General features: G+C 35.8%; 2 protein-coding genes across 2 annotated transcripts; both read left to right on the forward strand.

Moving 5' to 3' along the window:
- Positions 1-6,458: 6,458 nt before the first annotated feature.
- LOC131046199 (small ribosomal subunit protein bS20c) lies at positions 6,459-18,414 on the forward strand. The gene is made up of 3 exons (XM_057979876.2): positions 6,459-6,670; positions 7,242-7,405; positions 17,906-18,414. The coding sequence occupies exons 1-3, from the start codon at positions 6,535-6,537 to the stop codon at positions 18,128-18,130; spliced, it is 525 nt and encodes a 174-aa protein (XP_057835859.2). The 5' UTR covers positions 6,459-6,534; the 3' UTR covers positions 18,131-18,414.
- Positions 18,415-23,382: 4,968 nt separating this feature from the next.
- Positions 23,383-42,239, forward strand: LOC131046166 (uncharacterized). Its single transcript, XM_057979837.2, has 2 exons — positions 23,383-24,086; positions 41,927-42,239. The coding sequence occupies exons 1-2, from the start codon at positions 23,567-23,569 to the stop codon at positions 41,950-41,952; spliced, it is 546 nt and encodes a 181-aa protein (XP_057835820.1). The 5' UTR covers positions 23,383-23,566; the 3' UTR covers positions 41,953-42,239.
- The last annotated feature ends 29,850 nt before the right edge of the window (positions 42,240-72,089 follow it).

Genomic DNA, 72,089 nt, shown 5'->3' on the forward strand with positions numbered 1-72,089 from the left:
ATTTCTAATTTACAAAAAGACATTAGAGAAAAACTCCTATTTTCTGAGTTTACTTCTTTCCAACAGTTGTGCGCAACTCTTCACAATTATCAATTGACTGTGAGTCAAATGGAACAATCACATCCTATGGCTCCGAGTGATAAGGGTGATAGTAGTCAACAACCATTTGGGAAGTTTAAACCGAACAGAGAGTCCATTAAATTCAATGAAAACATCATCAACAACAATGTGAATGCAGCATCAGGTGTGTCTCCTATTTCTAAGTTTTTCAAGAGAGAAAGAAAGTTTACTCCTTTGAATGAATCATTGCATAGTATTATGAATAAGTTATTGGAACAAAATGTGCTTACTCTTCCTCCTATAAGGCAAATTGATCCTGCAAAGATTACTTCACCTTATTTTGATAACAAATCTTTTTGTCAATTTCATCGTCAACCTAGGCATGATACTGAAAAATGTTTTGCTTTAAAGGGGAAAATTCAAGATTTGATTGATAATAATACTATTTCTGTTTCTGGAGTGAATGATAGAGGCAACACATATGTAGCTCCTCCTAACCAAAATCTTCAGATTTTCACTGATCCATTACCTTCTCATACCTCTAATGCGATTGATACTACTGATTCCTCTGTCTCACCTGATGATCTTGTGTCCATGACTCCGAATGTGATTAACTTTGTGGAGCAGCAGAAAATCCCTAAAGAACCTTCCATCACCTTTGATTCTAGTGAAACTATCAGGGCACCTGATGGTCCTTTATATATAGTTGCAAAAGTCAAGAATACACCTTGCCGTGGAGTGCTTATTGATCCTTCTTGCATGGTTAATGTCATTACTGAAGAATTTCTTTTTACTTTGCAATTGAATCAAGTGATTTATGACAAAACAGATGTGGTTGTGAAACTATTTGATGCATTTTCTTCTCCTGCAATCTGTTCTATTACATTACCTATTGAGGTCCATAACAAATCCCTTGAGGTGGACTTTGCTATTATTCCATCTTCCGAACAATTTCATGTGAAGCTTGGCTATCCTTGGCTATCTTCCATGAAAGCTATTGCTTCTCCTATTCACAAGTGTTTGAAATTTCCCCATAATGGTGAAGTTGTTACTGTCAATCATAGTCTCTTTAAACCAGCTGAAAGAACTTCTAGCGTTCCTATTGATTACTTTTGGCCTAAACAATTCCAATCTCTTCCACCGCGAAGTGATCATCTTTTCAAATCTTATCAAAAGTGGAAAACAGATATGATCCTATCTCTAAGTGAACCTAGAACACCCAAACTTGACATTCCTATCATTCTTGAGAAGGAAGTTCTTCCTTTGAAAGATAAAACCAATGTCTTTCCTCAAGAAGATTCCCGACCCATTCCTATGGATGTGACTATGTCTATGTCTAATAAACCTTCTAAAAGTAGACCTATACCTCCTCGTCATGATGGACTTGGTCTTCTTCCTAAACCAAAAATTCCTCCTTTATATGGAGCAGTTCCTCCTCCTTCCTTCTATAGAGAGAAGAGACCTTCTTCTTCTCCTATTATCCAGCCTAAGAGACCACAACCTAAACACCCAAGTGATAAGGATGAGAACATTCCTCCTCCTCAATCTTCTCCACTTCCTACTAAGACTAGACGAAATTGTTCTGCACGTGAACGCCGACGAAAGCGTCATCTTAGAGCTCAAGCAACTGCTTCTCAAACTTCGCAATCCCCAAAAACACCTTCAACAAGCATTATTCCATTTTCTCCTCAGTCGACGATTGAGCCAAAATCTCCTAAACATAAGATGCATGATGGTCTTGATCCCGTGCGAGTTAAAGATCCTATTTTTATAAATCTTGATGATGTTATAGATGACAATGTTATTCATGATGAACATGCTACTCCTCTTGCTTCTGATAGTGAATATGAACTTGTTGATGTTGATAACCATTTATCTAACGAATTTTCTAAAGCACTTATCCTAGCTCCTAGACAAGAACAACGTGGCTTGGAACATGAACATAGCCGTTGTTTGGATCTTGTGATAGCTCCATCTGCTGTGTTGGATGTTCCTCCTCTAGCGTGTTCCCTGCCTTCCCGAAACATTGATCAGCAAGATCGGGGGGTAGATGACGTGCTGGACTAGTTACATTAGCATAGCAGATTCTCTCCTCCTCTCTTTTGTTACTTCTTCTATATGTTATTCTCATTCTTCTATTTTGTTGTCCTTAGTGTTGTCTACTTGAGGACGATGCAAAGCATTGATATCTCTCGATCTCTCTCATGTTGACTCAAAGACACATGTGTTCCCTTCTTCTAGGTGACCTTCCTTGATTGGGGAATGAAGAACAATTATGCATACATACATATGATATACATGAATTATCATACAGCATACTGACCCCGAGGAAAGCAAAGTCACCTTGTGCTTTGTGTTTTGTGTCTATTATCCTTGGGCTTATCTCACACTTGGGGGCTAAATCCTTGTGATAACGTGCTCCTTTCTCATTTCTTATATGTATCACTACCTTAAAGCAATCACCCCCGGTGAGGCGTGTGCGATCGCTTTAACGTAGGGGGGCATACATCCCGTTCATATCTTTTCAAGATACTTGAAAATTTCTTGACAAATTTAGCCTTGCCTTGAAAATTTTTGATATCTTTCTTGCATGACTCATAGTGAGGGAACCTTACTACTGACAGTCATGGTTCTCCCTCGTGATCTTCCCTTTTACTTTGTCAATCGAAGTCGTAAGATCCTTAGTCCACTGGGGGCTTGGTGTATCTTGCCTCCTTGACGTGGTGAAAGTTTTTTTCAATGTTGTTTCCTTGTACTTTACCAAAAGTATTGGTGTACGCTTATACTCCCGCTAAAGTGGGGGCTAAATGTAGCGTCCTAAAATTGCGACACTTGCAATTTCGACCGCATTTCGGTCTTCACGATGGTGACGCAACACGCAACCTGAATGGAGACCCCGAAACCTATTTTTTACACCAAAAACTGCATTTTCTTGCACCCTGGCCTGAACCTCCTTTGCACCCTGCTGTCCCGGGAGGTGGGACTAGAGCGCCCAGCGCCCTGGTCCCTGGGCCTATTTTGGGCCCGGTCTCCTATGGGGTCTCGGGTCTTTTTGTTTGCAAATTGGAAATTAACTTTCCTGGTCGGCCTAAGGTCGGGAAAATCAGTCTATTAACCCTAATTGGCAAGTATATAAACTACATTTCCTCTCCCATTTGAGGAGGTAGAGAAAAAAAGAAGGATAGATGTACAAAGCGTGGAAACTATACTCAAACATTCAAGCATTCAAGCATTCAAACATTCCTTCAAGCAATTGATCATTTCAAGTCTCCATTCAAGGTTAAGTGTTGCATTCAAGACAAGGATTCAACCATTGAAGAGGAGATCACTTACAACACATTACATGCTACAACATACAACATACAACAAACAACAACATCTATACCTTCGCACATAAGGATACAAACATCCTTACAACAAGGTATTAGTACTTGTTTTACATTACATTTACAACAATTTCTCATTTCTTGGTTAATTCCAAAACCGGGGTTTGACCTAAAGGCAAACCCCTAATCCCTAACCCCCCAATCGTCTTCGCTTTTCTATGTGTAGGTTGCAGGTACGCGGCTGAAATTGAAGATCTGGAATCCTTGTGCAGAGACGAACAGATCCCCCTTCGTTTCGCGGATTTTTCAGAGGACCGTGTGCACGCCGGGCGCCATCGTCCTGGCAACTTTTGCTCAAATTTGCAGGACAACGCCGTATCGACATTTTACTGCTAATTCCAGGTCCGCAGCTTCATCCTATATCCCTATCTCAGTTTATAAGCGAATCTTTCTCACTTTCTATGCATGCCTAGCTTAATTCTTCTATCAGCATTCTTTACAAAAGAGGGTAGCCTTGCTGTCTTAACCCTTGAAACGCATTTAGCATCCAATCTTGCATTGTGTGGGATTGGATCTTGTGGGTTTCAACCCCTCTTTTGAATGTAAAGTCCCTCCTAAGTGAAAACCATCAACCCTAGTAACCTCCCTTCTCTCTCCTTGGAGTTGGAAGAGGGGAGAGCAACTAGGGTTCGATCGCGATTTTTCCGCTTTACAGCTACTACTTTCATAGACTCGAATCAAACAACATTTCAACCCCACCATGTTTACAATCAATAGGCCCCATATGACCTGTCTATACAACAACAAAGGGCATATGATTTAGTTATTACACATCTACAAGATAATATTTTAAAGCCATCACTAAAGATTATTGTTCAAGGAACTGTAGGCACGTGAAAGTCTCACCTGATAACGAGCATAAAGTCTACAATGGTGAGATTGGCACCACCAGGACAATCGCCACTACTACTCCTCACACCAACAAGTGTTGCAGCATTCAACATACAAGCTTCAACAATCCATTCTGCCCTTCGAATTCCAATAAAAGAAATGGCCCCCCTCCAAGGACAAACACTTGCAAACTTCCAAGAAAGCATGTACTTCATTCATTATTTTCTAATAGATGAAATGGGCTTCATTGGTCGTAGGTTAATACAGTGCATTGATATGAGGTTGCATGAGGCATTCCCTACACATAACCAAATCCCATTTGGAGGATGCTCAATCATACTATTTGGTGACTTGGGCCAACTACCACCTGTCAAGGACATTCCAATGTATGCTTCAAATTCTTATGGAGAAACACTATGGCGTACCTTCACAATGATTATAACATTGGATAAAATATTCCGACAAATTGGAGAGCAATCAACACAAATTGCTTTTTGTGAACTTCTCTCAAATTTACGAAATGCAACACCTACAATTGAAGACTGGCAACTTCTAATGTCTCGATCAAGTTCATCACTCACCTCTGCAAAACAATCTATTTTCTTACCATCCAAACATCTTTTTGCAACAAATGAAATGGTGTCATTGCATGATAAACACATGCTGTTGTCTTTAGCAAAACCTATTGCCCTATCTACTGCGGAACAAATGAAGGGATTGGCATGCTCAAATCCTGATGATGAACAACTACAATCAAAGATCTTGCTATGTATTGGCCAAGAGGTTATGTTGTCTACAAATCTATGGGTGGAAACAAGACTTGTCAATGGTGCACTCAGACAAGTCAGAGAAATTGTATACAATGATGGTGAACACCCACCTCAACTGCCCTTATTTGTTGTTGTTCAATTCCAAAATTGCATAGGCCCAACTTGGGATCACAATAACCCAACAAATATACCTATACCACCAATAAGTCGAGGTCTTTGACGACAAATGCCACTAAAAATGGCATGGGCCTTAACAATACACAAATCACAAGGACTCACACTTCAAAGAGCAACAATTGACATTGGCAACATTGACCGACAAGGGATGACATTCACAGCTATTTCAAGAGTTCATGATCTTACAAGCCTTCTTCACCCTGCCTTCACATTTGAAAGGTATGCACGAATGCAACAAAGTCCACATGTCACTTGACGCAAAGAAGAGGAGGCACAGTTGAAGATATTATCAGATGTACAATCTACTATCAGATGCATTTGAGGTTTGTTCCTTCTATTCTTAGTTAAATACTTATATTATGCATAACATTCAATCTTATCATATTTCTCAAATTAAATTACTCTATTTGACAAATTTCAGGTGTTTTGTAAATGTCCAAGACATGTTCAAAACAATGCTTCTAATTTTGATCTCTAAAAGGTAAATTATTAAACTCAATCAAGTTACACAAATTCAATTTGACAATTTTTCTTTTGCATAGTTTTCTTCTATATAGTATGATTCAATTACACTATTCTCTTTGACAAATTTCAGGTGTTTTCAAAAACTGTTTCTATAAAGTATTATATCAACAGTGAAACTATGTATCCTATTATAGGGAACCTATAAATGAAGAAGTTATGCAAATGTTTTTTGCAAATCCTCTTTCAATGTTTTAAGTGCATTTTCTTTATAGGTTCCAACTAATTTAAACCAAATGTTCAATTCCACAATGTTTTTAATTACATTCTCCACTTTGCAAATATCTTTGCTAAAACAAATTAGTAAATAATGAGATTTTGAGCTGGTTCCAACTAATTTAAACCAAATGTTCAATTCCACAATGTTTTTAATTAAATTCTCCACTTTGTAAATATCTTTGCTAAAGCAAATTAGTAAATAATGAGATTTTATTCCTTCAATCCAATTACTTGATTTCAATCTACCACTATTCTCTTAATTACCCTTTCAAAAAATTTTCCAAAATTTTGCTATTCGGCATATACATTGCACACCAAGGTGCAATTGCTAGTTTTATTATTTAACATACCATGAGATTCATTCCAAATTTATCATACAATATATACTTATTATTATTATTATTTATTTAACATTTATGAAAAAAATGCGCTTTTATCTCTTTTACACCCTTAAAACTAGTTTGTTTTATTATACACCTAAATCATATGATTAGTTATTTGGTGAAAATTTACAGATATAATGGATAATATCCGATGATAGGGGGAGAAGAGAGAACGCAGATAAGAAAATGGCTTCGTGCCTTTCACTCTCCTTTCGCACAGTGCCATCTGCTCGTCTGCCGTCCTCCCCATTAAAAAATCCCAGCAATGCATTTCCCTCATTCAAAATTTCAACTTCTTCTTCACGAAATGAGTTGTTTTCAGGTATATATATATTTTTAATTTCTTTATGTTTTACTTCGTTTTGCACTCTACTCTGTTCATTTTTCAGTTTATTTATAGACCCAAAAGACTGTACACTTATTTGCTATCCCACAACTTTATTATATCCATTGCACAAAACGGATACTATCTCAGCATAAATTTAAGTTAGCCTAAGTTTTGATAGATTGTTAACAGAGATATACCTAATGGTTGGTTGTTAATTTATCGTAAACACTGTTTGTGTGAGTAGGTTTTCGTTGTTGGAAGTTTTGGGGAAATTTTCCATTCCTGGGGATAGATGATGGTTTAAGGAAATGAACATTTTATCTCAATGTTTTTATTTTGAAGTTACTGTTTTTCTGAAAAGGGTTAGTTGGGTTTGATGAATATGTGGGGAATTGTTCATCTCATTTTGTTTCTGGTATAAGTTTTTGTTCTAGCCAAGTTTTAGAAAGAATTGCATTCGTGTGTATAGAATGTGGCTCAAGGAAATTTGCATTTTATTGAAGTTGGTTCTTTGTTAGAGAAGTTAGCAAGGGGGTCTATGAATATGTCGAGAATTGTTTTTCAGGTGCTTCTGTCAGGCCTCTTAAGATCTTCTCCAGAAGGCCAGTTGTTGTCATCGTTGCTGCAACTAAGAAACCCGACTCTGCGGAAAAGAGGCATCGTCAATCGGAGAAGAGACGGATCTACCACAAATCCCACAAGTCAGAGATGAGGACCCGCATGAAAAAGGTATTTGCTTTCTTTTGCACAACTTTATGTTTCTGCTTTTAGCAGAGAACTACTAGAACTACATTTTTTTTTAGCCATTAAGCTGGCGAGCCTCGATAGTCAAAGACTATCCTTATGTTCGATGGTCAAAGACTATTCCTGGGTTCCAAATTCATCTGCAAAGAAATTCTCTAGGACAGGGCATGTAGTGGTCACACCAGGCAATCCTTGGGAATAGGAACCATTAAACCGGAGTCTCGTGGCTCATCCCTGTGAACTGTCAAGAAGGTTTACCTTTTAGCATCTTCAATCTTTGGACATTCAAACTTCCTCCAATTTGACATTTGGGATGGCTTTAGAGACCAAATAATAGTGGATGCAAGTGAACGTTATGCGGCTGGAAGAGAATTGATCTTATCCGCAGATGTATTCATGAGGAATGAAGTCTAGCCTAGCCATTCATATCTGCCTGTGTTTAATATGGCGTTGGAATATTTGATTTGGTAATTCTGTAGCTTTAGGACGTTAGTTTCAAACAATAATGGAACAGTCTCCACATTATACACTGCAGGGTGGCTTTTGTTCTGATAAAAAAGGTGTGTTATTGCTAACAGAAGCATTTGAAAAATATGATAAAAAAGGCTAGGTATTTCATTTCTCCTAATTTAAAATTAGTACTCAGTGTTCCATCTTGGATATGGACCCTCTAAATTTTTCCTATTCATAAACTGGCCAGCTATACAGCAACCTCTGCAGGACAAAAGATATGCAATCAGCCGCTGCCAAGTGAAGACAGCATTTGGCCACCCACCTGGGGTCCTGAAATTTTTCCAGAATAAGTCCCTAGTCTATTCTGTTTCCAAATATTTCTGATCATATACGTTTTTCATTGTATAGTTGTTTGATTTGTCACCTTCCCAGATCAGCTTATCTGCCTTATTCTATTCTGTTCTCCAGGGTGCTATGTGAAGTCTCAGAATCTTGCAAAGATTTTTCCTACCCTCTGTAGTTTCTCATAATAATGATAATATCCACCAACCCTCCATTTCTCCTTCCGAAACCATCCTATCGCTGATCTGCACCAAATGTGCCCATATGCCTTCCTGTCCTGTTAGAGAGTGGGGTTGAAACTTGAAAGAATCCAGAGCTCCTTTCAAAACTACCATTTTTAATATCCCACCCTAGAATTTTTACCAAGAAAATCTATGCAAGAAATTTTCACTGATAATTTTTTACTTAGAAAACTCTGTAAGAGGAGAAGAATATTTAGACCCTGCTCTAGGCTAAGAGTTAAAACTTAGTTGAATGCATTCCACAATGATATTTCTTACCTTGGTGCAAATCCTTAATATTTAAGACCAATTAAATAGATAGGCAGGGCTTACAATCCTGACTTTAGCATTGCCTGCTGTTGACAGGCACTTCCCTTTCTAACCCTTCAGCTTTATCTGAAATTTGCCAACAAGATCTTTCCAGAGACGGGTACTCTTCCTTTATATAATGGAATATTGATATATGTGCCTGGTAGTTCAACCTGTGCAAACCCCAAAGTGCTATAAGATTTTTCCTTCTGATTTGTGTTCTTAAAAAAAACAAATGAGGTTTGCGATTTTTGGGAATTGACCAGTTGATTTACAACCTCATCATGGTTGTTGTGTATGGTTGTAAAATTAAAAGCTTCCCCTGAGGATGGAACTCTGGACAGTATGGTATCATCCACAAATTGCTTATGGAAAAGGTAAATTTTTTGAGACTACTGCATTGTTCTATATTCTTTCCTCAATTTTCAGCTTTTGGATGATTTTTAAGAGAAAGATAAACATGGAAGGGGAAAGGGGTCTTCATTGCCTGAAGTCTCTCTGTGCCTGTAAAGAAGCTAGCCAGAATTCTGTCAAGTAAAACTGAAATTTAGGTCTGTGAAATGGCTTGTAAGTTTGTAACCCATTCATTGGCACTAGTCATCAAAGAACCCAAATTGATCGATTCTGGAAAAATCCATTGAACTGGTCATAAACCTTAGCTATATCCAACTTAATGTGAATTCCTTGCTCTCTAACTAAGGAGTGAATCATTTCATAAACCTAAATGACTATATCCATTATCTTCCTGCTTTCTATGAAGATCTAGAGTTTATTTCAGCCTATTTGCAATCACATTGGATATAATTTTGTGCATATTGTTACAAAGTAAGATTGGCCTGAAAGAGTCTTCTATTAGAGTATTAGGTGACTCTACAACACCCCCAAGATCAATAAAAGACCAAAACAACTTCCACAAGAGAATGGCAAGAAAGATTGCTTCCCAATGCGAGCTTGATGAATTGCTAATGGACACGAAAATGTACATGATGAACCTTGCTTATAAAGGCAAGGTGAATATGGACTGGATTAGACAAGATGTTGACAAGTATCATAATCCTATGCAAATGATAACCTATCACCCACATAAGGTGGAAAAGTGATAGTGTGATAAGACCACTAAAGGTGGAACTTCCACTTATAGTGGGAATGTTCCTAAAATGGTCACTAAGTAACTTAAGTGATATTTATAATATGGACCTAGGAGAGGTTATCACCAGGTACGACACTTAATTATACGAACATCCCCCTTAAGTGCAACCTAGGGAGTAGTTTATTATGCAAGATGGGTCCTAGATACTAGGCCATGTTAGGTACCCATGTACAATGCAAATCTCTCACAAACGGAGAAAAGGAGAAAACCAAATGGGAAAAAACTCTCCTCCAAAAGAGAGAAAAGAAACAAGAAAATGATGATGCATGGAGGACTCAAAACCCCCCAAGGACTACATACATCATGTATATACAATCAAGTATCCCTCCATAGGAAGGAAAAAAGGAGACTACATAGCCCTCCATAATGAACAATGTCCTATAGAAATGGTGAGTGCTTGAAGATAAAACATAGTCCAATGTCTACAAACAATATTTCTCCCCTTGGGAAGAAGATAAACCAAGTACAAATTCAAGAATTCTTCCCATTTTGGATAGGAATTGGTAGGAAACGAAATCCAAATGTATGAAAATGATGATGTCTTTGAAATTTGCTCATATGTTGCCAAGGCCTTTGATGAAGATGCCATGAACCAATCAGGTACACACTCAATCACAATAGAAGGTGACAAACAAGGAACCAATGGAAACTGATTTTGAACAAGCTCCAAAGACAAAGATGAAGTGACAATACTAGTGCCACAACTATCGTCAAATAGGAGAGATGCCTTTGAAAATTGAATAGAAGTCTCCAAGGTCGAAGAAGCCATCACATGCTCATGATCAAACTGAACCGTGAAATGTGACAAATCAAGTGACGGATGAAACTTATGAATGTCAATCTCCAAAGACAAGGTAGATGAATCTCCAACTGTGATGAAACTGCCATCAAAGAGAAGAGAATCGCCTCAAGTATGTCTCCCAAATGTGAAATGTGAGACTTCACAAACAATGAATCAATGTCTAGCAAATAGGAACCCCAATCAGGATGACAAATAGATACCTCTTGTTGCAATGAATCATCATAATCACTAACAAAAGATGAATGTGTGATCTCAACTGGAGAAGTAGGAGCTGTAGTTGGAGTGATTGGATCATCATAACTCTCAAGTGCTGCTTCATATTCAAATTCCTTTAAGGTATCATCATCAAAGGGAATATTGTCAACATCATCAAGTGGAAGAAAGCAATCTGAAGCAGGATCATCTGGGAATGGTGGAACATGTGGATCTCCAACAATCTCCCAAATAATGGTCCAAAGTGTTTGTGGGCACTGAATACCTCTAAACTTGGGGTAGATATCATGGAGGAAGCTTTGACTGATGCTGCAACCAATTAACCCTATGATATGATCATTACGATTACCCCAAACTGATTGCTTCCATTTGGTCTTTGGCTCATGAATGAGTCTATAAAGATGAGGCAAGAGATTAAGCGACCTACAATGTGTGATGATCGATTCCTTTTGCCCATGACTCATAATTGTCCTTAGTCAAAGTGAGAAGAGAAGGATGTATTGCATAACCCATGATTACATCAATGATACATTTCTCAAGTCATAATAGAGATCAACAACATAAAATTGAGCAAAACCAAGATTGGACTTCAACGGATAATATGTGGCATCACATAGTAAAATAACTAAAAAATGCCTTCACTGCTACAAAGTTGACAAAACTATCTTTCTGTCAATATCTTGTTTGCAAAAAGTGGCCTAGGTTTGGCCAAGTTATGAGCAAAAGAAAAACACCCCACCCTTAGAGGCACAAGGGGGTCACAGGAACATGAGTTGCACAAGTTTTAAATTTTTTAAGTGCGGGGTGCTTTGGGCATTGTGTGCCACTTCCAAAGTGCCAACCACACAATTGGCAATAACTACGGGACTGTGTCAAAACAAGTGAAAAACTACCACCACACAAATGTGAGTAAAAAAACCCACTTGGAAAACGATTGGGCTCTCTAATGAAACCCATGAACAACCAAAAAATGACATGTGGGTCCCTTCACACTATGCAGACATCAACAAAAGGCAATATGCGTCGGCCAAAATAGTAAAGGCAATCGGTACAGCCTGGAAGTGATCTGCAAAGTACCAAACAGACCGACCACTCTGCCACGATCTGCACAATACTTGTCAACCCAAACGATTTGCTGCAAATATTCATTGATCACTAGCTGACCAAAATATAAACTGCTGATGAACCAAGAGAAGTTGGGCCAACATTGTCAGATATAATGGCCAATGCAAATGAATAGGGGCCTGCTCCAAAAGATACAGTCGATCGAGCCGATGACTGCACAATAGCCATCATCGATCCAAACATGCACCCGCTAAAGAGTAAAACGGTCGGCCAATAGGATATCAATGCCAACAACAACCACAATGATAGCACTGATAAAGTGCAGATCCGCGCCAATCAACAACATTGCTCGCCAAAACATGGGCTTGAAAGGATGCTGCGAGTAATAATCAATATCCACAAGATGAAATACAAATGCACCTGTAGGAATCCAAGACGCCTCTGCCAATGAACAAAATAGTCATTATCTAGGATAATAAAATATCCTGTAGCCTATTAAAGGCCGACCAAGGTCCTTAATGGCGCAAAGCAAGAGCATGGGCAACCGACAAGTAATACATGCACTAGTCAAAGACAATAATAGCTGATGCAAATTGGAAATGATATGAGCCAATTAAGGATGCACAATCCTTAGAATATTTGCCCCATCTAAAAACATGCAATGATCCAATGAACTTCACCTGGTCAAGATATCAATGCTGATCTTACAGAGGAGTCTGCAAACACAAGATGCCTCCAGATGCATGCCAGTGAACTATATTGGCAATAATGGCATGGTCTGTTTAAACTTTAAACAACATGCCTAGGCTTCGAAGGAATTGAAATCATGCGACCACCAAGCACAAACCTCCAATGAAAGCTTGGTCAATGCAAAAACTCTGAATTAGAAGTCGCCTCAACCAAATACGTGCCTAGAAAAAATGGATTGTAGGTCACAAATGCTGGTCAAACAGGAGATAGACGGAGTTATGAAGGGTCAATCTCAGGAAAATATTTGTCGACCAAACACAGTTGCTTAATACTCCAAAGAAATCACCCACAAATCGGACTGTTCAATGGAGAAAACTAATCCTCCCAATCACAAACCCATAGTCAATGCTGGCAAAAAATGGATCTGCCAATGAGGATAATGCAATGAAATTGGTACTCAGTCTGTGAAAGTGTTGATGCACCGAAGCAAGGATAAAGCCACCATATTGCATAGGTTTGGAGAGATTGCGTAGGTCAAGAATGATAAACAAGACTACAAATTTCACCATGTGCTTTGGCCGATCAGAGATAAAGCATAGGTTTGGAGAGATTGCGTAGGTCAAGAATGATAAACAAGACTACAAATTTCACCTTGTGCTTTGGCCAAGACAATTATTGGATAGCCCAACCAAGGTGCAACATCAAATAAAGTCCACCAGTATACAAATGGCTGACAACATAGATCATATGGTCAATAGGTCAATAAGGCTAGATCAGAGAAACCTGTAAAAAATATGACACCCGAACTAGGCCAGTGGGGGCCCAAAATATTATTTGTTGAAAAAAAATTAGTCACTTCAAAATATTTCCAGCACAAAGATGACTATACAAAAAATGGCCCCATAATTAAAAATTGCCCAGATCTGACAATTGACAGGGAAATAATTTTTTGTAATCTGCTGCTTGGGAGGGGCTAAATGGTCCTTCGACTAAAGTTTTTTTGCTACAAAAACAACTTTACCTGGACATAGGCATATTTGTAGTCAAAATTCGTCGGAATGGCCTCTTGGACGCAATGGCAATGCCCAATCAGCCTCAAACTGCACCCAAGAACAACTTCAAGCCAAAACACAACTCTTAAGAGGAGTCTTCAATCTGGAGTTTTGATACCATGTTAGAGCATCAGGGTGACTCTACAACACCTCTAGGATCAATGAAAGACCAAAACAACTTCCACAAGAGAATGTCAAGAAAGATTGCTTCACAATGCAAGCTTGATAAATTGCTAATGGACACGAAAATGTACATAATGAACCTTGCTTATAAAGGCAAGGTAAATATGGAGGATTAAACAAGATGCTGACAAGTGTCATAATCCTATGCAAATGATAACCTATCACCTACACAAGGTGGAAAAGTGATAGTGTGATAAGACCACTAAAGGTGGAACTTCCACTTATATTGAAAATCTTCCTGAAGTGGTCACTAAGTAAACCAAGTGATATGTGTAATGTGGACCTAGGAGAGGTTATCAATAGGTAATTACACCAACATCTTCATACTGCGTGACTTCGGATTTGGGGATGAATGTCAATAAAGTAGCATTCACCTACTTTAGGATTCCGTTTGACTTCTCTATGGATGCTAGGAGATCCCTTCTTATGATTTACCAAAATTCTTACATTGAAAGGGCGGGGTTTGAGTGAGATCACACAATTATGGTGGACTTGGTTATTAGTTATGCATTCCTCTTACTTGTTTGGTGGACTTGGAGATAAGTCCCACATTGTTTTCCCCAAATGACGGAGTTCACAAAAACTTTGCAATTTTACATTTCACATACCAATGAATGGTGGGGTTGGATGCAAGTCGGGCATTGTTCTTGCCATAGCGAATTTTCAAGAGATTTGAACATTTTCCTCTTTGGTCGGTGGAGTTTGGTCCCAATCCTGCATTCTTCACTTCATAACGTTGATCTTAGGACACTTTTGACACTTAGTTATTGCATCCATTGGCGGATTTTCAGGTCTAGTCAACAAGTGTGTGTTCATAGGCATGGCCGAGTTTGGTGAGAGTCTCGCATTGCTATCCTTTGTGTGGCTGACTTTGCTGAAAGTCCTGCATTATTGTGTCCCCCTATCTATGGCAGACTTTCATCCAAGTCCAGCATTGCTTTTCGCTTAGCACAAAATTGATCAATCAGTGGCAGACTTTGTTATCTCCAGCATTGCAATGACTTGGTGCAAAAATTGTCTTGCATGGGTGGACTTTGCTTAGGGTTTTGCATGATTAAACTTTGTCAAAGATCTACAATTTACTCCCTTCCTTGGCAGAGTTTGATTGCAACCCTAAATTTTCTTGACACACCAAAAATGACACAAAATGCAACACTCTTAAGTTCCCCTTAGCAACATCTTCAAAATTGTGACAACTTCGACACAACATTTTGCTCTTTGACAAATCTAGTAATCGCTTTCAACATTGCAAAGCAAGACTTGTATGAAATACTTGCAATTCCTGACAGAATCGCAAGTAGATTTTCCACTCCAACATTTGAGCAACTTTCTTGCATCTTTGACAATACTAGAAAAGTTTTACAACTTTAAGCAATTTTCAACCATACTAATGACAACTTTCGCAACAACTTTGTAATATTGCAATATTAACAAGATTTCGTGATTTCATCATCAAACATCATTACCTGACTCAAACATACCCTAAGGACAAACCTGCACTCTTAAGGCTTATTCCATCACGGACTGACCAAACCTAACCCTCTCATAAGCAAAGGCTAAAAACTAAAAGACTATTGCCAAGCTAAAGACGGCTAAGCAAATGACTACGCTAAAAAGCGAAAAGTGGGGGTCCCCATTTGCAATGGGGCGATGTGTGATTACATCACAACAGGACTCATCTTGGGGAGTTTTCATTTGTGGGGATTTTGGATGTTTTATTAAGCTCTTGTAGATAGCATGTGGCTGTTAATCAATCTTTTAGATATTTTTGGCATACCGAGTGAGTGTATACTCACATTTGCTGGAGTTTCACCCAAAGTGGTTTTCTTGGTCTCTTTTTCATGGGCAATTGCTTCTCTTATGTTGTTGCTTCATGTAGTTAGTTTGCACATGTTTTCAGTGAATTTTCTCTCAAATCCCAAGACTCAAAAATCCATAGTTTGTGAGCTAGTTGAGGATTATCTTTGCTAGTTTTTGGGCCAAATGGTGAATTGAACTCTGAGTTTGAAATGGGTTCCCATACAAAGCCAGCGGCACCCAGAGGCAGAGTACCCTTTTCCTTCCCATTTCTTGTTTGTAGGAGGATTAGCTCAGATCATAGGGATGGGTGGAGAATATGGCATTCTGAAATCTGTGAAGGAAGCTTGGGATTCCTGTTGGAGAGGTAACTCCCATATTAACCATGAGACTTTTGGTAGCTGTAGTTTCTAACACAGGTTGGAAGCATGGGAGTTTGAAACTCCTCACATGCACTGTGCTTACTGATACAAAGGCATTGCCCCCAAAAGCAACAAGCTCTTTGAGGTGCTCAAGCTCCATGGTCACTTTCTCAGCCTACATTACAGAAATTTTGTTTATCCAAACATATTTAAAACGATAGGCAAAGCAGATCTCGAAGACAAAAGTTCAGGATAGAATAGATTAATGAATCCATTGCCAAGTGGAATGAAAAAGTATGTTTGAAGGATCCAGGCCTCCCACACATAGCATTGATGATAAGGAAGGTTATATGATGGTGAGGCTTATGAAGAGGTACTAAACTTAACCAGATAAATTGCTGAATCTTGGTTTCTCCAGGTATCTTCTAAGGCCTGCCACACATTGAGCATTTAAGACAAGGGAGTCATATGATGAAGAGGCTTACTATGTGGTAATACCTATACTTACCAGATAAATTGCTGAATTTCATTTTCTCCAGGAATCTTCCATGTTTCAAAACTCTGATAATAGGTCCAGGCAGAAGAGTTCAAGGCCCACATATAATTGAATTTTTTGTAACCACTAATCTCCTTCATTAGATTGGTAGGACAGTATATAGCCGAAGCGAAAGTTGTCATTTGCATGTTCAAATTACTTAGGTCAGTTTAAAGGCATTTATGGTAGGAGATTTTATATATAAATAAAATATTATTGTCCATATTCCATGCATCAAATGGCTAAATCTAAATAGCTGGCATATCGTGGTCAATGTGCTAGGTGTTTACAATTAGGCTCTCTGCCCCATGTAAACAGCTAGCACATTGACCACAACATACCAATGACATTACTTGTTGTATTGACTTTGTTTTGTTCAAACTTCAAACATTGGTTTTCAAAGTCAAATAACTCTTTTTGAAATAATAAATGGCCATGGAATTTTTGAATACTACGCAACTACTGGAACTTGCCCAATTGTTGACCCCTCTCCTCTAGTAATATTTATTAATTATTTTAAATTGAGAACAACTGCCAATTTGTTTGTTACATACTGCACGTTGCCAGTAACTCTATTTCTCTCGTGTTGTAGTTTTTCTTTTTTCTGGGTGCTCTTATTGATTGGTATCATGGATGGTTTTAGCCTGGTTACATCTATTTGTCAGTCATTTGCTGATGCTGATAGAGATTCAATTTCTAACAGAGATGAGAATTTCTTGAACCTTCCAGGTTTTCTCCCTTGTACTCAAAATTTGAATTTTTTCAAAGCACACCTGATAATTATTTTGAACTAGGTCTATTAACCATATCTTTCTTTGCTTGTAACTAGAAAATCCTTCATTGGGTATAAAATTATAAATTTTTGAAAATCATGTTAAGCTGCCTTGCCACTTTGCCACGTTAGTTCCCAATTAATAGCATAATAATTATCAAATTTTAGAATTTGTATGAAATACTATGATTAATTTTACTTTGATATGTGAACTTATGCTACTGGACACACTATGAGACAGAAGAATTGCCTAGATAAACAGAAAATAATAAGAAGACAGTGGAAGCCAAAATATATCAGAGCTTGATGCTTGTAGTCAACAAAACTGAGCTTCACGGGACTGGAAAAATGGCATTAATAGATAAGGCTTAATTTATTCATGAACTTAATCAGATGACAAAGGTGGATGCCATAGATGTATTTTGAATTCTGGTAGATTCAATTATCTAGTATTAAATACGTGAAAAGGCTTCAGTCTGCAGTACAAATTTGTAAGATGCTGTAACTTTTTGATTCAATTATTAATCATTGATGTACAGGTTCTAGTAGCTCTAGAAAAGCTCAGAAAATCAAAAACAGCTAGTCGTGAGGAAGTCTTGCCAATTGAGAAGCTAATAGCAGAAGCTTATTCAGCTATTGATAAAGCTATCAGAGTTGGTGCCATGCACAAGAATACAGGAGCACACAGAAAGTCTCGCCTTGCTAGAAGAAAGAAAGCAGTAGAAATTTTTCATGGCTGGTATAAACCAGAGGTAGCTGCATAAGAAATCAAAATTATTAGAGGCATGAAATGTGAACATTCACTTTGTTGAATGGGTTTTTGCTTTGTTTGACCTGAACAACTCTTTTTGTTCATACGTGAGAGTTGCAATATTTGTCATACCACCCTTATTTTATATTGGCTGTTTGGTGTTCTCATGAGGCAAGTTTGAGAATTAACTTTATATTGTGAGTTGTTGCTAGTTGCTACAACCTCACATTATGCACATTTTTCTGTGTCATGATTTTGAGTGAGGCATATAACTAATGTTTAAAAACTTTACATGTAGATCTGACATAGGACGCCTCGATAAATTGCAGTTATAATCATGTGCACTGAATAACTTTATGCTGAAAATTTGGGTAATCTTATCAAAGTTTGATTGTGTCGTAGGATGGTTTTGCTCTAAAATTTGCAAATAGATTCCCGTCTGATAATATAAAAACAAGACAACTGTCTGTCTCATCTGTGTCCTAGCTGCTTTCCCAATTGTGTATATGGTACAGTCACATGATCTCGAAGGTAATAATTTTCAAGAAATAATGCACCTAGAGGTTTACAGTGTGCTTTCCCTTTTTTCCTTATGTAATGAATTTGCTTGAATTTGGCTATTAAACCTTAATTTCAGAAAAAACATGACTGATGACTGATTGTATCACATACGAATAGGGATTTTCAAGGTGTCAAAGGAACAACCCCCCTGCCAAAGCAGATCTCAGTCAACTTTCCATGTCAACAATACCATCTACATCGTTCCATCTATTCTGATCCATTTCATCCATGTCATTCAACTCTTCTTCAAACATAGTATTCAAAATCCGATCTACCTCAACGGTTAAGATGATTCTTTAGGAATTAGAGCTTTGATACCAATTGTTGAACACTACTGGAAGCTGAGAGGGGGAGGGTGTGAATTAACATTTACAAAAACTTGATCATGTTAAGCTATTTGAACAACATCAATTATCCCAAAACATGTGCATGAAAGTAAACAACTCAACCATCCAAACATTCTCACAAGAACACTAAAATTTTTACATGGAAAACCCAAACTAGTAAAAGCCATGGTGAGATTCAACTCACAATATATAATAACTGTTTTACAATGAACAACTGCCTGCCTGCCAAAAAGAGCTTACTGCTCTGGACTTCTAGACTGAGGCACACCACCTCAGGCAAGATACAAATAAGGACTTGCTTAACTAAAGATCACTTCTTTAGGTTAAGATACAAAACTGCCCTTACAATATAATGGAAATAGTAGATCGAACTGTATACAAAATAGCATCTGTTAAAATGCAAATAACAGTTCACAATGTATACTCATATGTCTGCTCAATACATCTCTGAATCTTCACACAACTTTTGCATCTGTAATTTGATGGTTTTGCCAAGTTGAAATTTTGTGATTCTATGTTTGTTGATCTAAGAATGATTACTATCAAGTACGGGTTTGCATTCACAAGTTGAAGGTAAAGTTCTGAACATTATCATGGGATTAACTTATCATATCACATGTTTTGATATGATTTCACTTCATATAGAACAGAAGTAATAATTGAAGTCTATTTTAACGTACACAAAGATAAGACATAAACGAGGCTAGAAGAAAGTATAGAATTCCAGATCTTTTAAATTTCTTTCATACTCTATATATTTCCAAAATATACGGTTTCTCATAACATTCTTAGTTAAACTTGACAAATTAGCTTAGCCAAAATTTCCCAATTTAACAAGTGGGATTACATTCATACCTTTTCAGCTGACTAAATCAAGTATAACATATTTTATATGAAGAAATCTCAATTATAGAGAACATGTACATCATGTTCTTCGGAACAAACACTACTTTTAGAGACCACAGCAGCTTACTTGACAAGTCCCCTGCTTATCACTAAAGTTTCAAGTCCACATCATCAAATACGATGTTACATCAGCATGCTTTTCGTTGAAGTGTCCAGAAAGGTCCAATAGAGTTAGATCGGGAGTTGCTCACTAAGTCATGTTTTAGTAGTGCATTGATGTGGCATAACATGATTTGTTGTTTTTTAGATACTTTTAATTCAATTATCGGTACTCATGATCAACACTAACAAATTTAAAATCACAACTATTAGTGCTATATTATTAAAAACATTGAGCATTAAATCAACAAATGCTATAACAACTATTGGAACATGCTCAATTACTAGGTCCTTTCCCATAACTTTAAAATAATTATAAAAAAATGTAAAAAATAATTTTCTTTTAAGTAAACCTTGATTAAGGAATGCAGCTAAATCTTCAAGTATAAGTACATTAGTTGAAGACATGAATTTTCAAATGATTGAATATGGTACAACAATTAAACAAGTGTCACACAGTGGTAAGTACTTGCCTATGTCTATGTCTAGCTGATAGATGAGTTGGCATGACATAGTTTGTTGGATGAATAAGATTGAAAATATTGAAGCCTAAATTATTTAATTTTTAATTTCTAATTATTAACCTAATTGTTATGGTAATGTAAACATAAGTATAATATTTTAAAGATTATAATAATTAATATATTATAATGTAATTAACTGATTATTTTTAAAGTATTCTAGATTAAGTATTGTTTGGTATAGTTGAATTTTAATTTGTTTGTTTGAAAAAATATTATAATTCCTGTCTATTTATGTTCACAATTAAAATTACAAGAATGTTTAGTACACTTGATATATTTCTTTTAGTAAATATGCTAATTTTTAATTGTATTTTTTTGTTATTAAAATAAAAATAAATAACATACTTGACGATGTGAATTATATTTGATAGTAGATGATTAGATATACAATAAAATAACTAATAACATTAACAGCATTACATAATTAATGAAGCAATTGTTAGGAAATAAGAAATAGGTAGATAATTTATTTTCAAGGAAAAATGAAATAATAAAATATATAACACAAATATTAGTTACAATAGTAATAATATATTTATTTCATTTACTACATATTTGAAAATTTTCAACACTAAATCCTATAACAATATTATGATAATTCTAGCATGAAATAGTTGAGATTTGGTTGACAAGAAAGGGAATTTTTAAATTGGTTATGGATTTATCACTATTAAAAAAAATCAAAATCATATTTTATACTTTACTAAAACTTACAATAAATCATTTGTACAACTAAAATTTAAATGAGTAGATCCATGAAAGCAGAATATTTTATTAGTTGGTAGATCCATGAAAGCAAAATTAAATGAGTTTGTACGATTTATTATTAGCCAATATTAATTAGGTAATGGCTAACATTTCCCTTTGTTCTTCAACAATGCAATTTTATATTCATAGGGTACTATTGATAAATTATCAATCTTAGTTCATTCCTTATAGATTACATCTTCGCATACCACAAATAGAAGCTTACATTTACACAGTTGCAGGCCACCCACTTTCACACTCTTAGGTTCACATTTTTAAAACATGTGATGAAACCATTGTTCAATAGTTGATTACAAGAAATGATACTACTATTGCAAGTATTCAAACCTCTATTAAAATGATACTAATAATGCAAAATATGTTATATATCCATGCTTCATTTATTCATCTAATGAGTCATAAAAATATTTTATATATCTTTTATATATATATATTTTTTTCTAGATACATGTTTTCATCGTTACTTTGAGGAGGTTAGGTTAAATCTATAGATACTAAACAATTGTGCACACGAGGCTTGATGGAATTGAGACATGGAGATTACTTGGGTTGTCAATGGGTCCTTGAATATTTTTTTGATTGTGTATGAATTTTTCAAGGAGACCCTTTTTCCTTCAAGTATCTTATTCTTTTCATGAAACCTTGGCATTTGAATTTTATCCCAACTAGGTAACTTCTTACCAAGGCTCTGGTTTGGATTTGTTTATTTGATTTTCATTAGTTTTTTGGAAATATGAATGCCTATTTTTTTTGAGTGACTCATTGGTTTCTATTTGGGTGATTCTCATATTATTAGGGAGAAAAAATAATTCTAGTTATTATTGCATTTGTGTTGATTTCGATTTAAATAATTCCTTGTCAAAAGCTCTTCATATTCAGGTAGGATATTTCATTTGACAACAAAACTTGTAATATGAAGCCATTCCTTTTTAATGTAGGGATGCCATTGTTATTGCTGGAGTTATTGATTTAGCCCCACAAGTCTCAACAATCACCTGCAAGTAGAACATATGCCACAAATGGAGATCAAGCAAGATAGATTTGCTCAACAACTTGAGAATTGTGTTTGATACACAAAAGATTATGAATTACAATGAAAGATGAATCCTTATAGAAAAGGATAAAGAAACACGAGAGAAAGATTAAATTATCTAATGACAAGTGTCCACATCATTTTCAATGAGACAACATGAACTATTATTAGCCTAATCTAATAAAAGAAGAAACACTCCTAAATTTAGCTAAAGCAAATAAAGTAATAAGGGACCTAATTAGATAATTAATTAGGTGATACCCTAATTACTCCAATCGTTATGTACATCTCTTTTGGAATTAACCCAATTTAAATAATATGATTCTTTTGAAAAGAGTGCCATGAGGGGACAAAATTTTAACAAGATAATCAAGAGTCTATTATTGGTCCTTCTAATGTTGATAGCTTTACCATGGCTTGTAGGAAAGGTAATACTCAACCTCTTCCAAATCCTAGATGAGTCAAAATCGGTAATCAAAATAAAAATAAGTTTGCTATTTTGAGAGAAATATCCACTAGATTTTAAGACAATCAAGATGAAAATTGGTAAAGGATGATAACAATTCAAGGGAATGATGACATAATGTGCAAACAAGAAAGTCATGGCAACATACAAGGTACTATTTTTTTCAGTAATATTCAGTGAGATTCAATTTTGTATAACACAAGATCTTCCATTTTCTAGGAAGTTTCTATATTTACTTGATGCTATTGTTACTTTCCACAAAAATCCTTTGTTGCTAGCTAAGTCTATTGAATTTTCCTAGAACTCTTTTTTTAACTCTAATAACTCTAAAAATATTGAAGTTCAAGAGCCTCTTCTTGATTTTGATGCTCTTGAACATGTGCTTGAAACCCTTGTCATGGATTTTCATAAACAAGAAAATATTTCTATTTGTCATTTAGAAAACTTAAAATCAATTTTTTTCAAAGAAAATAAGAAAAACATCCTTCAACTTGGGCTTTGAGTAGTAAACAAAATCAAAATAAAAAATAGGGGAGATAAGAAGTGATCAAATAGGTTGTAAGATTGACCATGATAAGTTCAAACAGTTGGAAGAATTACTACTAGCTCTTGATCTTCTCAATCCAATTCATCCTTCCCTCACCCATTTGTTGGAATGTAAGAGGGCTTAACAACAAAACCTGGATAAAATTTTGTTAGAAGATTGATTAAATAACATAACTCTTATCAAAGATTCAAGAGAACAATGTCATGTGTTTGCGATGCCGCTAGGGTTTCCTCGGCTGTGCCTGCCGACTCTGATGCGACCGTGGTTGGCAATCGTTCATCGCCCTCTTTGACGGCCAAAGGGAATAAGATCCCTGCCGATGCTGTTGCGGCTGTGGACGCTCGCTCGTCGCCTTCTTCGACGGCAAATGAGAATGTACTCAGTAGATCTCATGCTCGGACCTCTCCTACTACTAAGGGGGATAAGGTTGTTAGGGCTTCCTCGGGTGCGACGGCTAGGGGAAAGTGTCCCAGTGTGGTCTTGGCGAATGCTTCAAGGGACGCTAATGCTGCAAAGAAGATGCCTTCTTCTGAGCTTAGGCCTGTTCTGGTTTCAAATCCCATCTCCATAACGTTGGATGAAGATATTGAGATGGAGATAGATCACAACTCCTCTATTTTCTCCAAGCATGCTCTGATTTGTCGATTCAAAGGCATCTGGCCCAGTCTCCCAGAGCTACACGACTGGATTCTGCAACATTGGGAACCTCTTTTGGCGGGTATTGTGCACATTTATCTTATGGCAAAAGGTTTTTTCATTACTAAATTTGAAGATGTTGAGGATAGAAATAAAATTTTGTGTGATCACTTCTTTAGTTGGAAGGACATATTTATGCTTATGGTTAGGCCATGGCAATTTGATTTCAACCCTTCTAATTCTTTCAAGACTATTCTGATTTGGGTTCGGTTACCCTATCTCCCTCTTCACCTTTGGGTTGACTCTCTTCTTGTTGAAGTTGGTAATGCTCTTGGGGGTTTTCCGATGGTGGATAATGAATCATCGGATATTCTCCACTCCACTTATGCCCACATTTTGGTTGATATGGAGGTGTCTAAGAGGTTTCCTACGTAGATTTCAATCAAATCCTCTAAAGGCTCTTGGATTCAATCCTTGGATTATGAAGGTATTCCCTTCAAATGTAGACGATGTTTTAAAACAGGACATGTGGCTGCTCAGTGTGGAATCCAGAAAAAGAAATCTTTGGCTTCATGGTGGAAAGATGCTACTGCCCATCACTACACGGTTGTTAAGAAATCTGGCCCCCATCGGAGTTTCTCCCAGGTGGTTGCATAGGACACTCTCTGCTCTGTGACTTCTTCTCAATCGGCTCTTTTTGATGGTGGGGTTGCTACGACTATTGTGCCTCAGAGTGTGGCCCCTTCTCAGGCAGATTTGTCTCCTGTTGGTGTGGCTGTTGAGGCTGGTTCACCTCCTTTTGCACTTCCCGCTGTTCCTTTGATGGCACTAGGGAATACCTCTAGCACTGCTGTTGTTTGTTCCCCTAGTCCTGCTGAAGTTGCGATGCATGTGGATCACTCCATGGTTGCAGGGTTTCCAGCGTTAGATTCGTTGGAGTGGCAAGATGAGGCTACTAGAGTTGAAGAAGGTTGGATTAAGGTTAAAGGCAAACATTCTAAGCGGTCATTGCCTTCTTTTGACATGATCGTTCGATCCCACAAGATGAGTTCTAAGGGGAACTCCTAAGTTAGGGGGGTTTTGTTTTTGGGAACTCTTTCCCTGACTCTCTTTGTCTCTGCCCCATCGATGTTACATTGTATTTGTCTTCTATGGGGTTGTTTTATTGTTGTGATCGGTTTGGGCTTAATGTCTTGTTAAGTCAAAATTTTTATTCTTTTGTAAAGGGTTTCAAGTCCCTTCAAAACCTGTTTTTGCCTTAATAAAAAAACATAACTCTTTTCTATTACTAATTTAAGAAACTAAGAATCTACAAATTTTTTTGGCTACAACCTTGGTAGATATTAGGAAAGCATTGCTATTACTATGGTTGGTCTCTTTGGTTGTCCTTTGTGTGCTTGAGATTCTAGACATTTTTCTCATTTTTAAAAGTTATAATGGTGTTATTTATTGTCATTTCATGTCCCTCTTTAATTACTCATTATTGACAACCAATCTGAGAGATTTGAAATGTGCCATTTTGCATGAATATTTGCCTTTGGTTGTTGCATTTATTTCCTCATTTTATGTTTGAGTTACTTTCCCAAGTTAGAAAATCCAAATTTTGCTAAGTGTGAAAGTTGTTGGAGTTCCAAAGTGTAGAGGGGGAAAACATAAACCACTTTGAAAGGTGTTTGGTAACCTCTAAAGGAATCACTTAATCAATCTCTCCACTTAGGATAAGCACAAAGTGTAAAAAATGTCATTTGGTAGTAGATAACAATGTTTAATTATGAAACCCAAAAGTACAAGTCATAGTGATCTCCTGGTGACCTTTGTTAGCTCTCTGCCTCGGACACACGGGAGGGTCATGGACAACAATGCGACACACTTGCATCTTGTATGGACAAAGTATGGAGTTCGTACAAAAAAATACAAATGCGACAGACCACAAGTTTTTTATGTTTTAAGTACAATGAACATATAACAAAGAACTAAGCTAACTATAAATAAAGAGTAAAATGATAAAATAAAGGAAGAAGATGTTTATAGTGGGTCCAAGAATGAAGCCTCCAGCAAATGTGAATCTTCTTTAACAACCTGCACACAAGACGAAAAGACAAAAAAGTTGGGGTTGTGTTTTAGAGGTTTGCTATAGTTAGACCCTCGTTTTTGTGTTTCCACCTCCACAAACAACCAATATAGATGATAGATAATATGATAAATGAAAATATATATGATCAAGATATTTGATATGCTATGGAGATAAAAATCATAATGATGCAACAACAAGAGGGAAGATACTCCCCTTCCACACCCAAAAAGAAGGGAGCTTACTGGAGAGAAGAAGAAGCACAAAATCCTCTGAAGCATGAAGCTATGGTGATGGTAATGATGCAACGAATGAGATATAACAATGGTGGAAAATGAAATAGAACTTGTGATGGAGTCTCAAGAACAAAGTAAAACTAGAGATGAAGAAGCAAGAAAGCAATTAGAGTTTCCATAGAATGTTAAGAAAGACCAAGCGAAGCTCTAAAAGGAAACATATGCAACATGGAAGGGAAACTAATGTTAGTGGATGTAGGAGACATTACAACTACTGAAACTAGTAGGTGTAATGCTCCAACAACCACCTTCAGACTACATTTTTGTGGGATGCTAGTGCAATGCGTAGATGTCTCTATGGTGCACTACTATCCCTGAGTCATGTTGAACACTATATTTGAAATAAAAAAAATCTTCCCAAAGGCGTGCAAACTAAAAGATTATCGGCCAAAATATCATATCGAGCATCTCAAAAGGAGTTTCACCGAAAGAATGCTTTCATCGAAATAGAGCATGACGTGTAAAGCACTACGTAAAGATGTCTTCGGCGGAATATCACTTTCGATAAATGAAGGAAGCCGCTCATTGATACTCCAGTTTCATCGAAAAGCAAAAAGCAAAAAGCAAAAAGCAAAAAGCAAAAAGCAAAAAGTGATTTCGAGGAGATACAACTGCCGAAGAAATTCAAAAAGCATTCATCGAAATGCAAATCTCATCGATAACATTATATCGAACAAAAGCAGAGGGGTTTTATCGATAAAGGGGATATCGAAGAAAAAAGACTTTCGAAGAGCTTGCATGAACTTTCACCGAAGAACAAAACTCATCGAAATATGATTTCGATGAAACTTGCAAATGACTTATCGAAAGAAAGTTCATCGAGGAAAGGATGATTTCGATGAGACTTGAAAATGGTTTTTCGACATGGGCTATTCGCCAATGAAGTGATATCGAGGAAAGTGAGCTTTCAATGAAAGATCAAAGTATTCGGCCGAAGACAAGGGTTTCATCGAAAACTCGATTTACGATCATTTCAGTTGAACAGTACTTCCCGCGAAAGAGTTAAAAGCCCAAGTGAGGAATGTCACATCTGCAATTAAGTTTAAACATTTGAATAGCCGTTATAGACGCAGAGACATTAACTGTGCACAAGTTGCCCATGCAATTACAGCTGATCGAATCTTCATAAGAACCAGATTGATGCTAAGAGACTAAAAGTTGCAAGGAATTTGCTGAAGTTCGTGAACGACAGTCAGAAGAGTTAGACAATTCTCCAAGTAAGTGTGATTTCTCGTATTTATTGAAATTATGGAACCTTCTTCTTCTTCTAAAAAGAGTAGAAAAGGGAAAGAATTAAACCCTGAAGAGAAGCCCAAAAGACAGAAAAAGGAAGGTAGAGCTTTGACTCAGGATTTGCTAGACCAGTGCCCGACATCTATTGTGAGGTCTAAACAGATCAAGAGTAAAGAAGGAGGAGTAATGTCCATGGAAGATTTGCGGAATGAGCTTGTAAACATCAAGGATCGGGCTCTGTCAAGGTTGGACCGAAGCAAAGACATGGCCCCTACCGTCAATCAGATGATCTTCGAATACCTTTCACAAGGAGAAGAATTGAAGAAACAGAGTGTTAAGATCAAGACTTTCAAAGAAGATGATTATATTCATCATTTAGGAATTCTTAATCTCTTTTTACTTAAGTTTGTTAGGAATATTCAAATTAACAATTAGTATTTTGAAAAGACACGTCTTTTCATAAATGACTTTTGCTCTCATATATATGTGAGAGAGGTTTTTGTAATATGGTAACAAGAGACACATAGGAACAAGATAGCAATGTATGCCAACCTGTAAGTTTTCTGTTATACAAATTTTGATGGAATACATGCTATGATCAGTTGTTTTTCTTTGCGTATTTGTTGTGGATTATTTCATTTTGTTTTGGCAATCGCTTGTGATATTATCTAAAGAGATAAGGTTATTCATTCTTGGAATGAAATTTATGTTGTATGTTATAAGGTTGAAATAAAAGTTCTGCTTGCGAATTATAATTGTTCTTCGCAGTACTTACTTGAATGGTCCCTTAAAGGTAGGGTTAAATTCATTCAAGCAACTTATGATATAAGCATTCAATTGATCTCAAAAGAAATAATAACTGACAGGTCCATAAAGGGGTGGGTTAAAAAACTGTCTCACAGGTTCGCATAGTAAGTCCTAAAGAAAATATAATGACTCTGTAGCCCAAACAGCGAAGAAGGCACTGGTTATTTACAGATTACACTTATCACCATATTCATCATATGTCATTTTAAAGCAACAAGAGTAACTAAGTAGGAAACATAGATCGAATAGCTTCTACAACAACAATCTTGAACTCATCTGCTATGTCTCCATCCTAGGAATTTATGCCATCCTGAGATAGGAGGAAACCAGATCAGGATACTTAATCTGCTATAAAAAGCACCGGTCATTAAAGACAACTGGTGAATAGGTATACCCGCCTAGGTCTTGCAGAGCCTGAAGTGAGAGAGTTAACAACTAAATAGGTTCACTCTATAAGTTGGCCAAGTCAATTGGAAGGTTTGACCATAAGAGTTGGCATTTCCTTAGAACCTATCCAATCTGTTGATTTGAAACCCAACAAGTCAAACGGGCAATAGGATTAGGAAAAAGGATAAACAAGAAGCTGATAGGGAAAGACAAGTAGGCAAGCAAATAAAAGCTAGGGGAATTCTTCAATTAGCCTAAAGTGGAGGCGCTCATGTAGAGTGGAATTCCATGGGGTACAATTTATGACATTATATTTTGCCCCCACTTTAGCAAGCATATCATCAAGAAATGCAAGCTAAAGTAGAGAGATAAAGTTAAAAATATTTTACCAAGATATGAAGGGGAAGCATAATTTTCTATCTATGCAAATTCACCCCCAAGGAAGAGACCTAAACCTTTGTGAGATATTGTTAGGCTATTTCATCACAAGCTAACAGGTTAAATGAAAAAGAAAAACTTTTGATACAAAAATGATACAATCAAACATAGAGATAGTGAGATAGCGATCACTGAGATAAAATATTTTGCCAGTATGGGTAGCAAGATGTGTTATGCTAGATAGCCATATGATAGGATGATCAATAATTGATTAGATAGCGGTTTGGACCCCCCAAAGGCGATAAGATAATAAAGATCGCTTGAGATATTGGTTTGGTCCCCATGAAGGCAACAAGATAATAGATACAATTAAAAGATTATGAGACAGATATTGAGATAAATACTAATGAAGATATGTAAAAATGTAGACATGATAGCCTCTTTAGAATGATATGCATCATACGAAGGGAACACATGTCATTCTAAGGAGAAGAGATGTGTCACTTTAACATAATAAGATGCTTCTATGGAATGTGACCTTGAAACATATGACATGACACCCACAACATCAACAAAAACACAAAGACACATGGGGATTTGATAGTTTGGTGTCAAAATAACTCACAACAATGAAATTAGATTACGCATATGGCTGCGTATGAGTTACTCATCTTGGTCCCGAAGTTTTCGGATTTGAAGAAGGCAGATGAAAAGAGAAAAAAAAAAAAAATTTGGGTCAACATGGAAGGAAGCCTAAATGCCCCCAACACTTTGCATCATTCCCAAATATAAAAAATCAAGATATGATAGATAGAATAAAGATGATTAACAAATAGAGGAAGGTCATGATAGATAATCCCCTATTTACAAGGACCTACAGAGTGACTTGGGTCCTTTAGGAAAGCACAAACATGCAAAGACATGTATCACCCCGTGTTTCCAAGTACCTATGGAGTAACTTGGGTCCTTCAAGGGGGCACAAAACATATAAAAAAAAGTGTGGGAGAACACAAATAGACACACTCTAATCTACAAGATAAGAAGAGTATTGTCTTAGAGGTTCTCCACCACCAGATCATGATCATCCCAATCTTGATCATATGGGGAGGGAGGACGAGCCTGAAGAGGGACAATTGTGAGGGCAATATCAAACACCTCACTAGCAACAAGAGCCAAGGATGATGTAGCTTCCACGTTATGATCCAAAATTTCATGAGAGGTAAGTGTCAATGACCATGTGAAGAGTGTAGACAATGTAGGGGTATCCTCTAAAGAGTCAAACAAATGCCACTCCGTAGAAGAGGCAGGTGATTCAGCTTGAACTAGCAAACAAGAGTTGCACTGTTGACCTTCGGAAGAGGGGCAAGTAAAACTCCAGAGAAGACAGAGCATCCTCAACAACACAAACAAAACTAGACAAAGAAACATGCATTGAAACAGGTAAAGAGGTTGTCATAGCTGATTTCCAATGACAAAACTCAAGAAAAAGGCCCTACTCAAAATTTCACTTAGGCTACTACAGAGGTGAAGGCCTCTTATCAATCATAATGGGTCTAAGTGCCCCAAGAAAGATGTAATGAATATGCAACTGCAAAGCAAGATCAGACAACGATGCACTAGACACAACTCGTATATGCAACTTGTTAATGGGCTAGGAGAATGGAGGGATATCAGGCAAGGGGTGATGAGGGGTGTTTCTAAGGAGGGAGCAGTGAAAACCTATACCCTTTTGGGATGAGCATCATCGACAATCCCTAGAACAAGATGCAACAACATAGAGAATGAAGAAGACACAAATGTAGCAGGAGCAATGAGAGTGGGAGTAGGCACAAAAATAGCTGGAGCAAGAGTGGACACTGATTACTCACCCTCAGCCTTCAAGGCAGCCTCATATTCCCGAGCCATCACCTTCCAATGATGCTTACAATCATTCGTAAGCTGATTCTGGTGTAAATGGGGACCGAGAAGAGAGGTCTTAGAAGGCGCAATAACATCTTTCTCCATGGGAGAGGCCACCTATGTTCTTTTTGGCATAGGAGAAGGCCTAATTGATGAGGTAGGAGGTGCTACTATAATAGGCTCTATAGGTGTAGCCGCAAACACCCCTTTGTATTTTTCTCTGAGTAGTTGAGGGAATGGGAGTACCCTCCAAGGCTATGATGCAGGAGCCACAGGTGAAGGACAAGTATGAGGTAAATGTGTGCCCTTACCATGCTAGTTAGGACGAGGGATATCTGGAATGATCAAGAGCTCAAAGGGAGGATCAGTTACTGACATCAACAGAACTAGGCACAAATGCATGAATAGATGATACCATCGAGGGTTGTGTAGTCCTAAGCGAGCAAGGAGTTATACTATGAGGAATAGGTCTATCCTTGGCCCTCTATGAAGAAGGTGTAGAAGGCACAACCCACTGCAATACAGGAGAAAATAAGAAAGGAGGAACGAAAACAAATAGAGGAGTTAAAGAAATCGCAGGCTGAACCGACTTAGGTGCCAACTCCCCCATTTTACACTTATAGTATTCTTTATATGACAATATTCCTCGTGGAAGCATAGTCCCAATCAAAGAAGGCCAAAAATGACCCAATGAAAATCCCTCACGAGCAGCCAATGATTGGTATCCAATGTCCTAGACAATATGCACTATGCTTTCATGGGAGAACTTCAAACACCTATGAACAATTGAGGGGATTGCTTCAATGACAATCAACAAAGGGATATTCAGCTTGACACGAAATGAGTCCATCTTGGGAATGACAACGAAAGTGATCGACATCGCCTTGGATCCCATGAGGACGATCAAGGTTGTACTACCCAAAGGATGAAAATACAACCCATCATGCCTATGAATAAATGCACAACGCTCGTTATATATTGCTCTATGAAAACCATTGATAAATAGAGCCTCCTCTATAATGACACAACTTGACATGTAGGATCAACCATCACACCTATATCAATGTGACCATTTCCCTTGGACGAGATGTATAAAGGAGGCAACTCCCCACTATAAGGTGTTGGAATCCAAGAACACCGAGAGGGGGGAGGGGTGAATCAGTGTTCTGCTGGTATAATCAATTTTAACCTTATTAACAATGCAATTTAGTAACTGACAACCACAAAAGAATATAACAACAAATAGAAATGAAGCAACCACAAGAGCATACACCATAACACAAAGATTTATACGTGGAAAACTTAAAGAGGAAAAACCACGACGGGATTGGTGACCTACAATATCTATCCATTGGCCAAATGAATAAATATTACAATAAGGGCCTACACATGCAGGAAGGCCAACAACCTAGAGCACACTGCTCATCACAAAAGGAGCCTCACTGACTACAAACACCAAATATGGAGTTACAAACAAAATTTTGAACTTTGAAGGTGCATCTGCTATGCTGGATGAGTTCCGGTTAAAGCACAGTCTGTACTGGTTGACACTGTGTCCTTCCTTACCGGTATCTTGCTTCGCTTCCCAAATCTCTAAACCAATATCCAAGACTGACTACAAAATATTACATTCGCATTCTGTCGATCAAGATCGCTCGCACAATATCACATCACCATATTCCATTACATTCCATTACTCTACCAAAATATCCTAACCAGACTTACTTAAATACCCTTCCCAAACATAAACACAAATGCCTTATGTCAGCTTACATTGATATTATAATTTATTTACATGTCGACCTAAACAAAAATAAATTCATTGAACTTAGAGACCGATGCCTTTGATTGTTGCCGTGTAAACCTGCCGGATTAATCTCCCATGTCGGCATCATATACCAGTTCCTAGATTGCCGATTTCCCTTGTCTACCGGTGCCGGTGCTGGTTGCCAAACAATGAATACTGGTGAGTACCGGTTAAGTGACCAATCGAAAATGGTGTGTGTTGCCATCAATGACAACACAACTAAACCAGATGAGTGTCAATTGCCAACAATCTCCCCCTTTGACATTGATGACAACACTCATGTGAAAAGTGGATTGCTGAAGTGTTGTTTCGGTTCCATGCCAAAAACTCCAAAACTGATCTCAAAAACTGTTGGAAGACTTCTACCCTTGAGCTATACATTACTTCTTATGTCCCAATCATTTTTCACATCAACCTCTCCCCCTTTGACATTAATGACAAAGTCGGGGCAAAAAAAAAGAATAAGAAATGAAATTCTGTACAAACCAAAATGTGATTACTGGATCTAGATATACTTGAAAATATTCAGGTAAGCATCCTTCAAAAATCCTAAGTATGTATCCCAACCTATCTTCAATGTGCTTAAAATGGATACAAAACCATTAAGAATATATGCATGAAGCTCTTCTTCTGATAGGCCTTTCGGAGTAGGTTTATTCATTAGCTCTATGCTTTCCCTCTTGTGAAGTAACAAAGTATTCAACTGGGGACTCACCAAACCTCTTAATTCCCTTACACGTCGTATTAGCTTGTCCATGTCCTTCTCTAATGTAGAAATATCAGACTCTGTTATCAAAATATGACCATCAATGGTACTGGTCAGTGTCTGAGTACCATCAAAACTGTTAGCCAAATGTTCTAACCAGGCCTTTGCCGCCTTCAATTTCTCCTCAAGGTCCACTGTTAGTTTTCCGGTGTTAGTACAGGACCTATATATAATGCTACACTCATTTAGAGCCTTATCAATCTTTGTTATTTCCACTGCCATCTTAGCCTTGTCTGATGAAATCATGTTGTCACAAGTCACCCTCCGGGTTGCATTATACCTCACTACTAACTATTGGTTTGAAATCTGTTGAAGAGTTTTAAACTCTTTGGAAATATGCTCAGTCAAACCTTTCAATTTGCTGGATGGGCTTCCAATTTGATTAACCTTATATTCCGGTGCAAGCTACTGTGAAACCGGAAGGACCTACTCAATAACTTGCTTGTCTTCAGTCCCTTCCTTCCTTAACTTCTGAGCTGCAACATACATCAATTCAAAAATTCTTAGCTGCTCAATATTCTTCTGTGCAAGTGCCAACAATGAATGACTGTCTAAAATCTCACGGAGGATTCAACCTTATGACTTGAACCAGTGGCTTCGTCATTTGGTGCAGTAACCCGTTCAACCTTAAGCTCTCCAGTATGTACATTTGGTGCCAAAGGTTCAATATCCTCAACCTGTTTATTTCCTATATCCACATCAATGACCTCTATATCTAGAATGATCTGTTCTGGTGTATCCTGCTTATCCTGTACAGTTTCAACATTATCTACCAGTATCTCTATATTAGGTACAAGTGGTTCTACTGGAGGAATATCCTCTGATATTTTTTGATCCAAAACCGATGTAGCCACGTCTAATATACCTTTCCCCTTATCATCTACCGAGATGTCTGGAGTGTTAGACTTTTTAGGGTCTTCCAGTGTTGTAAAGAATCCAGGTTTATCTACAAAGAATTTTATCCAAGCCTCATGTTTCTCCTTAACTATCTCATTTACTCTACCTACCATGAGACTCACATGCCGGTGTTTACTCCGGAAAATTGTTTAATTTGCAAACTCTAAACACTGCTGCATCTCTTCATCAATTATAGTACCACAAACAGTTAACAATTTCTGTACCTTTATGTGTTTATCCTCTTCAACCACAAATAACCTTCTAGCATCTAGTTTATTATACAAATATGTCGGTATCTATTTTTCAATCTCTAAAAGTGCTTTCTTATAAATGTCTAAATACAACAAAACCGCTTCCTCAATTTCCATTTGCTCCTTATCATCCATATGTTTATAATAATGTTGGATGTTACTCAAAATTCCATCTTTAGTTATTTGATCAATCAACTCAGCAACTGAAAGAGGAGAAATGACTTCAATACTCTTACAAGATTCGAGAGCTATATCTACATCTGATTTCTTCTTCTTGCTGGGAGTAGATGTAGACTCCTTAACCGATTTCCTCTTCTCTGTGGGCTTCCTCTCCTTCAAAATTTTCTTAGGTGCTGCCGGAGGGGTAACCTTCACTCTCTGCTTCTTTACTTCCTCAGTCTTATTCCTTGGTATCCTGATGTAAGTCTTGGAAATCTGTGAGGTCACAACATCAATATCAGAAGCAGATGTAACGGGGGCAATATAAGTCTCCAATTTCTTCCTCTTTACTACACCCTTGCCGGTTGTTGTTGCTAGTAAGACTTGCAAAACTGCCGGAGAAGATCCTTTAGCTAATCTAATGATCTGCTTTATCTCAGAGGACATCTTCTGTACAACTTCCCCAACCTTCTTGATCTTTCCTTCCCTTTTCTTTTTACTGAATCCAATTTCAACTTCAGTTTCTTTTTGCTTTGTAGTCCCAAAGTCTTTCTCTTCTTCATCTATCGAGGCATCAATAGGAGTCTTTGCATACAAGTCCAAGATTTGTGCATCTACCTCATAGCCCATCTCAGTTATCCAAATCTTCCTTGGTTGCACTGCCTCCATCAATGTTTCATCCTTCTTTACCATAAAACAAATTTCAGTTGAATATTTATCTACAATATGCTTTGGAACCCTTTCTCTCTTCTTCATTGCTTTCTAGAATGATTTTGAAATAACCCCAAAGAATGGAGTCCCTATCATGTCCCATATTCCTTATAGCATCTTTGATTTGTTTTGCTACCAGTATATCAAATGCCCGTTGGGTCTTACCGGTTCTGGGTAACTCATTCAAAAAGAAAAGCATTAAACAGACAACAAGGTTGCCATACTGGAAAATACCTTTCTTCTCACCCTTAATCTTCCCTAGGTTTATTATCAATTCATCACACATCCATTGACAGAGATCTAACTTTTCATCGTCCTTAATCATTTTGTGAGCACAATAAATGCATGAACTGAAAACAGAGTTCAACTGGTTTGGTTGGGTTACCTTGTAACCGATGATCATGCTTGCAAATTGAACTTCTCTGTCTCTAATAATGCTAATCCTCATATATTGGTTGTTAGATGTTGCACCAGTTAAATTCTCCACCTCATTGTTAGATATCTTCTTCTTTCCAGGGGTTCCGGTCTGGGGTAAACCAATGATCGCATGAATAGCCTCCTTGGTGATCTTGTGGGGTCGGTCTAGCCATATGAATTCGCCATGGACTTAGCTCAGTGCATACCAGATCAATTCATCTTCAAATTCCGGCATCTCCAAAATATCGGTAAAACCCCGATCCTTTAAAATTTAAAATTCTGGTTTCATCGACCCATCCTCGTTTAGTAAGGTGCCAATATATATATATATATATATATATATATATATATATATATATATATATTCTTGATCTCAACATAACCCAAATCCTCCAAAGTGCAGTGAATATATGCATGAACATCTTCAACATTAAAAACTCCTTCAAGAATTCTAGAAAATGCGCTAACTGAATCATTGGCCTTTACAATCTGAGGGCATCGCTTGAAAATTGGGTGTGGATAATCCTTGATGTCAACAACAACAGGGGTAGCCACACCTACCGGAGTGGAAGATGATCTAGAAGCCATTGCAAACAAAAGATAGCTTAGAAACTGATAAAATACCTCACAACCTTTGCCGGTGAAATCTCTTGAAAATCCGCTTGTGAATGCACTGGAATTCTCTTGAAATGATTTGATCGCCTTGAATTTCCTTGAACTCACTCTATTTCGCTCTGAATGTAGTGTGATTGAAAATGAACCAACATTTCCCTTTTATTCTGCAAAAAACCTATTTTTTCATTGCCATTAATGCATGTTGACATATCATACCGGATTCAAAATCCATAATGTTAGCGTCGGTGAATCTCCAGACTAACTTCACCAAGATCTGAAACAAGCTTTCAGACCTCTACCAGGGGTAATGCAAGATTCATAATTAATTTGTCTCCCCCTAAGGCTAATGCCTTAGTTACCAGATGAGTTTCTTGTCAGTGCAGGAACATTTTGTTCTGCTGGTTGAGTAACCAGGTTGATTGTCTTTGCCGATTGATCTTCGTATTTCCTAACCCATTTCTTTTCATGCTCCTTCCGGATATCTTCAACCTTCTATTTTCCTTTCTCATTATTTCCTACCAGATTGTTCTTGCTTTTGCAGAATTTAGCAATATGTCCTATTTTGTTGCATGCATAGAAAGTGACATTTTTTTTTTTTTTTAATTGCCTTATTGTATCCTTGATCATTCCTTGAACTACATTGATTATCCATATGTCCAAAATTTCCACATGCATGACATTTCACATTCATTCTACACTCTTCTGTCCTATGACCATACTTATTACACTTTGAACACTGACCGAGAACTGAATTGTGATTCTGATTTGCTCTATGACCAAACTTATTACAAACAAATCATCTACCATTAAATTTATGTGCATTGGGTTTCCTTACCGACAATTTCTGATTCCGGTTGTTTGGTGGATTTCCCTGATTTACAGTACCGGACCTTTCTCCATGCTCAAATCCAAGACCTCTAGTGTCTCTAGTGTCTCTTTGATCCTTCAATAATTCATCAAGATTTGCAGAACTGACCCTGAACTTTTCTTTGTATTCAATTGCAGCATCTAGATCACTTCTTAGGATTGACATCATTCTTTCCAACTCTTGCTCATTATTCTGTGATTGCACCAACTTAGTTCTCAACACATCATTCTCATGCGCCAGCCTAATGAATTCCTCAAATCTGTCTTTTAGAGATTTGCCAAGATTTTCTTCATTCTTCTTCCGGTCTTCAATCTCCTTGGACATCCTCATAGTCATGGCTTGCATTTCATTCTTCATGACACCATTATCCTGACTCAACTTCTGACATTTTTCCTTAAGGGCATCCTTCTCTTCATCATTTGGATTTTGTAAAAGTTCCTTCCTTTTAGCTTGAATAGATGACAACTTCTCATGTAGGGTAAGAATGAATTCCTTTGCGGAGTTCAATTCATCTTGCAACTTCAAGTTCTTCATCCTTTCAACATCATAGTCCTCAAGTGCTACTTCAAGTTATTTTTGTAGACTCATCTCCATGGATTTTGGATTTAGGATCTTCCTTAAGCTGTTAGACGTACTCTAAGGCACCAAGCTCTAATACCAATTGTTGGAATCCAAGAACACTAGGAGGGGGTGGGTGGGTGAATTAATGTTCTGCTAGTATAATCAATTTTAACCATATTAATAATGTAATTTAGTAACTGGTAACCACAAAAGAATATAACAACAAATAGAAATGAAGCAGCCATAAGAGCATACACCATAACACAAAGATTCATACGTGGAAAACCTCAAAGAGGAAAAACCACGGTGGGATTAGTGATCCACAATATCTATCCACTGGCCAAATGAATAAATATTATAGTAGGGGCCTGCACATGCGGGAAGGCCAACAACATAGAGCACACTGCTCATCACAAAAGGAGCCTCACTGACTACAAACACCAAATATGGAGTTACAAACAAAATTCTGAACTCTGAAGGTGCATCTTGTATGCTGGATGAGTTCCGGTTAAAGCACAGTTTGTACTGATTGACATTGTGTCCTTCCTTACTAGTATCTTGCTTTGCTTCCCAAACCTCTAAACCAATATCCAAGACCGACTACAAAATATTACATTCGCATTTTGTCAATCAAGATCGCTCGCACAATATCACATTAGCATATTCCATTACATTCTATTACTCTACCAAAATATCCTAACCAGACTTACTTATATACCCTTCCCAAACATAAACACAAATGCCTTGTGTCGGATTACAATGATATTATAATTTATTTACTTTTCGGCCTAAACAAAAATAAATTCATTGAACTTCGAGACCGATGCCTTTGATCATTGCCGTGTAGACCTGCCGGATTAATCTCCCATGTCGGCCTCATATACCAGTTCCTAGATTACCGGTTTCCCTTGTCTATCGATGCCAGTTGACTTGAATGTCAGTAGCCAAACAATGAATACCAATGAGTACCAATTAAGTGACCAACCCAAAATGGTGTGTGTTGCCATCAATGACAACACAACTAAACCAGATGAGTGTCAATTGCCAACATAAGGAGCATCTACGAGGTGTATCAATGTGACCATTTCCCTTGGATGAGATGTCTAGGTACATGGTGATACTGAAAAAATTTGGAACCATCATACCACGAAGGGTATGGTGTATTGTTGGAAAATTGTCTAATTTTAGGAAGGGTCACACGATTATCTTTTAAAAGCTTTTGCATATACTCAAGATAGGAATTAGATATTTAGTGAAAACTCAATTCCACTATGGTTCCTATGTAGATCTCTCAATTGCTTGAGTCACAATTATGACATACACCACAACTTTATTCTTTTTAGACCTTGCTGAAGAAGATGCACCCCTGAAAGCATCATCACGAGAGTTTGAAGAAGATTCTTTAATCCGAGTTAGCGTATGCTGATAGCAATGAGTGTAGAACAAATATTAGTTAAATTTGAGCAACAATTAGGAGCCATCTTCTTCCTTAATTCCATCTCCATATTCTCAATAAAAATGCTCTACAAATCACTATCTCATAGGGCAAAGGGGATCTTTGTAGATATTGATTGATAATGAAAAATGAAATCAGTAACCCTCTCATTAGGTTTTTTCTTATAGTGAACAAGGTATACTATAGGGACCTTGCTTCCACTATTAACCTAAAACCTTGTATGAAAGGCATCCATGAGTTGATCAAACGATTTAATAGAATAGTCAGGTAATGAATTGTACCACTCTAGCATAGTTCCCTTAAGGTACCAAGAGAATAGCTTCAATGGTATGAAATCCAGAATATCATAATGGCTGCAAAGAATAATAAAGGAATTGATGCGAACAGAAGGCTCTCCTTTTTTGTTATATTAGTCAAATTTCAATGTCTCAATCGTTTGGGGGGTGATGGTGTTCAATATGCTCAGTTCATTTGGAGTGCAACAATAGTAAGCAAGAAGTGGAGAGTGATTGCTAGCATATGCAATGGTGGTAAGCTATTGTTGTTGTAGACACCTAAAAATGTCTCATTAATCATGTACTAATTATTTGTCTAAATTAGTTAAATAATTATTAATTATTTAATTAAGTTAATTAATCTTATTCTTCTAATTTCATATTTCTTCATCATCTTACTAATTATTTCAATTTCAATTCTATCATCATTTAATCAATTAACCATTTTCTAATATTAATTAAATATTTATTATTTAATTAATTATGATTATTAATTCCCCAATTTAAATAATCTTTATTATTTAAATATATTCTTTTTCAATTTCTATCTCTAGTCAATTAATCATTAACCCATTTTCTTATTATTAATTATTTAATTAATTGTGATTTTAATCCTTTAATTAAATAATCTTTATTATTTAATTAAATTCAATTTCTAAATAATTAAATAGTTTCTTTAAATTATTTAATTAACTAATTCATATTTCTTCTAATTCAAATTCCAAACCCCCAAATTCTAATTTCATCTAATTTCATTTAATTTCATTTAGTTTCATTTAATTTCATTAATTCTTCAAATTCCAATTCTTCTAATTTCTTCTAATTTCAAACACGTGCATGATTTCAAAGATCAAATTGAAAATCAAAATCAAGTTCTAAATATATTCAAATACCAAATTGAATTTAAAATAAATTCAATATTTGAATTAAATCTCATGCAAAGATTAAATTGAAAATCAAAGTCAAAGTGCAAGCACATGCTAAATTAATTAATTCAATCAATCAATTAATTAAATCATTTATCCTTTCAATCTCTATTTCTATCTTCCACTTTGCTTTTTTCCAAAAAGCTTTCAATCAGTTAACTATTCCATCTATTTTAATTGATTAATTACATAATTTCTTTAATTCTTTTCAATCATTCTTTTTCTATCTTCTAGTTAGATTTTTCCAAATAAAGATTTCTTTGTCATCAATTAATTTTCCTCCAATCATTCTTTTTCATCTTTCAATCAACTTTTTTCTCAATCAATTAACTCATTAATCTATTCAATCTATTGAGTTCCACCTCCAGATCAGACATTATCAACTATCAATCAACATGTGAGCTCATCTGAGTTCCACCTCTCAATCAATCCTCTCCAATAATCTATAAATTGAGCATTCAATCTCCATTTTCAATCGAATCATGAACTTCAAATCTTTGTGTCATTTGTAGGTTGCCAATGCAATATCTGAGAGCCATCATACCACAAAGAAGAGAAGAACAATGGAAGCAATATGCGATCATGGAATAGGGAGTTTGAATTGATTTATTTTACATTCCTATTGCTTGTTTGCATTGTTTCGTTGGGTTTATTTAGAATTATTTGGTTAGACAGGGATTCATGATTTCCCTTTATTTCTGATTGATTTAATGATGAATTTAACATATGACATTTTGGTGAACCCAATGTGAAGCAACATCTAATTAATCTTCTAGTTTTCTGTGTGATTTTTGCAAGTCGTACAAAATTTTCATTTTTTTGTAGGCTTGTATGGATTGCACAACAGATTCAACAATCACGCAATTGCGTTTTCAGAATCACACAATTGCATAGATAGGCTCACACAATCAATCACAGAGGGTCACACATTCGTGTGGACCCCATCACGCAATAGCCTTTATTTTGTCACGCATTCGCTCATATTTTGTCACGCATTCGCCAGAGTTATTTCTGTGTTCTGTTTATTTGATATTTCTTGTTTCTTTCTTTCTGTTCTGTTAAATTCTGTATGAAATTGGTTAAATCTGAATACAGTTTACACTTATTACATGCTTTAATTATGACATCTTATGGCACATAAGGTACAATTCAGGATTTCAGGTGCTAGGAGGACGAAGGAACAAATAAAACAAGCCAGACGCTATCAACAAATCCTAAAGGCAGAAAAGAAGATACTAGATCTAGAGGACCGACCAACCATTGATAGATACAAGAGCCTAGTTCTCTCGTATAGAGTAAAATATGATTTACTTAACATAGAGTGGATGATGAGAGATCTTGCTAGGGCATCACAATCTGTTTTGCAGGTTCTAGATCATAATTAACTTTTTATTTTTATTTTTTGTTTGGTCTGTTTGTGTATCACACATTCACCTAGATATAATCACGCAATCATTCTGTCATTATTACACAATCACTCATACAGGATTACGCAATCGCTTTGTCATTATTATGCAATTGCTCATACGGGATCACACATTTGCTCAGGTATCATTACACATTCGATTTTTTTTTGTTTTTTTCATTGTTAAGTTTCTATTTTTTGTGGATTTTCTTGGGTTACTGATAATTTGTCTGCTGCATGTGGCAAATTTACAGAGAAGATCAAATTATTACTCTCATAAACACTCATGTTATCACACTTCAGTTTTGGGCTTAAAATAAACCTAGTTAAAATGGACATGCATGTTATCACACTTCAATTTTGGGCTTAAAATAAACCTGGTTAAAATGGACATGCATGTTATCACACTTCATTTTTGGGCTTAAAATAAATCTGGTTAAAATTGACATGCATGCTTTCACACTTTAGTATGGTGTTCTAAAATTGACATGCACACGAGTATCTCACACTTAAGTTTGGGTTTTAAAATAAACATGAATCAGGCTTATCAATAGAATAACTCACACTTAATTTTATTTAAGGGAAAGAAGTTTTTATTGTGTTTAGGGTGGACCTACTGTTACATTAACTACCTTTCCACCTGCCTTCAGGGTCTTGGGAGAAAGGGAGAAGGTGATAACAACACCCAAATTTTTCATTTTAGTAGTGAGGGGTATCTTTGACTGGGGATTTCATCACCCCACAGAGGTAATTTGAATTGGGATGCATTGGGGATATCATCTCTCCCAGCGTACTATAAATATACTAGTCAGGCAGCTAGAGTGTTAAGTGAATTCAATGTATGCGGGGGCCTTCCTTGCACCGATAAGCTCAACTAAAGTCTTAAGTGGCTTTCTCTGAGAATCCATCAGTTGATCAGGACCCCTCAAAATTTACAATAAGAACCAACTTAGTAGCCCAAATCCCACATTTAGTGACTCCAGGAGTGTGGATCGTACCCAATAGATACCCCTCATGTACCTTGCATCAGGAGACAAAAATCCCTCGGTGATAAGATCTTTGGATCTTTGGGGTAAGAGAGACTGACATGCCTGAGAAGTGTGTGTCATGGAGTGGAGCCAGTGCTGCTAGACTCTCTATCTATTCATATTGTTTCCATATTTTGTTGCAACGGCCTCATTGAATGGTTTCCACTTGCCAGCCTAAGATTGTCTTATGTTCTTTTATGTGTATCATTGTACTAGACCAGTATTGAGTCAGTATTTGGGCTATTTCAGACCCTACCTTGCGTATCTCTGAATTCTCAGAGTTTGTCAGAATACAGTTCAGTCATCAATACCTATCTTCAAACAGTGTTCTCAGATTTGAAAAATAACAAATTTGTCCTACAAACAAAGTTACTTGAAATAGAGTCTATCTTGAAACATCAGACAATCCAACAAAGTCCAAAATTTTGCATACTTGTGACCATAGGTTTTCTTAGAGTCCTTCGGGTTTGCATTGTCCTCATTATCACCCTCATTATAGTCCTCATTTACGTCCTTAGGCTTTTCATAAGTCCTCACATAGTCCTCATTATAGTCCTCATTTACATCCTTACTTTTCATCAGTCCTTGCATTATAGTTCTTGCATAGTCCTCATTATCATCCTCATTATAGAGTCCTCATATACATCCTCATAATCTTTGCATAAATTCCTTGCATAGTCATCATAATCCTCGCATAACTCCTTGCATAGTTGTCATAATCTTTGCATAAGTCCTTGCGCAGTCGTCATAATCCATGTTTTAGTCCTTTCATAGTTGTCATCCTCATAAGACATAGGGTCAAATCATTATCTCCATTTTGTATTATCTTCAAAATTAGATTGTTCCTTAGTCCAAGTCCATAGGTTGCATTGTCATTCTTTAGGATTTCATCTTGTCATTCCTTAATCCAATTTGTCAAAATAAAATTCAAAAACATAGGTTGCATTTTTAATCCTCAGCTACGTTTGTCCATTTTCAAAATTCTCAAAATCCAAAAAAAAAAAATTGGTTTGCACTTTCATCCTTTAGTTGCATTGCATGCCTAGACTTCAAAAATCAAAACAAAATGGCATATAGTGCAATGGTTGAAACAAGCTCTCAAACTTCTAGGAGACAACATTACCCTTATCAAACTTCCAACTTTCATGAGTCCATGTCATTGCAACCAAACAATCAATCATCTCAATCCAACATATACATGTCCCAAAACGTGCATCAAACTTATCAGGAACAAACAAGTGTCATACCTATTTGTCCATCACTTGAAGAGAAACTCGCTCGAGAAATAGAGATCTTGGAACAAAACATTAAAAGAGGTGAAGAGAGTAGATCCTAGATGTTCAAACTATTTCAAAAATTTGGAGATCCCATTACAAACCTAGAGCCAGTTGATGTGCGAGCTTTTATTATGAAATCAGACATACCAACTATTCTCACACAAATAAATATGAGAAACCAATATCAACAACAAACACATCCAATAATGCAAGTCCAACAACCAATACAACAAACAACACAACTCTCAACACCACACATTGTGCAAACAAGTCAACCACTACCAAAGTCACACACAATCACACAATCAATTTTGCCTTCGGTTACATCACATGTTTGTGAATATCCTCCTGTATCTTCAAATACACCACCAAGGGTATCTCAAACGAATGCAAGTGTATTTACTAACATGTCACCCTTTGGACATCAATTGAACATGGTCAATGTGGCACCTATCATGCAACAAGGTCATCTTCCCATGTCTAGCAATGGTTCTTCCCATAAAGACTTTGTACCTCAAGTAGCCTCAATGTCTTCCACCATTTCCTCATACCTCGAAGTCACACAAGAGAAGCCCACACCATCTTTATCCAATAATGCCACCTCCCAAGGGCTATCCATAATACAAATCCAATCTAATCCAAGTCATGATGCTAGTCCTTTCCATGGTTCAAAAATTCAAGATCAAATGCCATCATATATTCCATTTCCAAGAAAACCCACTTCAATCTCATTTAAAATCCTTTCTCATTAGGCCAATATGTTAAAACATTCCAAGAGTCTCCAATGCATATAAAAACTCCTTCCCTGTGTCAAGAGGATGATCCAAAGTCAGAAGAAATGAGTCCTGAAACAAATAAAGATCAAGAACAACCACTTCTATCCTACCCAATTTTTATCAAGATCCCACCGACCAAGAATCTTATGGTGATCCCCTCTCTCTTTTCTATTCGATTCATAATGATACCCTTTTGTCTCAAGAGCAAAGTGTCCTTTCAAGTCCCGTCCAACATCCACCTCCTAAGCATGATCAAGATAGCCCTTCCATCCTTCCTAATAATCCCTTTCCAAGTCAAGATCAAAGTATTCCTTTACCATCATGTCCTAAACAAGAATCCCATTATTTCTCTAGATCCTGATCAAGATCCCCCCATCCCTTCATTTCCATGTCATAATCCTCCATTTCTCTCACAAGATTCCCTCTCAAATGAATTTACCATTTATCCTAGTGATTCCAATCCCTCTACACAAGTTGTTCATGAACCCCTTATCAATGAAATCACCAATCTAGATCATACTACACAAAGCAACTTGTTAATAATTGTATGTGAGCCATCATCACATGCCAATGTGATGACATAAACAAGCGTGTCACTAGCTAATGAAATCAACACCCAATTTTTTTCATCATCTTCTTCATGCACAAGCATAACACCAGCTAGTGAGATCAACACCTGGTTGGCTTCATCATACTCTTCAAGCACATCAATAAAAATAGGCATAACACCTACTCATGTCACAACTTCGAAACCAAAATCAATTTGTTTCATACACCCACACTTGAAAGACTAGGGGCAAGAAGATCTACCACAATTGGATTGGTTTGGAAATAAGAAGGCTATAGAAAAAAAATGTACATGGAATACACTTAGCTGAGTCCTTATATCCTATTGAAAAACACATCTTTATCTGACTCTTCAAACAAATACCAATGAACTACCTACACAAAACTCCTTGACCCTATGAACAACATGCACGTTAAACGATATTATATCTAAGGCCTGGGTTAGTTTAGATTTTACTTTCCACATTGCATATCATTTTATTCACAACACCACATCACATATAATTTCGTTTTCAAGCACATCATATTTACAGATTTCATGGCATATAATTTTCTACATTTACATATATCAACATCAATAAAAAAAGGCAACTGCCCAAGTTTATCATCTATTTGCATACAAGAGAAACAAGGGTCATCTCCTTTCTTAGATATTCGAACATAAAGTCTTTGAAGTCCTAAGGTCATCTATTTTTAAAATTACCCCGTGACGACACTTTACTTATGGTTGGGTAGTGATTTCGCTATTTGAGACTTGATAACCCAAAATCTATCAATTGCTATATCTCAAACACATTAAAAAAAACTCTAATTCATTCTAGACACCTAGTTGATCATATGACTAGTGAAAAATCTAAAATTATACTTTAGTGCCACTGTAATTGTGACACCCAAGTAGGTTTTATTACTTACAAGTCAAGACAAGAAAATATAAAAGAAAAAAAAAGAAAAAGTGCTACGCCAAATATCCATCTCAAGGCAAAAGAGAAAGATATATAATTGAAATATCATGCATACAAAGTGCGACAAAAAGCTTGACTATGGGAACATGCGAGTAACTCCATTAGGGCTATGAACGCCTGCTGACAATGGAGCAATGTTTGAGAAATTATAGCCTATAACGTCGTCGGAGCTCTAAAATCTTGCTGACAGCGAGGCTCTATTCGGGATGCTTTTGAAGTTAGGATAATCTATGTAGCTAGTCATATAGGATGCTAAGGATCTTTAGTGAATACAAGAGCGAGAATTAACTCATTTGTACACACATGGGCAAAAGAAGATCAAAGTTTCAAGAACCAATGGGGAAGTTTTTCACGTCTCCATTTATAAATCCTACTCACTAAGTGTGTTAATTTCGATGTTCCAAGGGACCTTAAGGATCGATTGACCCCTTATCTATGAAATGTTTTGTACCTCCAATTCAATTGGTGTATTACAAAATGCTAAACAAACACAATCATCCTTGTTCGAATAGGAAATGCATATTGCATTAACATAATTCATGTCAAAAATTCATTATCTCCACATGCATTTTGCAGATCATCATGTCATACAGGTCTGCACATTGGGGGCAGAACTGAAAAAAACCTAAAAAATCATAAAAAGTCCTCAAAAAGTCCTAAAAAATAAAAAGTCTTGAAAAAAATCATAAAAAACATTTGAAACAAAAAAAAAATCCAAAAAAAAATCATAAAATGTCTTGAAAAAAGCCTTAAAAAAAAATCAAAAACTGAAAATCAAAGAATGAAAGCATAGACCGTCCATCAAATCAAATAAACAACAGATAAACTCTCAAAATCTACAATCAAACTAATCACATGTCTTGTTAATTAATTCATCGATCAAACTCTATCAAACATCAACATGTCTTATACAGGGAAGGGTACACTCAAAACCAAACAGATCGGTCTTACATGGGGTATTCACTCTCTCAAACTAGACATTCCTATCAATCATCAAATGACCAAAGCAATTACATAGATCAATATGGCTGCTGGATTTTTTCCAAGTTAGTCTTATGTTTATCAATTGATGACAGGTCATGTTTTATCAAATCCAAAACATTGAAAAGCGAAAAATACCAAAAACATCCATATAATGTCCTGAAAAAATCCTAAAAATCATATAAAGTCTTGAAAAAATCCTAAAAACCATATAGAGTCCTCAAAAAATCCTAAAAATCATATAGAGTCTTGAAAAAATACAAAAACATTCAAATACAATCTTGGAAAAATCAACCAAAAACATTCAAGTATAATCCACAAAATTCGAAAAAAAAACAATCAATCAAAAAACTTGCAATAAAATGTCTCACAAGAAACAAATACCCTAACAGGTATCCAGCAAACACTTTGCACAAAGTTAACAAAGGATATGACTATCCAGTCAAACATCTGCAATCAACTGATCAAACTGTCTTATCAATTGTATCATATCCATATCAATTGATCATTATCTTGTCTTGAACAGAAGATGATACACTCGAAATCAGACAAGCCAGTCTTAAACGGGGTCCGCAACTTTATGAGATTAGACATTATCAACTATCACATCAAGCAACCAAGAACGAAGGCACAAGATCAATATAGTTGCTGAATTTTGTCCGGGTCAGTCTTTATCTTTTATCATTTGGTGACAGATTGTGTTCCTATGCTACTCAAGGATGTCCACAAGTGACTAGAGGAGTCGGGATGGTCATGATCTTTTTCTTTGTTTGTTGTTTGTGGTGTGAACCAATGAAGTTATGGGGTAATAGTTCTAGTGGGTGTTTGTGTTGGTACGTTCATTCAACAAATATCCTATGCAAAAGTCAAGGATAGTTATGCTTGTGACTATCCCACATACTTTGACCCCTGACATTATTCTCAGAATGGAGGGTTTCACTCCTTGTCTGCTATGTGTTTGTTTCTTCAATGAGTTATCTTACTTCTTGGTTCTTTATTCCTTGATGTGCTAAGATCCATTGTTCAATAATAAGGCTCAGTGACTATTATATATTGCACAATAAATAAAGGCACAAAAGTTCATGAAAACCATCATCTTCATTCTCATATCAATGTTAGGCCCAATATGGAAAGCTAATGTACTGAGAGGGGAGGGGTGAATCAGTACTCCAAAACTTTTCTTGAACAATATCTTTATTGTTATGCATAATCCGAATAGTGCAGTAACATAAAATAAAGCTAAAACAAATAGATAACAATCATACATGATTCATTCCATAACACATATATTTTGGTTATGCAGAAACTCTTGGTTAGAGAGAAAAACTGCGGTGGAGATGGCACCCACAACTTCACTACTGCAATAATAAAGAGTGCTTGGTTAGAGCTACATGTTTAGCTATTTCTGATAGCTTACCCTGTTAGGAGTAACAAGATCTGTTAGATCTACCTTACTAAAGGATTTTACAACACTTAATCTAAATGCTGCACCTGGTTAGATGCTTTACAATTTATAGACTTGATTAGAGTCTTTTACCCTGTTAAAGGTTTCTCTTTCAACTTCACAATATTACAATAAAATCATTACAAATATCTGCAACTTTACATCTGAAATGTTATAGCAGATTCTATGTGCTCAGAATAGATTACCTTGCTTATAGCATACCTCGGTAACCCATATAGTAACTCGGTAAACCCTTCTGTTTACTCTGTTCTTCGACTGTTCTCTGAAAACCTTCTCGGTGACCTCTGTGTCTCTGTAACAATCTTCTTACATGCATACATACACCCTTAACTCATGTTGTATAAATAGATCTCTTAAGACGGTGATCCAATTCATTGCTTCGATCTTACAAACACGATTTATTGAATGAATAATCATGCAAAATATTTCATTGGTTAGATGACCTCATAATCATACACAATCTTCTAGTGCAATTTCCAATGTGATAATGGTTAGATGTGCCTTGATCTTGTAACACGTTTTCATATGCATGTCCAGGTTCAATGAATCTGGTAACATGTTTCACTCAGTGTATATCAACTCGGTGTGTCATCTTTGCTGCTCGGTAGACATGAAAAGATACTCGGTAGACAACTCGGTGTATACTGCGTTCTGTGACTATTTTCTTTTGTAACTGACTAGACTGTGCATACCGACTTCTCTGTGTATATCGACTGCATGATTCAGTAGTGTTAACCGACTAGAGTATATAGTATAACTTTGACATAAAACTAATGGCAATCTGATAAGTAGTAACAATCTCCCCTTTTGACATTAGTTGAGATGTTTGACAAAAACTGCTTTCAAAGTTATAACTCAAAAACCTATATACTTTGCAAAATGACTATACTGACAGTATATACAATAGTTAATGAAATAGTATATTCAGATATACTCCCCTTGTCAATATACTGTACATAACTCTGATTTTGCATGCTTGGTGATCTCTTCTGTGTGCTTTGCTTACTGTTCTGTATACTGCTCGGTTCATTGCTCTTGGATACTCTGCGTACTTTGCTCGATATACTCCCCCTGTATACTATACTCTGAATACTGTATCATTCCCCAAATATATTGTATTGCTCTCGCAAGACTATTATATTACTCCACAAATATAGTATCACTCCCCCTTTTTGACAAACATCAAAAACTTAATTTCCATCCGGGGGTGGTAACTGATCAAAAATAGATTTGTACTTGTTCTGGGCGTCGGTGAGAGCGATAGAGAGTGCATCCTTTACACTGTCCATTAAAGAATTTTGCACTTGAATATCAACCAAAAGTGATATTAATCCATCAAGAGTGCTTCCCTGTTGTGTAGTAGATAAATATGTGGCTCGGTTGATCTGTTCTTGGACTAACGAAAGATGAGGAAGGAATAATGTCTGAAGTGTCATTATGTCCATCCAGATCTTGTGTTCTTCATTTCTTAGGTCCAATTGTTGAGCCATGAGCTGTTGTAACCTTGTATAAAAATTCTGAATTGAATTTGGCTCTGTGGTCAACTTGCTTGAGAGATCGGTGATCTCTTTCTCAATTGTCTTTGTTTTATTCTTAATGTCTTTAATGAATGAAGAAAATGTACAGAGTTTCTGAAATAAATAATGAATGTGCTTGAGTTGAGGAGTCAACTCAACAATAAATTTGACAAGTTTGACTTTGCCAATAGCTAGAGCTTTCTGTACCTCTTCTATCATTTTTTCAATGAGCTCCTTGTCTTTTAGTTTGCTCAAATACTTAGATGCATCAACTCCGGATATTTCTATTTGATTAAGGAGTTCATCCAGTTGAATATGGATGGCTACATCAGTTGACACTATAGTTGTAGGTAGCATATCTGATAGCAGTGCCTTCACCTTCTGAAGTACTTTATTCTTCTTTGGTATGGCCATCTGTTTTTCTTGTTCGGCCTTTGCTTTGCATAGTTCACCGAAATCAATGAGTGCTTGCCCCTTTAATTTTGATATATCCACATTGGGAAACACTATTAGTTTAGACAAATCAACTTTGAAACTATGCTTTTTCACTTTCTTTTCTTTACCTTTGGCCGGTTGGACCAAGACAATAGCTTGGGAGGCTTGCTGACCCTTAGTAGGTTGCTCGGTAGAGGCAACACTTTGGTCTTTTGGTGTTTTAGTACTGGGTGTCTTAGCTACAACATTTTCAGTGCTCGAAGGTGCTTGTGAGGTCTGTTCTTGAGTAGTATCTTCTCCTGCTGTAGACTTGTGACCTTCGGTGCCTTGTGCTGTATCCTGAGGAGTTTCGGTAGAGATAGGTTGATTGACCGGGGGATAAGGTTGAACTTGTTCTAAAACGGATTCAATAGATACAAGTTTTGCATATGTAGTACCTTCTATCATTTCCTGCTCCGGTGCTTCTGTATCCATGACATCTTCATCTTTTTGAATGGTGTCAGCAGGGTCTTGTTCGGTAGCATCAGGACCTTGCTCGGTGACATCAGGATCGTGCTCGGTGACATCAACGATTTCAACTGTAGTTTGTTCACTGACATCCTTGATTTTGAAGATTTCCTTCCACTTTGCTTTTGTCTCATTTTTTACGTCAATATATAGCCCATTCATCAGTTTTAAGGCTCTCTGTTTGACAAGAAACTTTGAATTGTAGGTTGTCAGATGTTCCTTTATTTCAGCTACTGACATATGAGGAAAGAGATGGACTAGACTTCTTTCTTTGAGTCCATTGCATACTTCCACCTATTATCAATATGCAAGTAAAGTTCATTTGGAAGTGACTTAACTAGTTCCAATGGAGCTAACCGAAACTTTAGAAGTGTGTAGATGACAACTTCTTCAATTTGTCTCTTCTCATCATTATTTCTAGTCTCATACTTGACATATCTAAATGAACCAAATCCTCCATATTCTTTCAGATTAGCACAAAATTTTTCAACACTATGTATATTTACCTTCTTGCTCTTGACAATCTGGAATTTGTTTGCATCTTCTGATTCGGTATCACTAGACTCTTTTGCCAGAATGAGTCTCCGAGTAGATTTCTTGTATGTCTTTGTTACCTTGGGAACAATAACACTCTTTTGTTTCTTACTCGGTGATGCTCCAGATGCTCTTGTGTTAGGTCTCTTTGTTGGAGGTGGAGTCGGTAGGGCCTTTGAAGTGTCCAGTTTCTTTCTTTTTAACACTTTACCCTTAGGCAATTCGGTGCTCAGTGTTATAGCTGCCTCTTGAGCTTCTGATTCCTCTTCAGTGATGGCAAGAGTGCCTTTGACAGGTGTGGAGGAGGATTCTTCTCTGAATTTCTCTGACAATGCCTTAATCATCTTTGTTGCCTTTCTTGTAGCTTTGGGTGCTACAATGCTCATTTTAACCTTTTCCTTTACTTCTTCATAGGTTCCATATCTTAGCTCGGTAGCATGCCTTGGTAATGTAAGAAATGCATCAATTTGCTGTTGTGTGATGTCAAAGTCAATCTCGTAACCCATAGGTGGCAAAAATTGAGTTCTTGGTTCCACAACATTCACACAATAGTGATCAGTGTCTACCTCAAAGCATATATCATTTTTGTATTTCTCTACTAGCTACGGTGGGATTCGGTACCTGTTATGCATTTTCTCTTGAAATTTGCTGAAGTAATCATCCATGACATCATTGAAATTATCTCCTAACTTCTTAATGAAGTCATTAATCTGATGGGTGATTGGTTGGTGTAGTTCCCAAACAACTTTACCAACAGATGGAAATAATTTTTCAAAGTAGAAAAACATGCATACAAGAAGTGAACCAAACTTTAGTGTATTTGCCGAGTTGTTCTTCTTCGGCTTCCTTATTGTGTTCAGATTCTCAAACAGGTTCTTCAATAACACCTCACATAAGTCAATTTTCATTCCCTTTTTCACAATTTTATAAGCTAAGTCCATTGTTGCACAGGGTACACTGTTTTCCCTTGCTGATTGGAAGAAACAGTAACCAATTACTCTAATAGCAAACTTAAGTTCTGCATCAGTGACATTGTTCAGTTTCAGTGCTCTATAATTAAATTCTACTCCGGTTAAACTGATCAATTCCTTCTGTGATATCATTTTCTGGGCTCGGACATGATTATAGATAGGGTAATCGATAATCAGATGAATGATTTCCTTGGTTATCTTGAATGGTTGCTCTTCTAGCCACATGAAATCATCATGAACTCTGCTAAGAACAAACTTGACCCACTGGGGTTTGAACACACAGGGATAGGTTAGGGCTTCAGTTAATCCCTTAATCTTAATATGGTCATACTTGCTATCCATTTTACCATTGGTGCACAATTCATCATAGGTGTCTCTGATTTCAACATGACTGAGTTCTTCAACACGACATTTGGTGAAGAATCTCACATCTTCGACTAACAATACTCTGTCCGGGATGAGTGAAAAAGCGGTTTTGTCATCCGGTTCGGAAGCGACTTTGGGAGTCAAAGAGTATTTTAGTGAGGGCTTCTCTACATTCTTGACAACTATGGGATCTTGGATCTTGGGCGCCATTTAATATTTCAGGTAAAAGAGTCCTTAGGGTTTCAGGATTTCAAATGACAGATGCTTTATACTTAGCAGATAATGGCAACTAGATAAGATCGGTAAACTAGCTTAATAGTGCGATGAGATTGATGTAAATACCTTGGATTTGCTTTGAATGAGGTTTTGATCGCCTTGGAATCGCTTGCTCTGCTCTCTTGAAAACTTGGTAAGTGTAAATGACCACAAAAATGCTTTTAAGAACACAATATACTTTATCGGGCTCCGTGTAGGTTAGATCAAAAACATTAATGCACTCGGTTCCTCTTTAACCGATTTACTCTTTTTTTTGTTTTAACCGAGTAACCAATCTTCCTTGATTTACCGACTTGACAGGCTTCCTGTATACACCGACTTGACAGGTTTCCTGTAAAGTGCTTCAAAAGACTTTGATAGAATTTCAAACTTAATAATACATGTTAACTATGCAGATTTTGAATTTAGTACATAATAGAATAGGAACTGTTATGATTTTAACCTTCAGAGAATGCAGTCCCTTCATACCTTTACCGATTAATTTGGAATAGGTGCACCTAACTCGGTAGGTAAGGTGCTTTCTTCATTTGACACAACTTCCTTCTTTATCCAAATCACCTTTAATTTTTCTTTTATTTCCTCAATGTCTTTTCTAGGTTGATCTCTGCAATCTCCAGCTAAGTGTCCAACTTTGTGACAATGAAAATATGCCATACCAGGATTTCTCCATGATCTTCGGTTGTACATCCCAAACCTTATAAAATTGTTGGCACTTATATGTCCATATCTCCCACAACATTCACACCATATCCTTGTATTGTAATCCCATGGTACTGCAGAATACTGTCAGTAATGATCTGTGTGAGTTCGGTAACCTCTAGCATTTTCTCGGTGTGCATACCACATATAGTTCTTTTGCTTAATCCAGCACTTCTCGGTACTATGTCCATATCTATTGTAGTTTTTACAAAACCCTTTGAATTTTGCCTTCTAATAATTGTTAACTGACTTTGTCCTATATTGATTAGATGTGTGACCATATTTATTGCAATTGTAACAATAACCATTGGACTTAGTGACATTCTGTTGCTTACCTTTTCTGATCTGGCACATGTTGGCAGTATGACCTTGATTTCCATAGTAGTTGCAAATAGGCTTCTTTCTTTTGATGTTATTCCTGTTTCTAGCTTGCTTTGATGATTCTCCTCTCACGGTAGTATGAATTCCTTTCTCGGTAGAGTCTTTTCCTTTGTAACTGAGTCCTGCATCTCTGTTGGGTCTTCTTGTATTTAGTTGCTCATCCAACATCTTTGATGCTTCATAACTCTTCTTCAATGTTTCTTTGGATTTCTTCTCTGTTTCAAGTTCATCGGTCAACCTTGATACTCCAAGTCTCAATGCTTGGTTCTCATCATTCTTCAGAATTGCTTCATGATGTGCATAACCTAGTTGATCTGATAGGTTTTGTTGAATTCCAGTCAACCTTGTGATTTCATCATTTTTATCAGATATTAAGACTTCAAGTTGTTGTTTCTCTCTTACTTTATCCTCAGCTGTCCTCAATGCATCTAGATTTTCAGTCATCTATGTGCTGAAATGTTCATGTTCTCTTTTCATTGCTTTTAGTTGATCAGCTAGTTCTTTGTTCTTTTCTTTCAATAATCCAATCATTTCTTCAGTTTCTTCAGATATACTGTTCTCAGATGATGTCTCAATTTGTTTCACTAACTCTTGAGAGTCCTGCAAATCATCAGATAATCTTCTTCTCACTTTCAAAGATTTTTGCATTTGCCTCTGCATGTCTGCAATCACTTGATTAGCATGATCCAGCTCTTCTTGCAGATACACAATCCTCCGAGATTGTTTGTAGCCTTCCATTGATAAGATCTTTCTCTTTAGGCAATTAAACCCTTTTCCAAGATTCAAGCTCTGATACCAATTGTTAGGCCCAATATGGAAAGCTAATGTACTGAGAGGGGAGGGGTGAATCAGTACTCCAAAACTTTTCTTGAACAATATCTTTACTGTTATGCATAATCCGAATAGTGCAATAACATAAAATAAAGCTAAAACAAATAGATAACAATCATACATGATTCACTCCATAACACATATATTTTGGTTACGCAGAAACTCTTGGTTAGAGAGAAAAACTGCAGTGGGGATGGCACCCACAACTTCACTACTGCAATAATAAAGAGTGCTTGGTTAGAGCTACATGTTTAGCTATTTCTGATAGCTTACCCTGTTAGGAGTAACAAGATCTGTTAGATCTACCTTGCTAAAGGATTTTACAACACTTAATCTAAATGCTGCACCTGGTTAGAGGCTTTACAATTTATAGACTTGATTAGAGTCTTTTACCCTGTTAAAGGTTTTTCTTTCAACTTCACAATATTACAATAAAATCATTACAAATATCTGCAACTTTACATCTGAAATGTTATAGCAGATTCTATGTGCTCAGAATAGATTACCTTGCTTATAGCATACCTCGGTAACCCATATAGTAACTCGGTAAACCCTTCTGTTTACTCTGTTCTTCGATTGTTCTCTGAAAACCTTCTTGGTGACCTTTGTGTCTCTGTAACAATCTTCTTACATGCATACATACACCCTTAACTCATGCTGTATAAATAGATCTCTTAAGACGGTGATCCAATTCATTGCTTTGATCTTACAAACACGATTTATTGAATGAATAATCATGCAAAATATTTCATTGGTTAGATGACCTCATAATCATACACAATCTTCTAGTGCAATTTCCAATGTGATAACGGTTAGATGTGCCTCGATCTTGTAACACGTTTTCATTTGCATGTCTAGGTTCAATGAATCTGGTAACACGTTTCACTCGGTGTATATCAACTTGGTGTGTCATCTTTGCTGCTCGGTAGACATGAAAAGATACTCGGTAGACAGCTCGGTGTATACTGCATTCTGTGACTATTTTCTTCTGTAACCGACTAGATTGTGCATACCGACTTCTCTATGTATACCGACTGCATGATTCGGTAGTGTTAACTAACTAGAGTATATAGTATAACTTTGACGTAAAACTAATGGCAATCTGATAAGTAGTAACAATCAATCATCCTCAATTGCTTCTAATTCTATCATCTAACATTATTCTATTTCATTCTAAGGTTCATTCTCTCATATTCTACCTCAATATTATTTAATTAATTATGATTATTAATTCCCCAATTTAAATAATATTTATTATTTAAATAAATTCTTTTTCAATTTCTATCTCTATCCAATTAATCATTAACCCCTTTTCTTAATATTAATTATTTAATTAATTATGATTTTAATCCTTTAATTAAATAATCTTTATTATTTAATTAAATTCAATTTCTAAATAATGTAACAGTTTCTTTAAATTATTTAATTAACTAATTCATATTTCTTCTAATTCAAATTCCAAACCTCCAAATTTTAATTTCATCTAATTTCATTTAATTTCATTAATTCTTCAAATTCTAATTCTTCTAATTTCTTCTAATTTCAAACACATGTGCATGATTCAAAGATCAAATTGAAAATCAAAATCAAGTTCTAAATATATTCAAATACCAAATTGAATTTAAAATAAATTCAATATTTGAATTAAATCTCATGCAAAGATTAAATTAAAAATCAAAGTCAAAGTGCAAGCACATGTTAAATTAATTAATTAAATCAATTATCTTTTCAATCTCTATTTCTATCTTCCACTTTGTTTTTTTCCAAGAAGCTTTCAATCAGTTAACTATTCCATCTATTTTAATTGATTAATTACATCATTTCTTTAATTCTTTTCAATCATTCTTTTTCTATCTTCTAGTTAGCTTTTTCCAAATAAATCTTTCTTTGTCATCAATTGATTTTCCTCCAGTCATTCTTTTTCATTTTTCAATCAACTTTTTTCTCAATCAATTAACTCATTAATCTTTTCAATCTATTGAGCTCCACCTCCAGATCAGACATTATCAACTATCAATCAGCATGTGAGCTCACCTGAGTTCCACCTCTTGATCAATCTGTTCCACCTCTCAATCAATCTTCTCCAATAATCTATAAATTGAGCATTCAATCTCTATTTTCAATCGAATCACAAACTTCGAATCTTTGTGTCATTTGCAGGTTGCCAACACAATATCTAAGATCCATCATACCACAAAGAAGAGAAGAACAATGGAAGCAATATGCGATCATGGAATAAGGAGTTTGAATTGATTTATTTTACATTCCTATTGCTTGTTTGCATTGTTTCATTGGGTTTATTTATAATTCTTTGATTAGATAGGGATTCATGATTTTCCTTTATTTCTGATTGATTTAATGATGAAGTTTACATACGACAGTTGCAATTGTCCCATGTTTTGCAAGATGGTGTTTAAAACTGGGTTATTAAGTAAAGAAGGTGGAGGAAAATAAGTAGAGGCACGAGAAGCAAAACCACTTTTGGCACTAGCGTTGTGACTAGTACCAACACCTACACTAGCACTAGCAAAATCAGCCTATGCAATAGAACTATAGATAGTGGAAGCAATAACCATGCCAGTATATCCCAAGGGAGTCTGAGAGACATTGATACTAGGTATAGTTCCACCTAATAATGGATCATTAGTAGGTCCAATATACACCATGTGGATTGACACTTGAGTGATATCAACACCAAGAGCTGTGTGTCAGTGGTATCAGACTGATCATCCTAGGTGCAATCCTCAACAAGTGTTACATGAGATCTTATGATTATAGAAAGATCCCTTAACACCTTTTGGCCCTTACTATTTGAGATAAACATATCTCTCATATTGTGAATAACAAAACCAACCTGGGGGAGGACATGTTCTCGATCAAGAAATCCCTCAAAGTCCCTCAAGTTCTCCTCTAAAGATTGAATCTGGTCAAATAGAATCACAAGAGAATACTCATGATCAAGAATAAGAGGAAACCCAGGGAGACTATTTGTTGGATTACTATTGCAAGAATTATGTTGTGAGCTAGATGTAGAAGAGCCTCCCATAAGAATGTTCTTAATAGGATGGGAAGCAAAAGGATCATTTAGATCCACCATACTAAAAAATATCGGGCTAGGTTTTGTAGGGCTATAATGATTCAAAGAGATACTCAGTCTAAAGTTCTCCTCACAATAACTCCAAAGGAATTTTGGATTGTAAAGCTCATAGATGAGCTCTACAACACTTTGTTAGCTCTAAAAGTGTGCAACAGAGGAACCTGGCATAAGTATTGAAATGATTGCTTAAGGCAAGTATTTTCACAAAGTTTTAAGATGAACCAAACAAACAAGAGACAAGCCTGGGTAAAAAATTAACCACTCCAAAAAGAATTTGGTAACCTCTTGAGGGATCACTTAATCAACCTCTCCACTCAGGATAAGTAGAAAGTGTGAAAACTGTCAAGTGCCAATAGATAATTATGGAACCCAAAAGTACAAGTCATAGAGATCTTCTGGTAACCTTTTACCTCTCTGCCCAAGATGTACACATGGGCTATGGATGATAGTGTGATGCGTTGGAGTCCTATATAGATAGAGTACGAAGTTCGTACAAAAAAAAGAAGATGAAACAAGACACAAGTTTCTATGTTTTAATTACAATGAACATATAATAGAGAAATAAGTTGATTGTAGATAAAGAGTAAAATGACAAGGGAAAGGAAAAAATGTTTACAATGGGTCCACGAATGAAGCCTCCAACGAATGTATTTATTCTTTAACAACTTTCACACAAGACAAAACTTTTTTGGATGAAAGAAATTGACTCTTTTGTCCAAAAATCAAATTTAGCCACGTTCTATCGAAACTCCCATTTGATTGAATGCAAAAAACACATTCGATCAAAACTCCCTTTCGATCGAATCGAAAAAATCATTAAATGCAAAATTTGTATTGAGGGGTTTTGATTGAACCCCTTTCGATAGAACATATGTTCTATTGAACCTCCATGTTAGAGATCTCCCCCCAAACTCTCTTGGTTTCTGCAAATTTATGGCCTTCGAAGCTCAAATTGGGGGCTCAAATGGATGAATTTTGACAAACCCAAATGCATGATAGTAGTACTCGAAGAAAGATTTCCAATGATTATTATTGTAATATATATTGAGTTTATTATATATATGTTTTAGATTAACTAAACATAGGTTTCACACCAAGCACCGACTTCTGAGTTCAATGCTTATGGAATGAAAAAATAGTAAACAAATGAAAAAAAATCTGAAAAATATCTATGCAATAGGTATTGAAGTCCTCTTTCAAATTAAAAAAATTAGAATTTCGATACATACACAACAAGTTACGAGCAACCAAATGAACATATGTCAAAATTGCAGTTAACTCAACTTCAAAAATTGGTAAAATATGAAATATTGAAGATAATGTTATGAAATCAATTGAAAATAATATATATGGATGTTACAAAACTAAATTCAAAAGAATCACATTTATATCTATTTTAGAAAAAAATTTATGCCATACCAAATGAGTATCACTCTTTAAAAATGTTGCTTTTTGTTAAAAACTAGTTTTTGAGGGAGATAGAAAAATGGAAACAAATTGTATCCAAAAAATTTCAAAAAAAATAATTTAGAATCTACACACGAAATTCCACAAATCACTAGTTCACATCATCTGCAAATTCCTTACAGTTTAGGAGTAATATGTGTCTAAATGTGAAGGTTTTTTTTTTGTTTGTTTTGAAAATGAATATTGTAGTGTCAAAGTAGGCAAAAAAGTGTAACCCACTATTGAGGGTTCACCCCTTAGGACTATGTTTCAAAGGCCTGCCACAATCAGACCCCTGTTTCAGTGTTTCCACTTCCACGAACAACCAAGATAGATGATAAATAATATGATAAATGAAAATATAAATGAAAAAGATAATTGGTATTTCTATGGAGATAAACATGATAAAGATGTAACAAAAAGAGGGAAGAAACTCCACTTCCACACCTAAAAACCAAGGAGTTTGCTGGAATGAAGAAGAAGCACAAAGCGCTCAAAATCACAAAGCTATGGTCATGGTAAGGATGCAACAATGGTTGAAAATGTACCAATATGAGTGATGGAGTCTCGGGCATGAAGTAAAACTAGAGATGAAGAAACAAGAAAGCAATTAGAGTTTCCACAAAATGTTGAGAGAGACCAAATGAAGCTCAAGAAGCAAACATATGGAACCCAAAAGGGAAAACAACATAGGTGCACGCATAAAGAGGCATTACAATTACTAAAAATAGCACTTGTGCAACACTCTAATGACCACATTCAGATTGTATTTTTTGTGGAACACCAACATGGTGTGTGGATGTCTCCATGGCATGCTATTGCCCTCTAGTTAGACAGTCAATAGCGCTGGGAAAATGATAAACAAGAAGCTAACATGGAAAGAACACAAAATCTAGAGGAATTCTCTAATCAACCTAAAGTGGAGGCAATTATGTAGTGTGGAATTGCATGAAGTGAAATTTATGACGTTACCCAGAGTTTTAGTGTTGTTCACACCAATATACCTTCCCTTCTAGTCCTAACTCCTTGCTCTAATCCTTTCAAAAGTATGCTAGGTATTATTTTCTCTAGTGTCAAAGTTTTGGGGGTATGCATCTAAACACGCCTTTGCTATTGCTCCTAAAACTTCACCTAGAGGCCTTGAAATTTTTCGTATGTTGATATTATTGGCTTTTTGGACTATCATTGTTTTCCTTACATGTGTGCCTCTTTTATGCATCTTGGATCATCAAATTTTGAAGTGTATATTTTCTAAGTGTTGGATTTTTAAAATGTTGGGGTTTCTCTTTCTCTCATACCATTCATTCACATTCTTGATCCTTGAAGTACAAAGTTAAATAGAGCTTAAGTGTCACTTTTTTAGACTTTCAAAAATTCACATCCCCTCGTACCATTTCTTGGTCTTCCCAATTTTCAAAGTATGAAAATTAATTATGTCTGAATGTAAAATATGTTGGAATTCAAACTATTGGTACTCCTATTAGCTTCTTGTTGTTCCTTGTCATTCTCAATCCTCAAACCTAAAAGGGTTCATAAGACCATATCCTTTATTCATTGGACTTTTGGAATTATTCATGCATCCATCCCTTGGTATGTGTTCCCTAACTGCTCAATTACTTGATGCTTCAATCATCATCATTTCAAAATGATTCATTTCTTCATCCCCATTGTATTTGTCACCCTTGTCATGCTTCCCCTGAATTCCAACTCTCCAAAATTTCCTCGAGTTCCTTCTAGAATTCTTTTAAGTCTTTTGAACTTGCGGCCTTTCTCTTGATATGCCTTTCTATCCATCCCCAAACTTTGAAACTATTCTTTTCCTTTGTTGATATCATGCTAGTTTCATCCCCCTTTATTGACATTATGTTAACATTGTTGTAAATATGTTGTCATCGATGCCAAAGGTCTGATTTCAAAGGAATGTCAAAGAAGTGTCAACAAGATGTGGTCATTGATGTCAAAGTATCAAGTATGATACAATTACTTGTCATGTCATATCAAACCTATTTGAGGTGCATTTTTTTTGTGACAATACAATGGATTGTTATGAAGTTAGATATAGTAGGGCTCAAAGTGTTTGAGGTAACTTACCAAGATAGTGAGCTTAATTTGGTAACTTGTTTGGATCCACGTTACTTCATAGTAGAGATTTATGTCCTCCGACTTGAAAGGAGAGAATGTGTACTCATGTTTCATCGTAATCTAGAATTTTCAAAGTTGGTTTGGAGCATTGAGCAAGATTGAAGTGACAAAAGGGTCATTGTACAAGTGAATTGACTAGTTACAATTCCAACTTGATGTGGCAGTGGCTTATGGCATGTGCCCTCTAGAAGTAGTTTTTTTAATGATTGTTGGGACCAAATGAGGCTATATTGGCAACCACTTGGAGTATTATATCTTCTGGAGTAGTGTGTGGGCTATTGGACGTGGCCTATTATACGTTTGGACACATTTGGTTGAGTGATTGTGCGGATGATTAGTGGTTATTATTTATATGTTTTTGGGCTGACATATGAATGTAATTGTAGTTGCCTTTACCCTATCACTTTGAATATAATTACTCAGGCTAGCTTTGTTATAATCCAAGGAGAAGATACAATTGCACTACTTTAATTCATAGTTCCAAAGATTGTTTGTGATGAAGTCACTTGCCCCTTGGGCAAGATGATTATCTATCTTGCTTTCATTAGAATATTATAGCAACTATAATTGCTAGTTGAGGAATTCATGACTCGCCCTACAATTATATGGCACTTCTCGAATGATTAACTATCGAGTTGAAGGTTAATTAATTCAAGGTATGTATATATATTTTACTCCCTACATTGATTAATTAAGAGGGTTCTCAATATTTTATTGTCTCTCAATTATAGGGCCATAGAATTGTAACACATAAATAACATTTCTATGTGTACTTTTGTGAATATGTCAATATCATGCAAATATGAGGATTTTGTGTGTAACATCTTAATCAGAGTGCACTATTATCAAAAGATCATATGCTACCAATAGGAAGATCTGAGGTTTGATCAGATAAAGTGCAAGTTGAATTATCAACTTTGAAGGTCCACAAAACATATTTTTATAATTTGGTAAGAATGGTGTCTTACCTACTAAGTTGGTCCTCATATCTTTTGTATTGGGGATTGGTGTCTCTGGTAGGTTGGTTCCTACAAACACAATTGGGGATTGGTGTCTCCTAGAGCTTGGTGCCTACTTCATGATTGTAAGTAATTATTTATTTTGTGAGGTTGGATTTGGGTAGTAGATCCAATAAACTATTCTCACTTTGGTTTTTCCCATCTTGGGTCTCCATGTATATCTGGTGTTCATTGTGTGGACGTGTGTGTTTTGTGTTGTTTTATTGTTATACCATTTGAATGAGTTTCATTGATGTTTTGAGGATAATTTTTGGAGAATTCATCAATGATAATTAATGTTCATTTTAGTTAAAATTGGATATATTGATTTACTCCCCCTCTTAGTATATTTTGTGCCATTCAATTGGTATTAGGCCCAAGTTCCTTAGATAAAGCTTAACAAGTTGAGGTAAATCTAAGATGGAACACTCAACTGTTTAGGAAGGTTTGTTCTCAAACCATGCTCCAATTTTTGATGGATCTAATTATGCCTTTTGGAATGCTGAGATGGAATCCTATTTGACAGCTCTAGCGTTTGAGGTTTGACAATAATTTGTGGATGGATTGGAAATTCCTAAAAGTCCCCCTAAAAATTAGGCTAGAAATAAGCCTTGTGAAAATACTGCCAAAGAAAAAGAATGATATTATTTATGGTTTAACTAACTTTTAATTGTGAAGGTTATGCATTGCAAGACAATAGAAGATGTGTGGGTCAAGTTACATACAATATATGAAGGAGATGATAAGGTAAATGAAGAAATGCTTTAGACTTGCAAACCTTAGTTTGAAGGTATATATATGGAGGATGAGAACATTGTTGCATTTCTACTCTGGGTTGATGAGATAGTAATTTCTTTTAGAGGATTCAGTGAAGAAATTAAATAAATAGTAATTGTGAAGAATGTACTTAGATCCTTACCACCAAGATTTGATCCTAACATGGCTACAAGTGAAGAAGCTAAATATCTCAGTAAGTTGACTATGGATTAGTTGCATGGGTTCCTAACTACCTATGAGATGACATTTGACAATGACAAATATTCAAGGAAAGAGGATTCTTTGAAAGTGTCTAAGAAGCAAGATATGTGATATTCTAATGATGAATTAGATACAAGAAAAAAAAATGTCAGAAGACTATAGAGAGGTTCTAGTAAGTATGAGGGTAATTTGTCTTTCAAATGTTTCAATTATGGCAAGATAGGATTTTTTATGGTTAAGTGTCCCTATAAAGTTTATGATAATGAAAGTCAAAAGAATGGGAAGAAACCTTTCAATAAGAAGAAGAAACTCAATAATAATCATGAGAGTTTCTTTGTAAATTAGGACAATGGATCATTTGATAAAGAAGAAGAAGATCAAAGCACTTTCGGGAATGATGGTGAAAGAGCTCTATTCGTGGTCATGGAAACTTCTATTTGTGATACCAAAATAAAATCTAAAGGTGATGATGATGATGATTAAGTTGATCTTGTGGAAGAATTGCTTTATGCTGGCTAAGAGATAAAGAAACTAAAGGAGAGAATCACTAAAGAAGTTAAGGCTAAAGATAAATTGGCTCAGAATATTGAGAATGTAGAAAGGATAGTTATTGAATAGAAGGTTGAGATAGAAGCAACAAGAAATTTTGATAGAGAGGTTGGTAAATAGAGATAAGAACTGTGAAAAACTAGAGGCACAAATTGTTTCATTAAGAAAAAATCTTGACAATGCCAATAATTAGTTGATGTTGAAGTTTGGAAGTAGTACAAAGACATTGAATTATATTATTAGAATTCAGAGGTCACCATATATCAAAAACAAAATTGGCTGCATTGAATGATTGAATGGAATGTGTATAGAATAGCTATGAAGACAATTATAGAGCATCTAGAAGAAAAAGGTTCCAAAAGTTAAAATTTAGAACAAGTTGTGACAACTAAAGAGAGTAGAAAGATGGATGATGGTTTCACTTAAGTTCAGAGGCAAAATAGGAAATCTGGAAGGAAAGCATTGAGAGGACAAGGATTCAATACTAGGTTCATTCATTCTTTTGTGGCTATTGTTTTAATTACAATCATTTTGGTCACAAGGTTGTGGATTGTAGGAAAGGTTTGGTAAAAAGAAATAATTTTGTTAGCAGAAATATGTTTGCTCCATTATTTGATTTCAATATATATTATATTAATAATACATAAATTTAATAAGGTTACTTTAATGTATTGATATTTTTTTTTAGAACTGATATTAAATGGATATCCACTTTGTGAAACATGAAAGAAGGAATAAGGGACCATTTTGAGCATTCCAATGGTCCCCACATACTCTCTATTGTCGGCAAGCTCATGATTTATATCTGATACAAACATAATTTTTGGTGCAGTCTTTTACATAAATCCCAATCTAATAATCATTTGTGTGCTTCTTTTTGTAGGTATAATGGGAAGAAATAGTTGTAAATAAAAAGGGAAGAGAAAATTCCTAACGGAGGAAATCAAAGTTTATAGAGAAAAAGATAGATTAAAGAAGAGGAATGAAAAATATATGCTAAATTGATGAAGGGTACTCCCCTTATAAACGTAAACATAAGAAAAAATAGACAAATAAATAGAAAATGCAAGAAAGAAACACTTGCTTCCTATTATCCCAATGAAATAACACTACAACATTTAGAAAAGAACATGTTACAACCACATGGGCTTTCTCATTGCAAGTCAAAGCCACAATCTACACTATTAGAGATATGTTCTATAAACCTGTTCACCTTCTTTCTTTGGAATGTATAACCACCTTAGAATATTTTGAAAAATTAAATTCCTTATCTTTGGTACCAAAAGTCTAATCAATAACTTTCTCACTTAATAAAATATTTTATTGGATTTTTTATAGTTGAACTTCTAGGAGCCATAACTTTCAAACCAGTTGTATCTAATCATCATATATCATTGGGAATATTGTGTGGAGCTCTATTGGAGGAATATGCTAACACCACTTTGGTAAAATTTCAATCCCATTAGAGGCCTCTAAGGCCCTCAATATTGAGTTTGAAGATATATTGGAAAATTTTCCCAGAAGACTTGAAATATCTCTTAAATGCCATTGGATATTGGGATAATTATTTCACCATTGACTTAATTTCTCCATCTAGGAGGTTGGTGTAAGATTTAGTACAAAACTGTTAACTTACTAAAAATATTAACCCTACCAAAAATATCCCCTATAAAAAAAAAAACAATATTTTTGGGTGATGCAAGATTTCTCTTACACCATAGATGCTCATGCATCAAACACCATAGGTAATTTGAGAAGTGACCTTGTTACAACTCAATTTTTCTAAGGAAAAACAAGATAGTCAACCTCCATCTTAGGTAGCCATGATGAATCTTCAACAAATCTCCCTTTGCATTTAAATATGTACTCTTCATATTGCCTATTTCTTGTGCTTCTACCCACATGGCTATCAAAGATGTATTCTATCTCCTCCTTGTTGAGTAGGTGCTCAAATATTCTACTATTCTTTTGCTATTTCATCTTCAAAACCCCCTTTGTGATACTCTATTAATTCTAAAATATCAAACATAGGTAAAATTTTATGTCCACTTGACAAGTCTACCTCATAAGAATTTCTTGAATCATCCCAAATTTATTCATCTTCAACTTATTATACGTTCCCATCAGGAACCTCTCTTTTCTTAGACAAACCATGACTTCATCTCCAATATAAAACTCCTTATATCTAATCTTCTAATCTGCCTTAGCTATGTACTAAATATTCAACTTATTGATATTCTTTCTCACCTCTTCATGCAAATTTTTTAAGTGATCTAAAAGTCTTCAACTTTGGTAGTACTCTTTTCTACTTTGTCCATCTTCTTTAACTATGAAGCATTTCTAGGACTACTTCCATATACAATCTAGAATGCTAATTTAATAGTGCTCCTATTGACAAAGTTTTTGTAATAAAAAATTTCTTTTAGTAAAATCAAATCCCATCCCTTTGGATTATCTCCTACTAAGCATCTCACTTGGTTACCCAAAACCCTTTTCAACACTTCAATCTATCAATCAATTTGTGGATGATGTGTAGAACTGAACTTTAAATATGTCTTCAACTTCTTCTATAATGTCCTCTAGAAATAACCAACAAACTTGGTAGCATGATATGAAACTATGCTCTATGGTAGACCATGTAGTCTCACCACCTCTTTGCAAATTAACTCTACAACATGAAAATAATCATTAGTCTTCTTACAAGGAATAAAATATGCCATCTTTGATAACTTATCCACCACCACAAAAATGGAATCATCTCCTCTACGAGTCCTCGATAAACCAAAAACAAAGTCCATACTAACATCCTCTCATGGTCTCTCTGGTATAGGTAATGGGTGATATAGCCTTGTATTCTTCTTGGTTCCTTTTATCAAATGACATACTCTACAACTTTGCAAAAAATTATTAACATCCTACTACAAATGTGGCCAATAATAATACTCACTGACAAGAGAAATGGTCTTATCTCAACCAAGGTGTCCAAGAAAGCCTCCACTATGCTTCTCCTTAATGACTTTCTCCCACATGGAACTCTTTGGAATGTATAATTCGGTTTCTCTTAATAACATCTCATCTTGGATTATAAAATCCAGCAACCTATCCCTATCTAAACTAACAGCCTCCATGCAAGCTCTCCAAGCCTCTCCAAAATCACGATCCTTTGGATACAAACACTTGAGTTCATGCAACCCAATGACTTCAATTCGGCATCTCTATCAATAAAGTATGCCTTCTACTTGAGGCATTTGCAGCTCTACTAGACTTTCAACTTTTGTAGGGATTTAGATGTCTCTGTCTCCCTAACTTCAATTTTAACCGTTTCCTCTTAAACAAGGTTATCAATACTATCACTATCCATAATAAATTTGCAAAATTTACCATTACATTTACAACTTGTGCGAAACCGATTCTTCCTTTGGGTTGCTTCTTTTTCATCATTCAGCACAGATCTTCTAGTAATAATAACCTATCTCTCTTTGCATCTTTATAATGTAAAGTATTAGCATCTTTATCTACATGGGAAACTCTTGCATTATCCTTGAGTCTTGTATGTGTCCTCCCTTAATGTTGGGGACACTGATAGGGTCTACTCCCTTCTCCACACTAGAAACATGTTCCATAAAAGCCTCCTCTTCTTGGTCCTCACCCTCTTCATCTCTTTGATCTCCATTATTCTGATCATGTGGATGGTAGGTATTATTTTCCTTTTGATTTTGACTACAACTAGATTCTTCATTATTCTTTTGGTTTTCATTTCAACCTCTATAAGACCATCCACCAGTCCTACCACGACCTCTTCAATTTTGCTTGCTCTCAAATCTTCAAGTTAGCTTGTCTTCTACCTTCAAATAAAATTTATATGCATCTTTAATGGAAGACATTCTTACCAAAATAATTATTTTTGAATATTCAACTTTAACCTGTTTATGTAATGGGAAACTTTCTCCTTGTTGGCCTCGAAATGACCTATTCTAATTAGGACACGATAGAACTCTTTTGTATACTTCATGATAGACTTTCCCACTTTCTTGTACCCTTGCATTTTATTTAGAAAATCAAGCTCATAGTCAACAAGAATTAACCATCTAATTCCATCTCATTATTTTCTCCTTTTCTCTTGTACTTCTTTCTAATTGAACTTAATTTCACCAAATATTGGCATGACCTTTCAACTTGGTCTTTGCAAACTTTACCCTCTTAGGATCTTCTACCTTTTCATAATCAAAATATTGTTCCATATCATTGATCCAACCAATAAACTCTTCTAGATTAAGATTTTGTAGAAAATGTGAAAATTTAAATCTTGGCATTTTTCTAATCTTGGAAATGGCCCTCAAATCTAGCCTCATCAGGATCTCTAGTTTCTTCTTGTTCTTCTTTGAACCATCCTTCTTCTTCAAATTCATCCTCACTTTCATCTCTCACTCTAATATCAACTCCTCTACATAACTCCTCTTGCAATGCTTGAACTTGTCTTTGGAAGACTCTAAAACCCTCTTCTATCACAACAATCTTTTGTCCACCATGGTTCCTTTGTCAGGGCAATTTTATCACTTTTCTCACAAACCCACAAGTATAGTCCTGGTGCAAATTGACTCAAGTTCGACAATATATTTAGACAACCAATAACTTCTACTTTGATACTACTTGATGAAGGTTACTCCCCTTAAAAACCCAACATATAACAAAAAATAAATAAATAAATAAAAAATGCAAAAAGGAAACACTTGCTTTTGATTATCCCAATGGAATGACATTAGTTTCTTCAAAAATTAGCATGCTATAGCCAATGGGCTTTCTCATTACAATAATTTGCAAGCTAGAGCCACAATCTATACTATTGGAACTATGTTCTAGAACCCTCATTCACCTTCTTTATTTGGTATGTATAAGTGCCTTAAAGTATTTTTCGAAAGTCAAATTTATCATTTTTGGGCACCAAAATTCTAACCAACTAATTTCTCACTTAGTATAATATTTTATTGGATTTTTAGTAATCAAACTTCTGGGAGCCATAACTTTCAAACTAGTCACCAAATCTTTAATCATCATACATCATTGAAAATCTCGTGAGTAAACCTACAACAATGGATTGTGCTAATGCAATTGTAGTCAAATTTTGAGCCCATATGAGGCCTCTAAGGCCCTTGAAATTGCATTTGAAACCATGTTGGATAAGATTTAGTGTAAGACTGCCAACTTACCAAAAATAGTAACCTTGCCAAAATAGCCCTTATTGAAAAATTAAACAATATTTTTGGGTGATGCAAGATTGTTCCTACACCATGGATACTCCTGCATCACATATGCTCATCAAGGTAAAGGTTCTTCTCTACCTGCAAATTTCATTAGAAGTGAAGATGAAATTGAATTTGAAAATGTTGAACATGAATTGAATTTGGAAATGTTAAACATGATATTGAGAATGAAAATGTTGAACATTATGTTGAATCTTATATTGAAAACAAAAATTTAGAACATCAAATTGAAAATAATGCACTCCTTGATGCACTCATTGATAAAATTGAGAATGAAAATGTAGAACATCAAATTGAAACAATGGAACCTTATGTATATCCAAATTACATAAGAAGATAGGACCTTTGTGGGGAAGAAAAAGAAATTCCAAATCTAAAACATTCAAGAACCATAAAACAATTAGTTGAAATTGATGAGAGCATAATAGAAAATCTTGAAGGAAAGAGACGAACACAAAAAAATCAATTGTGGGCTGCAAAACTTTTAGATGAATACTTTCGCAATAAGGAATTAACCAAACAATGCCAATTTTTTGTACAATTGCTAAAGGCACACAGAATGAGACCTTTTCTAGCTAGATTGAAGATTTGTGTAAACAAAAGTCAAATAAAAATAAAATTATTGTTAGAAATGTTTTTAATGCTCTCAATTATATTATAAAGACTAATAAGGAAAAAGATAAGGGAGTTTCACGTAGAGTAATAATAACCTCATTACTAAGCCATCAATTGAGAAAGATTCATTTATTAAGAAAATCTTGTGTTGATTTAAGCCTAAATTATAAAACATTGTTTAGAGCACTTGCAAGAAGATCAAGAATAAAAAGTCATCTTCAAAATTGATACTTGGACTTTTAGTGGCATGCCTAGACATGAGTTGATAAGATTCTTGTTGCACATATAGGATTATGTTGTCATTGATGTCAAACTTTTTGGTGGTCTAGATGTTGGTCCGAAAGTGATATGATGTAGAAGTGTATGGTCCAACATTGATCTGGTTGAGTTTTGATATCGGTTCTAAACTTGTTGATGGTATGGATGTTGGTTCGAAAGTGATATAATGAAGGAGTGTATGAATATCCTGTAAATTTTATGCAATTTGTTGGTAAATACCTATAATGATAAAATAAGATGCTTTGTTGTCTTTGTCTAGAATGAGGATGGTGTACATCAGATCCTTGTGTAGACATATTGGTTTGTGGAGCAATAGTGAGATGAATCTATGCTATAAGTATATACATATGTTGTGTGAATGTGTGAAAACTATCTGAAGATGTTATGGATGACAAATATTGATGGTATTTTGTGTTTCCAAAGGACTTTATAACTTTTTGCTTGGTTCAAAAACTGTATAACTATTCCAAGTGACTGCTCTGGTAGTTTGTATCTTTGTCTAGTGGTTTGTGACTACATCGGATATGTGTTAGATGATTGTGTGGATTGGAAGGGAATGACTATGCAAGATTGATCTCTTCATATGGATAAATGATTTAACACAAGAAATATTTATATTTGTGTTAAGGGATAATGTAGTTTCAAAATGTTGAGGAATGTGTTGCATTCCTTGACTTGCTAGTACTCTAAAGGTGTTGTGGATTATTTATTTTGTCCTCAGGCACATTACGTCTCTTCTATAATGGTCTACAAATCTCCTTTTCAATCCAGATTAAAAGCTTAAGTAAAATAGATTGGTATGGGAAAAATTTGTTGTCTTATGAAGCTGACTTATGTAAATTTTGGTCTGAGCGATCGTGTGTGGTTAGTGTAGAGCCTTTTTGGAGATGATTGGAAGTTGTTCCGACATGGTGTGAATCTTCACATGTCTTCTTTTCCTTCTGCATGTGTTTATATGATCA

Source organism: Cryptomeria japonica, chromosome 2, assembly GCF_030272615.1.
Source record: "Cryptomeria japonica chromosome 2, Sugi_1.0, whole genome shotgun sequence".
Lineage (NCBI taxonomy): Eukaryota > Viridiplantae > Streptophyta > Pinopsida > Cupressales > Cupressaceae > Cryptomeria > Cryptomeria japonica.

Coding starts and splice junctions, on each gene's coding strand:
- LOC131046199 (XM_057979876.2), top strand. CDS start 6,535: ATGGCTTCGTGCCTTTCACTCTCCTTTCGCACAGTGCCATCTGCTCGT. Junction 6,671..7,241: donor ACGAAATGAGTTGTTTTCAG/GTATATATATAT, acceptor ATTGTTTTTCAG/GTGCTTCTGTCAGGCCTCTT. Junction 7,406..17,905: donor TGAGGACCCGCATGAAAAAG/GTATTTGCTTTC, acceptor ATTGATGTACAG/GTTCTAGTAGCTCTAGAAAA.
- LOC131046166 (XM_057979837.2), top strand. CDS start 23,567: ATGTCATGTGTTTGCGATGCCGCTAGGGTTTCCTCGGCTGTGCCTGCC. Junction 24,087..41,926: donor TTGGGAACCTCTTTTGGCGG/GTATTGTGCACA, acceptor ATGGCACATAAG/GTACAATTCAGGATTTCAGG.